Raw genomic sequence first — 71,628 nt, 5'->3', positions numbered from 1 at the left:
CCAGAAAGTGTAGACTGGTGGTAGGAGCGCCACTGTGGGCATCCTGCCGAGCATGTGAGCATCGGACCGCGTCCCTTCAAAGTTCTGTGTATAAGATGATGAGAGGCATTGATCGTGTGGATAGTCAGAGGCGTTTTCCCAGCGCTGAAATGGCTAACACGAGAGGGCACAGGTTTAAGGTGCTTGGAGGTAGGTACAGAGGAGATGTCAAGGGTAAGTTTTTTACGCAGAGAGTGGTGAGTGCGTGGAATGGGCTGCCGGTGACGGTGGTGAAGGCGGATACCATAGGGTCTTTTAAGAGACTCCTGGACAGGTACATGGAGCTTAGAAAAATAGAGGGCTATGGGTAACCCGAGGTAATTTCTAAGGTAAGGACATATTCGGCGCAGCTTTGTGGACTGAATGGCCTGTATTGTACTGTAGGTTTTCTATGTACTGTGTTCTAACAGCTGAGAGGATCATAGGGGTCTCCCGATAATCTATCGGGGACACTTGGTGTGGGGATAACATACCGGGTAACGTAACACACATGTACTCACTGACACAGGCACTCTTACTCCAACAGCAGGGTCCTTAGTATTATCAAGATCCTACCCATCCGTCCAGCATCCTCTTTGACTTTCTACCATCAGGCAGGAGATGCATAAAAACAAGAACACTCAGGATGGGAAACAGTTAGTTCCCTCGGGCCATTAGGCTTCCGAACGCCGGGCCGCATCATATTCGAAGTGTCACTGGTTAATCTGTTCTGTACTTTACAGTATTTAACTTATATTCTTTACTTTATTTGTTGATGAGTAATCCATCTGTAGATTTCATCCTTACTGTCATTATGTGTTATGCCTGTTTTGTATACTACAGCACTTTACCCCTTGGTTCAGAGAAACTTTGTCTTGTTTGACGGTATAGACGAAAATAGTTAAATGACAATAAACTTGACTTGACTAGTGAGGAGATGTTGTGGGTCTAGTTTAGATCATCCATTATGTGCACACCAAGGAGCTTTGTGCTCTTTACTCTCTCCGTGTGCAATGGAGAGGGGGCTGGCCTGTGCCTTCCTGAAAACCACAATCATCTCTTTTTTTCTTGTCCACGTTGAGACTCGGTTGTTGTTCTTGGACCATTTGACAAGCCTCTCTACCTCCTCTCTGTCTGTCATTGATGCTGATGAGGCCAACCACTGTAGTGTCATCAGTGAACTCGATGATGTGCTTTGAGCCGGATCTGGCGGTGCGGTCGTGAGTCAGCAGCGGGCCGAGCTCACAGCCCTGCGGGCCCCAGGAGCTCAGCGTGACGGAGCTTCAGATGTTGCTGCCAACTCGGACTGACGGGGGTCTTTCCGTCAAGAAGTCCAAAATCCAGTTACAAAGAGGGGTGTTGAGTCCCAAAGAGGACAGTTTATCCTCCAACCTCTGAGGGATGATCGTGTTAAACGCCAAGGTCAAAGTTGAATTTATTATCAGAGTACATACATGTCATCACATACAACCCTGCGACCCTTTTTCCTGCGGGTATACCCAGCAAATCTATAGAAAAGTAACTGTAAACAGGATCAATGAAAGAGCAAGAGCATAGAAGACAACAAACTGTTGAAATGCAAATATAAATAAATAGCAATACATAACGAAGCATGAAATAACAAGATAAAGATTCCTTAAGGTGAGGTAATTTGTTGTGGGAACATCTCAATAAGTGAGTGTAGTTATCCCCTTTTGTTCAAGAGCTGGTGGTTGAGGGGTAGTAACTGTTCTTGGACCTGATGCTGTGAGTCCTGAGGCTCTTGAACCTTCTACCTGATGGCAGCAGCGAGAAGAAAGCTTGGCCTGGGTGGAGAGGATCTCTGATGGTGGATGCTGCTTTTCTACGACCAAGTTTCACGTTAGATGTCGATGAACTACACCCTGGCGTATGACTAATCGTTTTCTAGCTGGGTTAGGGCAGAGGCTATGGCATCATCAGTGGACCAGTTAAAGCAGTTTAGGACTGGAAGGGGTCCAATATATCGTAGCTGGAAGGTGGGGTCTAAATGATCAATTTCCAGTCGCTCAAAGCACATCGTGATTGTCGAAGTCAGTGCCTCTGAAGCGTGTCGGTCAGTTAACGTCGCTCTCTTGGGCAACGGAATAAAGGTGGCTGCCTTGAAGCCTGCGGGGACAGGGGGCTGTTTCAGAGAGAGATTGAAGATGTCTATTAAGACGCCTGTTAGCTGGGCCGCACAGACCCTGAACTCCCGACCCAATATGTCAGCTGTACGCGGGTTTACCCTGGCGAGGATCCTCCGCACTTCGGCTGCGGTCAGATGGGATTCCTATTTTTCAGGGAGAGCGGCGTCTCTACTCGATGTCGCATCATTCAATTGGTCAAAGCATTCAGCCTATCAGGAAGAGATGTGTCGCGGTCGTTGACGTGCAGGGTGGACTTGTAATCGGTTATGGTTTCTATACCTTGCCACATGCACCACGTGTCCCGGGTGCCACAAAGGTGTCTGTTAATTTGCTTTGCCTTCCTGATGACACGGGAGGGCACGGCTCTTGTTGACCTTAGAGTCGCCCTAATCCCCGATCCGAATGCAGCGTCTCGATCCCTAAGCAGTGTACGAACCTCTGCAGTCAGCCGTGGTTTCTGGTTTGTCCTGCCAGTGTAGTGTTTAATCACAGTAATGTCTTCAGTCAGTCATCAACCATGCATATTCATCAACATTGGCGTAATGATTGTAGGTAGCCACATCCCTGAAAATACTCCAGTCCGTGCTTTCCAGCGCGGAGTGTCACCTTCTGGCCAGGTCCTGAGCTCCCTGTGAACTGGTTTGACTGGTTTAACCCGTGGAGTGAAATATGCTGCCTCGCCTCACGGGGACGCGCGGCCCTTCCAATCCGTACAGTAGGCGAGACTTGTGTACCTTGGCCTGGAACGGGACGTAGGGGGAGAAGGAGAAATAGAGGAGAGAGAGAGAGAGAGAGAGAGAGACGAGGTGGGTCGGAGAGAGAGGGGAAGAGGAGGGTGGGGAAGAACAGGAATGAGGGAGGAGGAGATGTGTGGAGGGAGGAGGTGGAGAATGGAAAAGGGGAAGGAGGCAGGAAAGAGGGGAATTGAATTGACTTTATTTCTTACATCCTTCACAGGCATGAGGAGTAAAAATCTTTACGTTACGTCTCCGTCTAAATGTGCAATGTGCAATTTATAATAAATAGTATGTACAACAGGACAGTCAATATAACATAGAAATACAATTGAATCAGCATGAATTAATCAGTCTGATGGCCCGGTGGAAGAAATTGTCCTGGAGCCTGTTGGTCCTGGCTTTTATGCTGCGGTACCATTTCCCGGATGGTAGCAGCTGGAAGAGATTGTGGTTGGGGTGACTCAGGTCCCCAAAGATCCTTCGGGCCCTTTTTACGCATCTGTCTTTGTAAATGTCCTGAATAGTGGGAAGTTCACAACTACAGATGCGCTGGGCTGTCCGCACCACTCTCTGCAGAATCCTGCGATTGAGGGAGGTACAGTTCCCATATCAGACAGTGATGCAGCCAGTCAGGATGCTCTCAGTTGTGCCCCTGTAGAAAGTCCTTAGGATCTGGGGACTCGTGCTGAGCTTCTTCAAGGGAGGAAATGAGGGGAGAAGGACAGGGAGGGATGAGGTATGGAGGGGTGGGGCAGGGATGATGAACGTGGAAGGGAGGAGGAAGGAGGAAGTGGGGAGTTGGAGGGAAGAGTTAGAGGTGCGGGGTAACTGGGATACGATCTCTAACCCTGCAATGAGAACCTGTAGTCTCAGTCTCAATGAACGTTCTTGCCCACCATCGCTGCCGTCAGTTCAACCTGCCTGTCCAGGCGAAATCGCTTTGCACTTTTCCTGTTGACATTATTCGCTATGTCCTTGTCACCCTCTTCACCGCGCCCCCCCCCGCCCCCATCCAGAACTGGGAAACTCTCCCTCTCTCACAGTTCCATCTACCCGGGTACCCAGGGATATCGGATCCTTGTCACCCTCTTCACCCCCCCCCCCATCCAGAACCGCGACTCTCTCCCTCTCTCACAGGTCCATCTACCCGGGTACCCAGGGATATCGGACCCTTGTCACCCTCTTCACCTCCCCCCCATCCAGAACCGCGACACTCTCCCTCTCTCACAGTTCCAGAACATAAGAAATATGAGCAGGAGTAGGCCATCTAAGGAAATAGGAAAAACTTCTTCACATAGAGAGTGGTGAATATGTGGAATTCTCTGCCACAGGAAACAGTTGAGGCCGGTTCATTGGCTATACTTAAGAGGGAGTTAGATATGGCCCTTGTGGCTATGGGGATCAGGGGGTATGGAGGGAAGGCTGGTGCAGGGTTCTGAGTTGGATGATCAGCCATGATCATAATAAATGGCGATGCAGGCTCGAAGGGCCGAATGGCCTACTCTTGCACCTATTTTCTATGTTTCTATCTGGCCCACCGAGCCTGCCCCGCCATTCAATAAGATCATGGCTGATCTGTCCGTAAACTCAACTCCATCTACTTGCCTTTTCCCCATAACCCTTAATTCCCCTACTATGTAAAAATCTATCTAACTGAATCTTAAATGTATTTAGTGAAGAAGTCTCAACTGCTTCCCTGGGCAGAGAATTCCACAGATTCACCACTCTCTTGGAAAGACAGTTTCTCCTCATCTCCGTCCTAAATCTTCTCCCCTGAATCTTGAGGCAATGTCCCCTAGATCTAGTCTCACCTACCAATGGAAACAACTTTCCTACTTCTATCTTATCTATCCCTTTCAAAATTTTGTAAGTTTCTATAAGATCCCCTCTCATTCTTCTGAATTCCAGAGAGTACAGTCCCAGGTGACTCAATCTCTCCTCATAGGTTAACCCCTTCATCTCTGGAATCAACCTGGTGAACCTCCTCTGCACTGTCTCCAAAGCCAGTATATCCTTCCTCAAGTATGGAGACCAGAACTGCACACAGTACTCCAGGTACAGCCTCACCAGTACCCTGTATAGTTGCAGCAAGACCTCCCTGCTCTTGAATTCAATCCCTCTAGCAATGAAGGCCAACATTCCGTTTGCCTTAATAACCTGTTGTACCTGCAAGCCAACTTTTTGCGATTCATGCACAGGACTCCCAAGTCCCTCTGCACAACAGCATGCTGCAATCTTTCACCATTTAAATAATAAATTTTATTATTATTATTACTATTATTTTTATTATTTATCTTTCACTATTCCTCACTGTATCTCCATAAATTATACAAAGAAAGATTTGAGGAGCTAATATTAACGCAGAAGAGACTGCTATCTGGAACACACAGTCTCGGGGGAGGGAGGGGGAGGCAGAGACCCCAACATAGATTGGCTGCACAAATACTAGAATTGCTGGGATATGGGGGCTCAGGCGGAGTGCTGAACAATGCGATGGGTGTGCATGGCTGTTTGAAAGTCAGCAGGGACATGATGGGCCGAAAAGCCTCTTTCTGTGCCTTGTGATGACGCCATCCCCATCCCTGTGAGCTCAGTAAACTGCTCTCGGATGTCGATGTGAACGGGATCTCCGGATCCCACTGACAGCGCCGATCTTTGATCCCGATAGTCCGTTTTCTCTCGGTTCTCGGGGACGGGAGCACGCAATCCCAGTGTCCATCAGTGCAACACACATCAAAGTTGCTGGTGAACGCAACAGGCCAGGCAGCATCTCTAGGAAGAGGTGCAGTCGACGTTTCAGGCCGAGACCCTTCGTCAGGACTAACTGAAGGAAGAGTTAGTAAGGGATCATCAGTGCCACTGGGGAGGGAGTTCCATGATTTTGACCCAACGACGGTGAAGGAACAGCGATAATTTCCAAACAAGAGAAAGTCTGCAGACGCTGGAAATCCGAGTGACACACACAAAATGCTGGAGGAACTCAGCAGGCCAGGCAGCATCTATGGAAAAAAAGTACAGTCACTAGACACTAGACACTATAATACTACAGCACAGTAAAGGCCCTTCGGCCCTCGATGTTGTGCCGACTCATATATTCCTTTAAAAAAACGTACTAAACCCACATTACCCCGTAACCCTCTATTTTTCTTTCATCCATGTGCCTACCCAAGAGGTTCTTAAATACCCCTAATGTTTTAGCCTCCACCACCATCCCTGGCAAGTCATTCCAGGCACCCACAACCCTCTGTGTAAAAAACTTACCCCTGTTGTCTCCCCTAAACTTCCCTCCCTTAACTTTGTATATATGCCTTCTGGTGTTTGCAATTACCTGCCCTGGGAAACAGGTACTGGATATCCACCCTATCTACGCCTCACATAATCTTGTAGACCTCTATCAAGTCCGCTCTCATCGTTCTACGCTCCAAAGAGAAAAGTCCCAGCTCTGTTAACCTTGCCTCATAAGACTTGTTTTCCAATTCAGGCAACATCCTGGTAAATCTCCTCTGCACCCTCTCCATAGCTTCCACATCCTTCCTATAATGAAGTGACCAGAACTGAACACAATACTCTAAGTTCACCAGCAACTTTGATGTGTGTTGTTACAATACTCTAAGTGTGGTCTCACCAGAGATTTGTAGAGTTGCAACATGACCTCTCTACTCTTGAACTCAATCTCCCTATTAATGAAGCCAAGCATCCCAACTGGGACCCCAGTTGTTTACAATATATATTAATGACTTGGATGAGGGAATTAAGTGCAGCATCTCCAAGTTTGCAGATGACACGAAGCTGGGTGGCAGTGTTAGCTGTGAGGAGGATGCTAAGAGGATGCAGAGTGACTTGGATAGGTTGGGTGAGTGGGCAAATTCATGGCAGATGCAATTTAATGTAGATAAATGTGAAGTTATCCACTTTGGTGGCAAAAATAGGAAAACAGATTATTATCTGAATGGTGGCCGATTAGGAAAAGGGGAGGTGCAACGAGACCTGGGTGTCATTATACACCAGTCATTGAAAGTGGGCATTCAGGTACAGCAGGTGGTGAAAAAGGCGAATGGTATGCTGGCATTTATAGCGAGAGGATTCGAGTACAGGAGCAGGGAGGTACTACTGCAGTTGTACAAGGCCTTGGTGAGACCACACCTGGAGTATTGTGTGCAGTTTTGGTCCCCTAATCTGAGGAAAGACATTCTTGCCATAGAGGGAGTACAAAGAAGGTTCACCAGATTGATTCCTGGGATGGCAGGACTCTCATATGAAGAAAGACTGGATGAACTGGGCTTGTACTCGTTGGAATTTAGAAGATTGAGGGGGGATCTGATTGAAACGTATAAGATCCTAAAGGGATTGGACAGGCTAGATGCAGGAAGATTGTTCCCGATGTTGGGGAAGTCCAGAACGAGGGGCCACAGTTTGAGGATAGAAGGGAAGCCTTTTAGGACCGAGATTAGGAAAAACTTCTTCACACAGAGAGTGGTGAATCTGTGGAATTCTCTGCCACAGGAAACAGTTGAGGCCAGTTCATTGGCTATATTTAAGAGGGAGTTAGATATGGCCCTTGTGGCTACGGGGGTCAGGGGGTATGGAGGGAAGGCTGGGGCGGGGTTCTGAGTTGGATGATCAGCCATGATCATAATAAATGGTGGTGCAGGCTCGAAGGGCCGAATGGCCTACTCCTGCACCAATTTTCTATGTTTCTATGTTTCTATAGGCCTTCTTAACTATCCTATCAACCTGTGCAGCGACCTTGAGGGGTGTATGGATTTGAACCCCAAAGTCCCTCTGTTCACCACACTATTAAGTAACCGACTATTAACCCTGTACTCAGTCTTCTAGTTTGTCCTTCCAAAATGCATCATCTCTCACTTATCCGGATTGAACTCCATCTGCCACTTTTCTGCCCAACTCTGCATCCTGTCTATATCCTCCTGTAACCTTCGACAACCTACAGCTCCATCCAGAACTCCTCCAATCTTCGTGTCATCTGCAAACTTACTCACGCATCCTTCTGCCTCTTCATCCAAGTCATTTATAAAAATCACAAAGACCAGGGGTCCCAGGACAGACCTTTGCAGCATTCCACTAGTCACTGAGCTCCAGGCAGAATACTTTCCTTCCACTACTACCCTCTGCTTTCTTCCTTTAAGCCAATTTTTTATCCAAACAGCCAAAGTTCCACTGATCCCATGCCTCATGACTTTCTGGATGAGTCTCTCGTGGGGGACCATGTCAAATGCCTTGCTAAAATCCATGTAGACTACACCTACCACTCCTACAGTCGACGTCTTGTGCCAAAATCCTTCGGCAGGACTGGAGAAAAAAAGCTGAGGAGCAGATTTGAAAGGTGGGGCGGGGGGTGGGGTGTGCAGAAACGCCAGGTGATAGGTGAAGCTTGGAGAGGGAGGGATGAAGCAAATAGCTAGGAAGTGAAAGAGACAGAAAGAAAGAAGAAAGGGAGGGAGAGGAACTCCAGAGGGAGGCGATGCGCAGGCAAGGAGATAACGAGAGAGAGAGAGAGAGAGAGAGAGAGACAGACAGACAGACAGACAGACAGACAAAGAGATGGGAAATGGTGAAGGGGGGGAGGCATTACTGGAAGTTTGAGAAATCAATGTTCATGCCATCGGGTTGGAGGTTACTCAAACGAAATATAAGGTGTTGTTCCTCCAACCTAAGTGTAGCCATATCCCGACAGTGGAGGAGGCCATAGATGGACATAACGGAATGGGAATGGGAAGTGGAGTTAAAATGGGTGCCCTCTGGGACATCCTGCGTGTTATAAATTCCAAATCACATTGGCCTTCATACATCAGAGGGTTCAGTACAGGAGTTGGGATGTTGTGCTGACGTTGGCTAAGACATTGGTGAGACCTAATTTGGAGTATTGTGTGCATTTCTGGTCACCTACCTATTGTAAAGATATCAATAAGATTGAAAGAGTGCAGAGGAAATTTACAAAGACATTGCCAGAACTTGAAGAGCCGAGTTAGAGGGAGAGGTTGACTATGTTTGGACTTTATGCCTGGAGTGGAGGAGAATGAGGAGAGATTTGATAAGCGAGGGCCGTGTGTGGCTTGGCGGGTAACTCCGAGGCGCTGGTGTTCCCTTATCCTCGCTGGAAGTGGTGATGGGGTTGGAAGGGCGTGTCCTGGGAGTATTGGTGATGTGCTGCACTGCGCCCCGGACGCGGTACAAACTGCCGCTGCTGTGGTGTGGTGGGGCGCGGTGATGGGAGGGGTGAGTGGTAGCGGATGGGAGGGGTGAGCTCAGTCACTGAGTGGTGCGGGGTGACATCGCTCATTCAGGCAAGTGAGCGGGGTTGCTTTACACTCCCGACCTAAGCCTTGTAGATGGTGGGCGGGCTTTGCGGAGCCAGGACAGGAGGTACTCGCCACAGGATCCCCATCCTCGGCGTACAAGGACACTCCAGGTCCGTGGTGACCCCCACCCCCAACTCCCAGTGAGGGATTCGGCGATTAATATAGGCCACTATGTGGGGGGAGGGGGGGGGAGGGGTGAGAACGCGATGGTCTTCTTTGCCTGGCACCTGGGGCCGAGAGATGGAGTCTCTTAGGTTGAAATTCGCCATGACCTGTGTGGGGCGAACGTCACTTCTCACATCTCAGCCCAGGCCTGGATATTGTCCAGGTGTCGCTGCATCTGGACGCTCGACTGTTTCATTATCTGAGTCGTGAGTGGTGAGGAACATGGAACAATCGTCGGAACGTCCCCACATCTGACCCTGGAACTGATGAGCTGAACGCAGGACAGCCCCTGTCCAACTCCTGCAGAGATCTTCCATGGCTGTCCACAAGAATATGCAAGTTCGGGGTCGGGTTACGGTTTAGGGAGAGGGATTTGGGAGAATTGGAAATCAGGCCAGAGCCCAGGCCTCCGCTCAGATTCAGATTTATTTAACACATGTACATCGAAACGAAAGGTGAAATGCGCCATTTGCGTCAACAACCAACACAAACTAAAGATGTGCTGGGGGTAGGGGAAGCCCACAAGTGTGGCCGCACATTCCGGCGCCTACATAGTATGTCTACAATGCACGGCAGAACAACACAAAACGCAACAAAACGGAACTCAAGTAACAAAGTAACAACAGCGAACCAAGTCCGGTTCCGGTTCTCCCAACAGCCCTCCATCCCAGCACAGGCTGCCTTCAGCCTACAGCGGGCTATTGCATTCGCTGACTTCCCCAGTGGACTCGCAGACCTATGGGCCTCCGCAGACATCCTATCGTACTTTGGGGCTTCGATCTTCGGTGGTGACCTCCAGCCACCACAACCATCTTCATCTGTGCGCAGTATGATTCCAAGCCAGTGGTGGGGGGCGGGGGCGGAGGCCTGAAAACTCCACTTTAACCAGAACTTTTCGATGCGGGCCTGTAGTCAGGGCCCATGGCCTTTGCTATTTCCAGTGTGTTTGGGTGTTTCACTCACGTGGAGTGAGTGAAATTGTCTCACCGAGGTACTTAATGAGTACTTTGCTTCAGTATTCACGTCGGGAAAGGATCTTGGCGATTGTAGTGATGACTTACAGCGGACTGAGAAGTTTGAGCATGTAGATATTAAGGAAAAGGATGTGCTGGGGCTTTTGGAAAGCATCAAGTTTGATAAGTCACCGGGACCAGACGAGGTGTACCCCAGGCTACTGTGGGAGGCGAGTGAGGAGATTGCTGAGCCTCTGGCGATGATCTTTGCATCATCAATGAGGACAGGAGAGGTCCCAGAGGATTGGAGGGTTGCGGATGTTATTCCCTTATTCAAGAAAGGGAGTAGAGATAGCCCAGGAAATTATAGACCAGTGAGTCTTACTTCAGTGGTTGGTAAGTTGATGGAGAAGATACTGAGAGGCAGGATTTATGAACATTTGGAGAGGCATACTATGATTAGGAATAGTCAGCATGGCTCTGTCAAAGGCAGGTCGTGCCTTACGAGCCTGATTGAATTTTTTGAGGATGTGACTAAACACATTGATGAAGGGAGAGCAGTAGATGAAGTGTATATGGATTTCAGCAAGGCATTTGATAAGGTACCCCAGGCAAGGCTTATTGAGAAAGTAAGGAGGCATGGGATCCAAGGGGACATCGCTTTGTGAATCCAGAACTGGCTTGCCCACAGAAGGCAATGAGTGACTGTAGACTGGTCATATTCTGCATGGAGGCCGGTGACCAGTGATGTGCCTCAGGGATCTGTTCTGGGACCCCTACTCTTCGTGATTTTTATAAATGACCTGGATGAGGAAGAGGAGGGATGGGTTAGTAAATTTGCTGATGACACAAAGGTTGGGGGTGTTGTGGATAGTGTGGAGGGCTGTCAGAGGTTACAGCGGGACATTGATAGGATGCAAAACTGGGCTGAGAAGTGGCAGATGGCGTTCAACCCAGATAAGTGTGAAGTGGTTCATTTTGGTAGGTCAAATATGATGGCAGAATATAGTAATACAGTATTAATGGTAAGATTAGTGTTGAAGATCAGAGGGATCTTGGGGTCTGAATCCATAGGACACTCAAAGCTGCTGCGCAGGTTGACTCTGTGGTTAAGAATGCATACAGTGTATTGGCCTTCATCAATCGTGGATTGTGTTTACGAGCTGAGAGGTAATGTTGCAGCTATATAGGACCCTGGTCAGACCCCACTTGGAGTACTGTGTTCAGTTCTGGTCGCCTCACTACAGGAAGGATGTGGAAACCATAGAAAGGGTGCAGAGGAGATTTACAAGGATCTTGCCTGGATTGGGGAGCATGCCTTATGGGAATAGGTTGAGTGAACTTGGCCTTTTCTCATTGGAGCGACAGAGGATCAGAGGTGACTTGATAGAGGTGTATAAGATGATGAGAGGCATTGATCGTGTGGATAGTCAGAAGCTTTTCCCCAGGGCTGAAATGGCTAACACGAGAAGGGACACTTTTAAGTTGCTTGGAAGTAGGTACAGAGGGGATGTCAGGGGTAAGTTTTTTACGCAAAGAGTGGTGAGTGCGTGGAATGGGCTGCCGGCGACGGTGGTGGAGGCGGATATGATAGGGTCTTTGAAGAGACTCTTGGATAGGTACATGGAGCCTTGAAAAATAGAGCGTTATGGGTAACCCTAGGTAATTTCTAAAGTAAGGACATTTTCGGCACAGTTTTGTGGGCCGAAGGACCTGTAACGTGCTGTAAGTTTTCGATGTTTATATCCATGTAGACTTTGTTCTGTGTGGATACCGTGTTTCTGATGTTATGTGACTATGTGGCTGCTAGTCAGTTTTTCATTACACCCGTGCAGACAATAAACTCCACCCCTTTTGTGGAGAGAGGTCATCCTCTCTAGCCGCTGCCTGGCGGCTCTCACAGATGCCCCAGTGTTAGCCCCGATGTTCTGGGCTGCAGCGCTGGACATAACAGGCAGAGCATAGCATATCGCGCCACTCACCACCCATCGTCCGGGTCACTCCCCTCAGGGCCGCTGCCCTGCCGCAGAGCACAGGTAGAGTACAACACACCGCTCCACTCACCACCACCCATCGTCCGGATCACTACCCTCAGGGCCGCTGACCACGTGGCTGCTGGACACACAACGCGGTGGTAGAGAGTTCAGGGGCAACGAGAGAGAGAAAGACGAGAAGGCGGTAGACCGTGACTCTGCGCGCATTCGGACTCGGGCCGCATTTTGTCGCCCGTGTCAGTCGGGTGTACAGTATGCTTCGACAGAATGCCTGTTAAAGGTCGATGGACCCTTGATGGTGACGGTACCCTTTTGTTTTCGGACGGGGTGCTTCAGGGCTGCTGATGGCGGGGCAACTAGGAGCCCTAGAGCCTTCCCTGTGCCTTCTTCAGAAGTGGTTGGCAGGTCTGTTTCGTCCTGAGCCCAGCCGCAGATGAAGCTTATGCCGAAGATGTCCTCCTTACGATCACCGACGCTGTTGACCTACAGAGGATGCGAGACTGGCAGCGGCTCTTCTCAGCCGTGTCCTCTGGGGAACGTGTTCTGGTCTTTTAGTGAGTTAGTGGGGGATGAACTCCCTGCCAGAGGAGCTAAGACCATTTGTGGACGATGATCAATCAGTGCCGGTTGGCAGCCGAGCACCCTCTACATTTCTTTCGCCGGTGGCACTACCATCAGGAGGGTACTCAGCTCCTGGTGTTGAGCATCAGCCGCGCCGCTAAGCAGGAGCTGCCAGGCTTTGACCTTGAGCTATTGCGGGTCTCCTCCGGTCAGGGAACGGCGCTCGACGCGGGAAAGGTCGTTTCCCGTCCCTTCACGGTGGGTGCGGGGGTCGAGCGGCTCCAGTCGCGCCAAACCCTGCCCAGCGAGAGGTGTTCGTGGGGCCCAAACCCCGATCTCTCTTTCTGGAACCGCCTCGCGATGCGCCTATCTTACTATCGGAAGTCTCCCAATGCAAGTTTTCCTCTGAACATCGGGAACCTGGAGTGGAGGGTGTTGCATGGGGCAGCACCAGGATATAGATTCCTGAGCAGGGTCACTGATACCCCGTCCATCCCTCCTTTCTGTGGACGGGAGGAGTCGGTGCGCCTTGTCCACATGGTGAGTGAGAGAGATAACAGCCCCTGGTCGAATATCTGAAAGCGCTGTTCCGCAAATTCTGGCTGCGCTTCAGCCCCACACTACTGATTTATGGGCACTTAGTACGGAGGGTGAGGGGCGGGTCGGTTGGAGGATCTCGTGTAGGCTTGCCCGAGTCAGCTGCTTGCCTCTCTTCCCGGGCTACATTCACGCGTGGAGAAGGAACATGCAGTCATGTACAGTGGGTATTTTCGGGAACAGTGCCCCTCCCAGGGACGTGAGTACATTATACATGGTAATAACTATTTTAATTTGAATTCAGTAACCGTATTGTAACTCATAATCTTTTGTCTTTTGTATTTGAATAAAGTTTCGTACATTTGTAAACAAAAAGCGTCAGTACTGACGGCGAGTCACACTGCCGTAGGGAGAGTGTCGCCAAGGTGGGGGGGGGGGTGCCTCATTTATTCGCGGCTCCAGTGAGCAGGTAGTCGAGGACTCGCTCCGCCAGGGCCGACTGCCCGCCCGGCTGTTCATGGAGAGCGAGCATGCGGTCTCAATGCGTACGGGCGGAAGGAAGCGGTGCCCCCTCCCAAGGAATTGTCTGTTTCATCGACAGTAATCACCATATTTTAATTTCACTTTGTTCAGTCTTGCACACACTTGACGTTTGCATTTTGTGTATTTCTCTGTGCATAAACGTTTATAGTTATGTTTAAAAAAAAGGGGGAGGGATGGAGAGTCCAGACGGACCGACAAGACTGTTGCAGCTCCAGCAGTGGGACATTAATGAGGCGATGCTAGGAGGACGGGGCTGGTCCCAGACCTGCGGAGAGAACCAGGATAAAAAACACGGCACACAGATACACTGGGCTCCCGTTCAACTTTAATGGAAACAAGTGGGTACAGACACGGGTCCAGACCTCTTCCCTGGGTACCCCCCTCAGTTGCAGGGACAACAGTTGGCAGAGCAAATGTCCGTCCAGTCTCACCACTACCCATCCTCTCACCAACCATTCACCCATTAGGCGTCCAACATCACTGCCCGATCACCCATTGGGCGTCCAACATCACTGCCCGATCACCCATTGGGCGTCCAACTTCACTGCCCGATCACCCATTGGGCGTCCCTGGGGGACGATCACACACACACACTGACACTCACTGAGGGATGGTCCCACACCCACACACTGACCCTCACTGAGGGACGGTCCCACACCTACAAACACACATACTGACCCTCACTGGGGGACTGTCCCACACACACACACACACTGACCCTCACTGGGGGAACTATCTCCCACACACACACTGACCCTCACTGGGGGACGGTCCCACACACACTGACCCTCACTGGGGGACGGTCCCACACACACAGTGACCCTCATTGAGGGACGGTCCCACACCTACAAACACACATACTGACCCTCACTGGGGGACTGTCCCACACACACACACACACTGACCCTCACTGGGGGACGGTCCCACACACACAGTGACCCTCATTGAGGGACAGTCACACACACACACACACACACACACACACACACACACACACACTGACCCTCCCTGGGGGATGGTCCCACACACACACACACAGTGACCCTCATTGAGGGACGGTCACACACACACACACACTGACCCTCCCTGAGGGATGGTCCCACACACACACACTGACCCTCCCTGGGGGATGGTCCCACACACACACACTGACCCTCACTGGGGGAACTATCTCCCACACACACACTGACCCTCACTGGGGGACGGTCCCACACACACTGACCCTCACTGGAGGGTGGACGGTCCCACACACACAGTGACCCTCATTGAGGGACGGTCCCACACCTACGAACACACATACTGACCCTCACTGGGGGACTGTCCCACACACACACACACACACACTGACCCTCACTGGGGGACGGTCCCACACACACAGTGACCCTCATTGAGGGACAGTCACACACACACACACACACACTGACCCTCCCTGGGGGATGGTCCCACACACACACACACAGTGACCCTCATTGAGGGACGGTCACACACACACACACACTGACCCTCCCTGGGGGATGGTCCCACACACACACACTGACCCTCCCTGGGGGATGGTCCCACACACACACACTGACCCTCACTGGGGGACAGTCCCACACCCACACACTGACCATCACTAGGGGATGGTCCTACACACACACTGACCCTCACTGGGGGACGGTCCCACACCCTGACCATCACTGGGGGATGGTCCCACACACTGACCCTCACTGGGGGACGCTCACACACACAGACCCTCACTGAGGGACGGTCACTCACACACACACACACACACACACACACACACACACTGACCATCACTGGAGGATGGTCCCACACACACACTGACCCTCACTGGGGACAGTCCCACACACACACTGATCCTCACTGGGGGATGGTCCCACAGACACACACACCCTCCCTGGGGGACAGTCACACACACACACACACACACACTGATCTTCCCTGGGGGACGGTCCCACAGACACACTGACCCTCACTGGGGGACGGTCACTCTCACACACACACTGACCCTCCCTGGGGGACACAGGCAGTGACAAGACTAAAATCCCTGGAACTGCAACATGCTGAGCCAGGAGCTGTCAGTGCAGAGGTCCGTTACAAACATCCCTTTAAACTAAAACACACAACAAAGAATTCTAAAACTCTAAAATACAGGATCTTATAATTTGTGCAAACGCCCCGGGGCCACTCTTAAAGTTGTAATGTCCCCGATGGGTACTGAGGTTATGTATCAGAAGTCCACAGTGTTTAAGGCTGACAATTATCGCAGCGCATTGCAAGGTTTGGAGGCGGTGTGGTGTGCTCACCTTGCCCTGCCCTCCGAAGTCAGCGCAGCCTACAGAGAACACTCGACAGGACGCACCTCTGGAGTAAGCAGCATGATGGGCCCTTTCACCATCAGGAAGCCTGGTTCAGGCCCCTGGGGGATGGCCCCAGTCCACCAACTCCGGGCTACATAATAAACGGTCCAGTGACGGAGAGGCAGCGAATGACACTTGGACACAGGGCTGTGATGGTGAGTTTTCAAAGGGGTCCAAACCAAACCAAGAGACACATTCCCTGCACCAGAACAGGCAAAATCCATCACAGGCTTGGATAACAAGGACTCCTCGCTGTCCCACTGCCGAGGCTGTTCAGCTCAGCTGACATTTAAAGGGCTTTCTGCTGACTCCCACCCAGAAGATATTTCCCTGAGTTTGCCCTCCCCCCATTCACGGCCCCCATAAGCAGTAGTCTCCAGGCCACCTTCCAAAAATTCACATCCCGGATTGAGTGGGCACTCAGCCCTCCCCACGGGCTCCACATCCACCAGTTCTGCTGACCACACACACATACACACACACACTCTCACACAGTGGCAAGCCAGCTGGAGAAATTAGCACCTCCAAATTCACAGGAACACACACACAGTTGTCCGTAGCTGGGTAACCATCAGATCAGATCAGCATTAACATATCTACACCCAAACACTGTTCCCTGCCTCACACAGGCAGAAGCCCCACACCGCGCACACTCACACCCATCCTGCCACACTCCCCTTGTCCAGTCCTGTCCTCCAGCCTCCGATAAACCCCTCTCCCGAGGCTCTCCTCCTCCTTCCTCCCCTGCACACTTCCCTTCCTCCTCCTGACACACTCCCTTCTTCTCCCACTCCCATCAATCACCAGCCTTTTGTATTCACCCCTACACCCTCTTGATACACCTCCTGACACATGCCACTTTGCACACCTTCTCCACTCTGAGTCTCCTTGCACACCTTCCCCATCCCAACACCTCCTCACACAAACGCCCCTCCCTTGACACTCTTGTACCCTCTCCCCTTGCACACCCTCCCCATCCAGGCACTCTCACTGCACACACGCCCTTCCCTTGCACATCCACTTGCCCTATGCCCCCTCCTGAAAAACATTCCCTTGCACACCTTCCCATCCCGGTTACCCTCCCCTTGAACGTCTTCCTCTTCGCTGACACACACCTTTTGCACACCCACCATTCCTGACATCTACCTTGCGCCTCTTACCCATCTTGACACTTGCCCCTTACCCCTTCCTTACACACTCACCTTCTACTGCCTCCCCCGCACACTCATTGTTCCTTTTCCCACTCGCATTACACAATCACCTGCCTCTTTTGCAATCACCCCTATGCCCTCCTGACACTCCCATTACACTCTCCCCCCACAATCCCATCACATTCCCTCCCTACAATGCCCTTGCACACCCTCCCCATCCCGACACTCCCCTCACACAAACGCCCCTCCTGACACACACACCCTTTCCTATCCCAGTCACTCTCTAGTTGCACATCTGACACACCTCTTGCACACCCTCCATTCCTAACACACACCTTCCCTCCTGACACCTGCAATTGCCCCTCCCCTTCCTGACACACTCCAAGCCTCCTGCAACGCACTTCCATTCCCTCAACACCTGCCCCTCCCTGCACAAACTTCCTTGCAGCGTTGCCTCTGGGCACATCCCTTGCACCCTCCCTCCCCAGCGCACCTTCAGCCCCTCTCCCCGGTCGGTGCCCGGAGCGGGAGGCTGCGTTAGCCGTGGTTGCCCTTCTGCTGCAAATTGGGTGCCGAGTGCTGCCGCCTCATGCGAGGCGGGGGGGTGTAGGCTCTCTGGCGGGGAGGCTCAGCATGCTGGGGGTAGGGTCCAGACTCGGAACTCCGGCCCCAGTGTTGAGGCTGGGGCCTGCAGTGCTCAGGGACAGCAAGAGGCCGCTCGTCAGGGGAGGGTGGTCGGCGGGGGAAGCGGGTGCGGCCCCCAGCCCCGTTATCGAAGGAGTTGCGGCGGAATGGCCTCCGGTGCTGGGGGTGCATGGTGCCTGGACCTGGCCAGGCTCTCGGACCTCGTCCTCGAGGCTTCTCATCCGGCCCAGGCTTGCGCCGCGGTGCCTGGGAGGCATAGTTGGCAGCAGCAGGTGTTGAGCTGGGCCTGTTGCCAGGTTCCATGGGCCCATTGCCTGGGTGACCAGGCCTCTTACTGATGTCAGTGGGCCAGTGGCTGGGGTGAGTGCCAGGATGAATGGACCCATTGCTAGGGTCCGTAGGCCCATTGCCAGGGTGATCAGGCCTGTTGCTAGGGTCTGTAGGCCCTCTACCAAGGTACTCGGGCCTGCTGCTGGGATCTGTAAGCCCGTTGTCAGGGTAATCCGGATTGTTGCTTGGGTCTGTCGACCTGTTGCTGAGGTCTGTAGACCCGTTGCCAGGGTGACCGGGTTCATTGCTAGGGTCTGTAGATTCGTTGCTGGGGCCCCACGAGTAACGATGCTGTGGGTTGCTTTTAAAGGGGAATCGCAGCTTGCAGTCGTGCGGCGGGATGAAGCGGCCGCCCGTTCTCCTGCGCGGCCGGCGGCCCAGCTGCTGTTGCTGCAAGTTGAGGACCCGCTGCTGCTCCTGCTGTAGCCACCGCAGCCGCCCCCGACGAAAGGTCGGATCCTCCTCCATAAGCCGACCGATGCGCAGGGCTGGGCTGCCCACCTCCTCCCCTCCTGTGGCCGGACTCCCATCCTGGAATAGAAGGTGAGTGAGGAGTAAGACAGAGGAACCTCTGGCCTTGTACCCTACCTGAGGGCCACTCCCCCAACCCAAACCCCTGTCCTGGCACAGAAGGGGATTGGTGGGTAGGGAGCCAGTCTCTGAGGCACTTCACATCTCCTGGCCTCTACAGGGCCCACAACATCTCTCCCATCCCTGGTGTCTATTCCCTCGCCTCTTTCACCCCAAAACCACACACCGCCCCCTCCCAAATCAGCCTCTGATTCTCCTCACTCACAGTCCCTCCCGAGAGGTTTTCCCTTTGTCTCCCAAGGAATGTACTCCCCCTCACCAGGAACCAACACGGAGACACACACATGGGGTGTACAGGGACAGACATGCACACATTCTGTAGAGGCAGAGAGAGAGACAGACAGAGACAGAGAGAGAGACACACACACACACACACACACACACACACACACACACACACACACGTGTACAGGAGCAAACACAAATTCATCAGCACACGGTGTTCAGGAACTTGCAGGGATCGGGGGTCGACAGGGTGAGACTGCATGACCTTGATTGATGGGTGAGGCATCGTCAATGGGCTAAATGGCTTAATTCAGCTCCCATGTCTTATGGTCTGCAGGGGTGACTGGTAGACTGGCAAGTGGGAAGCTTCAAAGAGTGAGCTATCAGGAGTGGGGGGGCAGCATGTTACTCTGGACTGAAGGGAGACACAGGTATGGTTCGGAAACCCTGGCCAATGAGAGACACTCTGGTCGGGGAAAGGAGAAGATGCTCACTGAAGTTAGGCCAATCCTTCGAGTGTAGTGTAGGAGTAGAGAAGAGAGAAGTCAAGAGGGCAAAAAGGAGGACAATGTTTTTGGATCTGGCCAGCAAGATCCCAAGAAATCTATAGGTATATTGAAAAGGTGGTTACTCACCTAGTGATCCACATGGCTGTTCACACGCGGACCACAGAAGGTGGGCAAGACTTTTAAAACATTATTTCTCATCTGTTTTTGTTGTGGAAAAGATTACAGAAGCTATTGCATTGAGACAAATGAGTTGTGATGTCTTGGTCTATTCAGTGCCTTGAAGTAGTACTCAGCCCCCATAAGAATTTTCACATTTTCCTGTCGCAATTCCTATTTTCTGAGCTAATCTACAAAACATTGTGCACCATGAAAAATCAAAAGAAAAATTCCAAAAACTGTCAACAATTTACTACAAATTAAAAACCAAAATTGTGAGGCTGAAGAAGTATTCATCCTTTTTGTATTACTATCCCAATTTTCCTTAGGTACAATATCACCATATAACAATTACAGATTAACAAGTACAGAAACAAGCCATCTCGGCCCTTCTAGTCCGTGCTGAACACTTACTCGTACCTAGTCCCACCGACCTGCACTCAGCCCATAACCCTCCATCCTTTCCTGTCCATATAGCTGTCCAATTTTTCTTTAAACGACAATATCGAGCCTCCCTCTACCACTTCTACTGGAAGCTCGTTCCACACAGCTACCACTCTCTGAATAAAGAAGTTCCCCCTCATGTTAACTCTAATCTTTTGCCCCCTAACTCTCAACTCATGCCCTCTTGTTTGAATCTCCCCTACTCTCAATGGAAAAAGCCTATCCACATCAACTCTATCAATCCCCCTCATAATTTTAAATACCTCTATCAAGTCCCCCCTCAACCTTCTATGCTCCAAAGAATAAAGACCCAACTTGTTCAACCTTTCTCTGTAACTTAGGAGATGAAACCCAGGCAACATTCTAGTAAATCTCTGTACTCTCTCTATTTTGTTGACATCTTTCCTATAATTTGGTGACCAGAATTGTACACAATACTCCAAATTTGGCCTTACCAATGCCTTGTACAATTTTAACATTACATCCCAACTCCTATACTCAATGCTCTGATTTATAAAGGCCAGCATACCAAAAGCTTTCTTTAGCACCCTATCCACATGAGATTCCACCTTCAGGGAACTATGCACCATTATTCCTAGATCCCTCTGTTCTACTGCATTCTTCAATGCCCTACCATTTACCATGTATGTCCTATTTTGATTAGTCCTACCAAAATGTAGCATCTCACATTTATCAGCATTAAACTCCATCTGCCATCTTTCAGCCCACTCTTCAAACTGGCCTAAATCTCTCTGCAAGCTTTGAAAACCTACCTCATCATCCACAACTCCACCTATCTTAGTGTCATCTGCATACTTACTAATCCAATTTACCACCCCCCCATCATCCAGATCATTAATGTATATGACAAACAACACTGGACCCAGTACAGATCCCTGAGGCACACCACTAGTCACCGGCCTCAAATCTGACAAACAGTTATCCTCCACTACTCTCTGGCATCTCCCATCCAGCCACTGCTGAATCCATTTTACTACTTCACTAATAATACCTAATGATTGAACCTTCCTAATTAAACTTCCGTGTGGAACCCTGTCAGAAGCCTTACTGAAGTCCATATAGACAACATCCACCACTTTACCCTCATCAACTTTCCTAGTAATCTCTTCAAAAAATTCAATGATTTGTCAAACATGACCTTCCACGCACAAATCCATGTTGACTGTTCCTAATCAGACCCTGTCTATCCAGATAGTTATATAATATATACCATCTCCAAGAATACTTTCCATTAATTTACCCACCACTGATGTCAAACTTACAGGCCGATAATTGCTAGGTTTACTCTTAGAACCCTTTTTAAACAATGGAACAACATGAGCAATATGCCAATCGTCTGGCACCATCCCCGTTTCTAATGACATTTGAAATATTTCTGTCAGAGCCCCTGCTATTTCTACACTAACCTAGGGAATATCCTGTCAGGATCCAGAGACTTATCCACATATAAATTCCTTAAAAGCACCAATACTTCCTCTTCTTTAATCATCAAAGTTTCCATATCTTCCCTACCTGTTTCCCTTATCTTACACAATTCAATATCCTTCTCCTTAGTGAATACCGAAGAAAAGAAATTGTTCAAAATCTCCCCCATCTCTTTTGGTTCCACACAGCTGTCCACTCTGATTCTCCAAGGGACCAATTTTATCCCTCACTGTCCTTTTGCTATTAATATAACTGTAGAAACGCATTGGATTTATTTTCACCTCACTTGCTAAAGCAACCTTGTATCTTCTTCTGGCTTTTCTAATTTCTTTCTTTAAGATTCTTCTTACATTCTTTATATTCCTCGAGCACCTCATTTACTCCATGCTGCCTATATTTATTGTAGATATCTCTCTTTTTCCAAACCAAGTTTCCAATATCCCTTGAAAACCATGGCTCTCTCAAACTTTTAACATTTCCTTTCAACCTAACAGGAACATAAAGATTCTGTACCCTCAAAATTTCACCTCCAAATGACCTCCATTTCTCTATTACATCCTTCCCATAAAACACTTTGTCCCAATCCACTCCTTCTAAATCCTTTCGCATCTCCTTAAAGTTAGCCTTTCTCCAATCATAAATCTCAACCCTGGGTCCAGACCTATCCTTCTCCATGATTATATTGAAACTAATATATTCTATATTACCTTATCAATATTGTATATTTCCTTACCAATTCACCCAATTTGTTGATGTAGAAAATTGGGGGGTCACCTGTTTCAATGAATTCATAATAATAAACACTCCTTCTCTCTGCAAGGTCCAACAGTATGGTAGATTTTCAACGAACCAAACTAAAATGAAGACAAGAGCTTTCAAAACAATTCAGAGAAATGGTAACAAAAAAGCACAATTCTGGGGAAGGGTACTAGACCATCTCAAAGGCACTGAACATACCTCGGCACTCAGTGCAGTCCATCACAAAAAGTAGGAAAAAAGATGAACCCACATCTACACTGCCCAGGTCAGGCTGCCCCTCCAAACGTAGTCACTAGTGAAGAATGACACTTGTAAGAGAGGCTACTCTGATGCCAACAGTCATTCTGAGTGAGCTGCAGAAGTCAGTGGTTGCAACTGGAGATGAAGTTTAAGGGTTCACAATCTCTAAGGCGTTGCACAAAAAATGTATTTAAGCAAGAGTGGCAAAGAAGCAGCCTGGGCTTTAAAAATATATATACCCTTGCCCGTAAAGACTTTGCAAAATGTCACTTAGAAGATACTGTAAAGATGTGGAAGAAGGTCTTGTGGAACTTTTTGGCCCCGACACTAAGTGGTACATGTGGCGTAAATCTAACCTGGTGCAGCAGCCAGGTGGCACTGTCCCTACTGGGGGAGATAGCATCGTGCTGTGGGGATGCTTTTCTGCAGTAGGGAATGGAAATCGGGTCAGGATTGATGGGAAGATGAGTGCTGCTAAATACAGACTGATCCTCAGTAGGAAGTTCATCTTTCAGCAGGACAATGACCCAAAGCACACTGCCAGAGGAACCAGGGAGTGGCTTCAAATGAAGAAAATTGATGTCCTTGAGTGGCTCAGTCAGAGTCCTGACCTTAACCCGATCGAACATCTTGGCAAGACCTCAAGATTGCTGTTCACACCACTCTCTATCTAACCTGGCACTGCTTGTGCAATTTTGCAAGGAGGAATGGGCAAATCTTGCTCCATCATGTTGTGCAAAACTAACAGGAACTTATCCAAAAAGACTACTGGCTGTAATAGCTGAGAGGTACTATCAACCAAGTACTGAGTAAAGGAGGATGAATACTTTCGAACAGCTGACATTTCAGTTTTTGAATTTTCAATTTTTCATGCTTTACAATTTTCCATGTATTTTGGGCTCTACTGTGAAAACAGGAGCATGTGATTCACAAATAAAAATCTTCAGTTAAATTGTTCAAAATCCCTGGTTGTAATGCTCATTTCTGCAAACAAAGGGTTGGGGGCTGAATACTTTTACAAGGCTCCAAACAGGGCGTACTGAGGTGTTTTAAGGAAGGATAGATCCCTAGAGCCTGACTAAGTGCATCCTCAGACTTTACTGGGATCGAGGGAAGAAACAGTGAAGGACCCTGCAGAGAGATTTAGCCACAGGTAAAATCCTGGAAGACTGGTGGGTGGTTCATATTGTACTTGGAGTATTGTGTTCAGTTCTGGTCACCTCATTATAGGAAGGACATGGAGAGGGTGAGGGTTTTTACTGTGAAGTTTTCTTTGGAGAGGGTGCAGAGATTTATCAGGATGCTGCCTGGATTAGAGAGCATGGCTTATGAAGTAAGGTTAAGCTAGCTAAGTTTTTTCTTTTTGGAGCAAAGGAGGATGAGGGTTGACTTCATTGAGGTGAACAAAATAATAAGAGGTTTAGATTGAGTGGACAGCCAGAGATCTTCCCCAGGGTAGAAATGGCTAATACGAGGGGGCATAACTTTAAGGTGATTGGAGAAAAGTACAGGGCGGATGTCAGAGGTAGGGTTTTTTTTAAAAAACAGGAAGTGCTGAGTGCATGGAATGTGCTGTCAGGATGGTGGTAGAGGCAGATACGAGGGGTGATTGATCAGTTAGTAGCCTAAAGTAGGAGTCAATTGTAGAAAACCTAGCACATTTATTTTTCAACATAGTCCCCTCCTACATTTACACACTTAGTCCAGCTGTTGTGGAGCATGCGGATCCCTTGTTTGTAGAAGTCGGAGTCTTGGACGTCAGGAGTGGTCCACATTAGGGGTGTTTGATATGTTCATGGCCTAAGGTAGAAGGAGATTAGTTATACAGCTCTCATTACATGCACGTGCAGTTCAACTCTGAGAGATTATGCAGAAAGTTTGAAGTTAATAACTCATCTCCTTCTACCTTAGGCCACGAACTTATCAATCACCCCTACTGTGGACCACTTTCTGGAGGACCAAGACACCGACTTCTGCAAAGAAGGGATCCGTATGCTCCACGACCGCTGGACTAAATGTGTACATGTAGGAGGGGACTATGTTGAAAGGTAAATGTGCTAGGTTTTCTACAATTGACTCCTTCTACCTTAGGCCACGAACTTATCAATCACCCCTCATATGTTAGCGATGTTGAAGAGACTCTTAGACAGAGGCAGAGGGGAAGGCACGGCTCTGTTGGTAAAAAATGAAATTAAATCATTAGAAAGAGGTGACATAGGGTCAAAAGGTGGTCAATCATTGTGGACAGCGCTAAGGAACTGCAAGAGTATAAAGAACCTAATGGGAGTTGTATTCAGACCCTCAAACAGTAGCAAGAATGTGGTTTTCAAGTTACAATGAGAGATAGAAAATGCATGCCAGAAGAACATTGTTACAACGGTCATGGGGGACCTCAATATGCAGATAGATCAGGAAAATGAGGTTGGTGCGGGATTCCAGGAGGAGGAATTTCTAGAGTGACTACGAGATGGCTTGTTAGAGCAGCCTGTGGTTGAGTCCCACTCAGGGATCTGCTTTTTTGGATTGGGTGCTGTGCAATGAATCAGAATTGATTAGAGGGTAAAATGATCATAATATGACTGAATTCACCCGGACATTTGGGAAAGAAGCTGAAGTCAGATGTATCAATATTACAGTGGAGTAAAGGGACTTACAGAGGCACAAGGGGGGAGTTGGCCAGAATTGATTGGAAAAGAACATTGGCAGGGATGACAGCAGAGCAGCAATGGCTGGAATTTCAGGAAGCAACTCAGAAGGCACAGGATATATACATCGCAAAGAGAAAGTATCCTAATGGCAAGATAACACAACCATGGCCACCAAAGCCAACATTAAAGCCAAAGCGAGGGCATATAATAGAGCAAAAATTAGTAGGAAGTTAAGGAATTGGGAAGCTTTTAAATACCAACAGAAGGCAACTAAAAAAGGCATTAAGAAGGTAAAGATGAAATACAAAAGTAAGCTAGCCAATAATATTAAAGAGGATACCAAATGTTTCTTCAGATATACAAAGTGTAAAAGAGAGGCAAGAGTGGATATTGGACTGCTAGCAAACGATGCTGGACAGATAGTATTGAGGGAAAAGGAAATGGCAGATGAACTGAAAAAGTATTTTGCATCAGTCTTCACTGTGGAAGATGCTAGCAGTATGGTGGAAGTTCCAGGTGTCAGGGGTCGTGAAGAGTGTGAAGTTACCATTACTAAAGAGAAGGTTCTTGGGAAACTGAAAGGTCTGAAGATAGACAAGTCATTTGGACCAGATGGTATATACACCAGTATTCTGAAAGAGGTGGCTAAAAAGATTGTGGAGGCATTAGCAACGATCTTTCAAGAATCACTAAATTATGGAGTGGTTCTGGATGACTGGAAAATTACAAATGTCACTCCACTCTTCAAGAAAGGAGAGAGGCTGTAAAAAGGAAATTATAGGCCAGTTAGTCTGACCTCAGTGGTTAAGATGTTGGAGTCGATTATTAAGGATGAGGTCTCAGGGTACTTGGAGGCATATGATAAAACAGACCACAGTCAGCTTGGTTTCCTCAAGGGAAAATCCTGCCTGACAATTCTGTTGGAACTCTTTGAAGAAATAACAAGCAGGATAGACAAAGGAGAATTGGTTGATGTTGTGTACTTGGATTTTCAGAAGGACTTTGACAAGGTACCACACTTATGGCTGCTTAACAAGCTACAAGCCTGTGATATCACAGGACAGACGTGACCATGGATAAAGCAGTGGTTGACTGGCAGGAGGCAAAGATGAAGAATAAAAGGAACCTTTTCTGGCTGGCTGTTGGTGACTAGTGGTTTTCATAAGGGACTATTGTTAGAACCTATTCTTTTTACATTATATGTCAATGATTTGGATGATAGAATTGATGACTGTTGCAAAGATTGAAGACAATATGAAGGTAAGTGGAGGGGCAGGTACTTTTGAGGAAATAGGGGAGGCTACAGAAGGACTTAGATTAGGGGAATGGGCAGATGAATACAGTATCGGGAAGTGTATAGTCATTCACTGGTAGAATAAGTAAAAGGGTAGACTATTTTCTAAGTGGGAGAGAAATTTAAAAAGTGCCTTCACAATCTCTTTGGTCACCTCTTTCAGACTCTTGGTGGTACACCATCTGGTCCAGGTGACTTATCTACCTTCAGAACTTTCAATTTCCCAAGAACCTTCTCTCTTGTAAATGTAACCACACACTTCATGACCCATGACACCTGGAACTTCCACCATACTGCTAGAGTCTTCCAAAGTGAAGACCGATGCAAAATACTTATTTAGTTCATCTGCTATTTCGTTGTCCCATTACCTTTTCCAGTGGTCCAATATCTACTTTATGTACCTGAAGAAAATTTGGTTTTCTCTTTAATATTATTGGCTAGCTTACCTTCGTTTGGTTTTTAAAAACTTCCCAATCCTCTAACTTCTCACATTTTTGTTCTTTTTGCCCTCTTTTTGGATTTTATGTTGGCTTTGACTTCTCCTGTCAGCTATGGTTGCATCATTTTGCCTTTAAAATACTTCTTCATTGGGATGTATCTATCCTGCACCTTCTCAATTGTTCCCAGGAACTCCAGGCATGCTGTTCTGAAGCTGTCCCTTCCAATCAACTTTGTCCAACTCGTCTCTCGTGCCCCTGTAATTCCCTTTAGTCCACTGTAATACTGATACATCTGACTTTAACTTCTCCTTCTCAAATTGCAGGGTGAAGTCTATCATATTATTATCACTGGCCCCTCAGGGCTTCCCTTTGCTGATCCAGTTTACCACTTTATCATCCAGATCGTTGACACAGATGACAAACAACAAGAGACCCAGCACTGATCCCTGCAGCACACCACAGGCCATCAGTCAGAGAGGCAAGCATCTACTGCCACTCTTTAGCTCCTCCCGCAGAGCCAAAGTCTCATCCAATTTACTACCTCATCTTGAATGCCAAACAACAAAACCTTCTTGACCAACTAAAAGAAGGCAACTAAAAAAAGTCATAAAGGAGGAAAAGATGGAATACGAAAGTAAGCTAGCCAATACCATTAGAGGATACCAAAAGTTTCTTCAGATACATAAAGTATAAAAGAGAGGTGAGAGTGGATATTGGAACCTTGTGGGATCTCGTCAAAGGCTTCGCTAAAGTCCATGTAGGCAATATCCATTGCCTTCATCAACTTTCATGGTAACATCCTCAAAAAACTCCAAGATTGATTAGCCACAACCTACCATGCACAGAGCCAAGCTGACTATCCCTAATCAATCTTTGTCCATCCAAATACTGTACTCATAACTGGTCCCTTAGAATACCTTCCAATAACTTTCCCTAGTACTGATGTCAGGCTCACCAGCCCACAAGTTTCTGGCTTATTCTTAGAAACTTTCTTAAGCAGCAGAACATTGGCTATCCTGCAGTCCTCTGGGACCTCACCTGTCACTAAGGATGATTTAAATACCTCTGCAGTTTCCTCACGTCTCCCACTGAGACCGAGGGAACACCTTGTCAGGCCCTGGGGATTTGTCCACCCTAGCCTGCCTCAGAACAGCACACTGCTCAGGAATCTGTATCGGGTCCGTGACCTCGCTGCTGCTTTGCCTCACTTCTATAGACTTGGTGTCCATCTCCCGAGTAAATACAGATGCAAAATATCAATTGAAGATCCCCCCCCCCCCCACTTTTAGTTCCCCGCATCTTCCAGCGACCAATTCTGTTCCTTGCAATCCTTTTGCTCTAGAATCTCTCAGGATTCTCCTTCACCTTGTCTGCTAGGGAAGCTTCATGCCTACTTTTCGCCCTCCTGAAGTGTTCTCTTGCATTTCTTGTAATCCATAAAAACCTCATTTGTTCCTACCTGGCTATACCCGCTATGCACCTCCTTGGTACAACATTATGGGCCAAAGGGCCTGTACTGTGCTTTATGTGTAATTATTTTAAAAGGAGCAGCAAAGACAAGCCAGGAAACAAGTCCAGCGAGTCTGACGTCAGTGGTGACTATGTTATGGAGGGGATTCCAAGGAACAGGATCCAACAGTATCCAGAATGGCAAAGATTGATTATGGGGTGGCACGTAGCATAGTGGTTAGCACAACAGTTTAGAGTACCAGTGACCCGGGTTCACTTCCTGCACTGCTTGTACATCCCCCCTGTGACTACGCAGGTTTCTTCCAGGTGCTCCAGTTTCCTCCCACAGTCCAAAGACGTACCGGTTGGTAGGTTAACTGATCATTGTAAATTGTCCCATGATCAGGCCAGTGTTAAAATGGGGGAGTTGCTGGGCAGCGTGGCTCAAAGGGCTGGAACGGCCTATTCTGTGCCATATCCCAATAAATAAACGTACAAACAAATAAAAATAAATATCAGCACCTGGGGAAGTCACATCTCACAAATATGCTCAGAGATTATAGGATACTGATGATGCTGGGGCAGAGGACATTGTCAAGGTTCCACAGGGAACGCTTGTCTGGGGAGCTGGATCACGTGGATCCAGGGGCGAGTTAGATGACTGTGCTCAGAGGGTGATGCTGGCAGACCGAAAAGCTGTGACAGGTGGTTGGTGCTGGACCCACTGTTTATCATTGATAGAAACAGGTTGGATGCAAATGTACAAGGCATGGTTAGGAAGTTTGCAGATGATATTAAGTAAGTAGTGTTGCAGATCCTCTGTTACATGTTCTTTCGTATGACATGGGCAATCATGGTCCATAATTGTTCTCGGCAAATTTTTCTACAGAAAAATTGCCTTCTTCCGGGAGGTGTCTTTTTATGACGGGTGACCCCATCCATTATCAAAATTCTGCAGAGGTTGCTTCTTGGTGTCAGTGGTCGCATAACCAGGACTTGTGATGTGTACCAGCTGCTCGTATGACCATCCACCACTTTCTCACATGGCTTCACGTGACCCTGATCAAAGGGCGAAGCAAGTGCTACACACTGCTTAAGGGTGACCTGCAATCTAGTGGGGCGAAGGAGCACCTTGCCCCACCTTTGGTAGAGATGTATCTCCACCCTACCACCCAGGTGCTCTAGATAGTGAAAAATTACAGGGGATCTCGATCAGGTGGAACATTAAATGAAAATAATTGAGAAGTATTACATTTTGGAAAGTCAAAACCAGGTTTGGACTTTCCTAGTTAACAGTGGGACCCTCTGGAGTGTCGAACAGGGGAGCTTGGTTCCTTGAAAGCGGTGTCACAGGGTGGTGAAGATGGAGCATGAGGGCACTGAGTACAGGAGTTGGGACACTGTTTTGCAGTTTGTACTGTTGGCCAGGCCACACCTCGAGCACTGGGTCCAGTTTTGGTTGCCCCATCAGTGTTCTACGCCTTTCAAAGTCCAACCCCACTCCCCGTTGGGAGAGATGGAAATGGGCAAGGCCGGCCAACAGGGCTCAGGTGAAACTGTCGAGGCCAATCTCCCATACAGTCAATACAACGGACTGCAGAAACACTGATGAACTCCAACCATACCATCGACTTCAGAAGATGATGGAGACAGGATGGTCCACGCTTCACTTGGAGTCAAGGGCCCAAGTCAGTCAGTCAGCCAGCAGGGAGGCACGCCCTTGGGTCAACTGGTCCATACTAACCAAAACATCTCATCCAAGCAAGACCCATTTGCCATTGTTTGACCTATAAACTTCCAAATTTCTGAAAGTTGTTATTGTACCAGTCTCAACCATTTCCTCTGGTAGCTCAGACAACACAGATATCACCCTTTGTGTAAAAAAAAAGCTGGCTCTCAGGTTCCCGTCTCATTTTAAATCTATGCCCTCTCATTCTAGCAAGAAGTCTGACTGCATTCACCCTGTCTATGCCCCTGATGATCTTGCACACCTCAGCTCACTCACCGAACCCTGTACTTTCTTATCAAAGTAACTGATCTAGGTAGAAAACAACAATGGGCCCAGCCTGCTTTAATGAGATCTGCAAACCTCACCATGCCCTGCACATTCTTATCCAAATCCTTGATTCAGACGCCAAGCACCGACCACTGCCCCCCCCCACCCCCGAGGCTCACCCTAATCGCAGGTCTCCATTCCGACAGACAACCTCCACTATCGCCAACTGGTATCTACCTTCACACCAGCTGTGAAAACATTTACTGAGTTATAACCTTGTCAAAACGTCTTACTGAAGACCATACAAAACAAAGCCACCTCCGTACCTCACGGACAGAAGACTGGCTGACTATATGTGGCAAACAACACCTCTACTCTCTGCCAACAAGCCAGATGTGTTTCAAGTGAGCTCGCTCTCCCTAGATTCCATGCAATCTAACCTTCCAGAGCAGATAACCACATCGAACCTTGTCAAATGCCTTACTGAAGTCCACAAAAACCATGTTTACGACCTTGCCCTCCTCAACTTCCTTGGTCTCTCTCTCTCTCTCTCACACACACACACACACACACACAGGGTCGGTCGGTCGGTCAGACAGACAGACAGACAGACACACACACACACACTATACATGCAGATTCTGGGCCAGGCTACAGGCCAGTTGTCGTGACGTTACCGGATTCGCTGCAGGCACAACCTGTTCCATCTTCAGCACGCGGTCCCTCAGCGCCCGGATTTCCTCGTCCTTCATGTTATTTTGTAGCTTCACCTCCTGCAGGATACCTGTCAGCCTGTCAACGTGAGCCCGCAGGTCATCCACCTCGGCGGCGGGTTGGCCATCGGGCTCCTCACCCACGCCCACCGTGTCCCACACATCCCGCGCCACGGCGCGCCACGTCTCCCGCTCGTTGGGGTCTTTCTTGCCGTACATGCGGGATAGTTCCTTCATCTTCACCACTGTCATGGCCTCAATCTCATCCTTCGAGTGCTTGAAGTCATTAAGGGCCACCTCGTAGCACATCTCCTTCACCGCCTGCATCTTCAGGTCAGCCAGCGTCACCCACCGCGGATCCTTGCTGATGCGGCGCCGCTGGGGGATCTGGTACACAGGCTGTGGCGCCCGCTTCTTCCCACTGCTGGGCAGCCCGCAGCGCCGGACGATGCTCTGCACCTTGCTGGCTGGCAGCTTCTCCCGCAGCGAGGCGATAAGGCGCCAGCTCTCCTCGCACGAGCGTTTGTCTGAGTCATCGCCGCTGTCCGAGTCCGCATACTGCGGGTGAGAGAACAGGGCTCAGTATACGGCAGGGGGTCAGCGTATAGAGTCCGCATACGCAGGAAGCGGGGTCAGTGTACAGAGTCCACAATCGGTGCATAATGCAGAGGGAGAAAGGGTCTGCGTACAGGATCCATGTTGCCCACATACTGTACAGAGCGGGGAGGTCTGCACATGGCGGGTCACTGTACGAGTCTGTGCAGTGCACGTACGGCAGAGGAGCAGGGAGTAAGTGTTTTGGGTCCGTGTACAGCAGGGAGCAGGAGCTGAGTGTATGGGAACACGCACAACACGCTGGAGGAACTCAACAGGTTGGGCAGCATCCGTAAAAACGATGAGTCGATGTTTCGGGCCGGAACCCTTCATCAGGACTGAAGAGGGAGGGGGCAGAGGCCCGATAAAGAAAGTGGGGAGAGGGTGGGAAGGAGAAGGCTGGTAGGTTCCAGGTGATAAACCAGTAAGGGGAAAGATCAAGGGGTGGGGGAGGGGATGTGAAGCAGAGTTGAAGTGGGTGGCAACCAGGATATGTCGGTTATGTCCATACACGGCCTCCTCTACTGCCATGATGAGGTCAAACTCAGGTTGGAGGAGCAACACCTCATATACCATCTGGGTAGTCTCCAGCCCCTCGGTATGAACATAGAATTCTCCAACTTCCGGTAATTCCCTCTCCTTCCCTTCCCCTATCCCTATTTCACTCTGCCCCCTCCCCCAGCTGCCTATCACCTCCCTCTTGGTTCCGCCTCCTTCTACTACCCATTGTGTTTTGCCCTATTCCTTCTTCACCTTTCCTGCCTATCACCTCCCTGCTTCCCTTCCCCACCCCTTGATCTTTCCCCTTACTGGTTTCTCACCTGGAACCTACCAGCCTTCTCCTTCCCACCCTCCACCCACCTTCTTTATAGGGACTCTGCCTCCTCCCTCTTCAGTCCTGACGAAGGGTTCCGGCCCGAGACGTTGACTGATCGTTTCCACGGATGCTGTCCGACCTGCTGAGTTCCTCCAGCGTGTTGTGAGCGTTGCTTTGACCCCAGCATCTGCGGAGTATGTTGTGTTGAGTGTATGGCGTTGTGTACAGTAGTCCATATATGGAACGAGGAAGTGACTGAGTACATTAACAATGTTTAAGAGACACTTGGATGGGAAAGATTTATAGCGACTGGCTCGGGTAGACAGTCAGGGACAGTTCTGTCATTTGGGCCAAAGGGCCTATTTCTGCGCTGTGTGACCATGGATCAGCAGGGGAGGAGTGGTTGGTCAAGGAGGTCAGGGGGTGATCCTACCAGCCGGGACTGCTCCAGTTGTAGGTCGGCCTCCTCCTTCTCACGACGGTACTGGTTCTCCACATCCTGCAGTCTGTGGGTACAGAACACCAGCCAGTCAGAGTGGGAGACTGGCAAACACTCCTAATTTCTGGTCGAACCGTCGACCTCCTGTCCCAGGAGGGCGTCGGCTGCCCCAGGATGAATCCTGGGCCCTGATGTTGGGGCAGAGCTCTGCTTTGTCACCCTGACCTTCCCAGGCGAGCCCTCATCCTTCCCCTAGAGCCTCCCCCGCCCCCCAACACAACCCCCCAGGATTCTGTCACATTCTCCTCCCCACCCCTCACTGGGACCCTCTGCTCTCACTCTCTCCCTCAGGGTCCTCCCCCTCCCGGGATCCTGCCCTACCCCTTCGGGACCCTGTTGCCCCTCCCATTCTTACCTACGCTCCACTTCCAGCCGGATATCGATGCCCTCCTTCTCAAGCAGCTCCCTCTGGGCAAAGGTCCAGTCGGCCGCCTCCGGGAGGGGTCCCAGGCTGGGCCCCCTCTCCCGCTCCAGCCTCACCTGCTCTGGGTGGTTAAATCGGAACACATGGCTCTTCCCCAGCACCACGCGGTTACCTGGTGCAGGAGGGAGGGGTCAGACTCACCGCACGGACACCCCATGACCCACCCACAGTATCACACTGCATCCTACCCACAGCACCATCGCCCCATGACCCACCCACAGTATCACACTGCATCCTACCCACAGCACCATCATCCCCTGTCCCACCCACAGTATCACACTGCATCCTACCCACAGCACCATCGCCCCATGACCCACCCACAGTATCACACTGCATCCTACCCACAGCACCATCATCCCCTGTCCCACCCACAGTATCACACTGCATCCTACCCACAGCACCATCAACCCCTGTCCCACCCACAGTATCACACTGCATCCTACCCACAGCACCATCGCCCCATGACCCACCCACAGTATCACACTGCATCCTACCCACAGCACCATCATCCCCTGTCCCACCCACAGTATCACACTGCATCCTACCCACAGCACCATCAACCCCTGTCCCACCCACAGTATCACACTGCATCCTACCCACAGCACCATCATCCCGTCCCACCCACAGTATCACACTGCATCCTACCCACAGCACCATCATCCCATGTCCCACCCACAGTATCACACTGCATCCTACCCACAGCACCATCATCCCCTGTCCCACCCACAGTATCACACTGCATCCTACCCACAGCACCATCATCCCCTGTCCCACCCACAGTATCACACTGCATCCTACCCACAGCACCATCATCCCATGTCCCACCCACAGTATCACACTGCATCGTACTCACAGCACCATCATCCCCTGTCCCACCCACAGTATCACACTGCATCCCACCCACAGCACCATCGCCCCATGACCCACCCACAGTATCACACTGCATCCTACCCACAGCACCATCATCCCCTGTCCCACCCACAGTATCACACTGCATCCTACCCACAGCACCATCATCCCCTGTCCCACCCACAGTATCACACTGCATCCTACCCACAGCACCATCATCCCCTGTCCCACCCACAGTATCACACTGCATCCTACCCACAGCACCATCATCCCCTGTCCCACCCACAGTATCACACTGCATCCTACCCACAGCACCATCATCCCCTGTCCCACCCACAGTATCACACTGCATCCTACCCACAGCACCATCATCCCCTGTCCCACCCACAGTATCACACTGCATCCTACCCACAGCACCATCATCCCCTGTCCCACCCACAGTATCACACTGCATCCTACCCACAGCACCATCATCCCCTGTCCCACCCACAGTATCACACTGCATCCTACCCACAGCACCATCATCCCCTGTCCCACCCACAGTATCACACTGCATCCTACCCACAGCACCATCATCCCCTGTCCCACCCACAGTATCACACTGCATCCTACCCACAGCACCATCATCCCATGTCCCACCCACAGTATCACACTGCATCCTACCCACAGCACCATCATCCCCTGTCCCACCCACAGTATCACACTGCATCCTACCCACAGCACCATCATCCCATGTCCCACCCACAGTATCACACTGCATCCTACCCACAGCACCATCATCCCCTGTCCCACCCACAGTATCACACTGCATCGTACTCACAGCACCATCATCCCCTGTCCCACCCACAGTATCACACTGCATCCTACCCACAGCACCATCATCCCCTGTCCCACCCACAGTATCACACTGCATCCTACCCACAGCACCATCATCCCCTGTCCCACCCACAGTATCACACTGCATCCTACCCACAGCACCATCATCCCATGTCCCACCCACAGTATCACACTGCATCGTACTCACAGCACCATCATCCCCTGTCCCACCCACAGTATCACACTGCATCCCACCCACAGCACCATCGCCCCATGACCCACCCACAGTATCACACTGCATCCTACCCACAGCACCATCATCCCCTGTCCCACCCACAGTATCACACTGCATCCTACCCACAGCACCATCATCCCCTGTCCCACCCACAGTATCACACTGCATCCTACCCACAGCACCATCATCCCCTGTCCCACCCACAGTATCACACTGCATCCTACCCACAGCACCATCATCCCCTGTCCCACCCACAGTATCACACTGCATCCTACCCACAGCACCATCATCCCCTGTCCCACCCACAGTATCACACTGCATCCTACCCACAGCACCATCATCCCCTGTCCCACCCACAGTATCACACTGCATCCTACCCACAGCACCATCATCCCCTGTCCCACCCACAGTATCACACTGCATCCTACCCACAGCACCATCATCCCCTGTCCCACCCACAGTATCACACTGCATCCTACCCACAGCACCATCATCCCCTGTCCCACCCACAGTATCACACTGCATCCTACCCACAGCACCATCATCCCCTGTCCCACCCACAGTATCACACTGCATCGTACTCACAGCACCATCATCCCCTGTCCCACCCACAGTATCACACTGCATCCTACCCACAGCACCATCATCCCCTGTCCCACCCACAGTATCACACTGCATCCTACCCACAGCACCATCATCCCCTGTCCCACCCACAGTATCACACTGCATCGTACTCACAGCACCATCATCCCCTGTCCCACCCACAGTATCACACTGCATCCCACCCACAGCACCATCGCCCCATGACCCACCCACAGTATCACACTGCATCCTACCCACAGCACCATCATCCCCTGTCCCACCCACAGTATCACACTGCATCCTACCCACAGCACCATCATCCCCTGTCCCACCCACAGTATCACACTGCATCCTACCCACAGCACCATCATCCCATGTCTCAATTACACCAATCGCGTAACCCCCCGACCTGAGGTCCAACAGCACCATTGCCCCATGTCCCATCCACTCCATTGCAGACACATCCTTTCCCTGATAGAGTAACTAGAACTGCTGACACCATTCCAGGTGTGGCCTAACTAGGGTTTGTAAAGTTGCAACATCATGCCCTGAATGCCCAGGCCAGTGCCCCGTTCCTTCTGCACCAACCTGCCCACCAGCATTAACACTCTCAGGAACCTGTACACCGGAACCCCAATCCTCGCTATGCCTGTCTACACCCCTTGCTGCCTCAGTAAAGCAGGCAGCATAATCAGAGGCCCCCACCCACTCGGATATTTTCTCTTCTCCCTTTTCCCACCCGGCAGAAGACAGAAAAGCCTGAAGGCGATTACCACCAGCTCAAGGACATCTCCTACCCCACTGTTAGCAGTATGGCTCCCGAGCATGATGAGATGTTCCTTTGACCTCATTATGACCTTGCACCTTATTGTCTCCCTGCACTGCACTTCCTCTGTAGCTGTTGTACTTTATTCTGCATGCTGTTCTTGTTCTACATCAGTGTATAGCTGCCGTCTGACTTGGCAGAAAGCCTGACCACCTTCTCCACAAAAATGACACCCTTCACCTAGGCAACGTCAGCCATGAGACCCACCTGAGCTGTTCCCATCTGCCGCCTTTGTCCACTTCCCTCTAAACCCAACCTTTCGGTTTATACCCTGCACCCCTGACATTAACCGTGTGGCTGGGAACGCCTGTGCTATACCCTGTCCAAGTGTCCTCACCACTTGCCCCACATCATCTGGAAACTTGTTCCACACATCCACCCCCTGTGGGTGGCCGACTTACCCCACGGAGACCATCCTCTCCCACACAGCTGGTGTCACCAGGCTGGACTGGGATATGGCTCTTGTGGTCAGTGGCTGGAGAGTCAGATCTTTGCATGGGTAGCATCCCTCTCCCCCAAAACCATTGTCACACCCTACATAATCCTCCCCTTCCCCCAACCTTACCCATACCCTCTTCCCTCACTCACCCCCTACACACACCCTCCACCACACCCCCACTTCACTCTCTCCATCCCTCCCCCCGTTACCTTGGCGCAGAACCAGGGGGCCCGTCAGTTGCTTCCCGTTGACATAGGTATCAGCTCCTTCACACGGCTCCAGAGTCACTGTCACTGTGGAGGGAGAGGACATGGCACTCAGTGCATCTGAGCTGGTAGGAGGGGGGGGTAGAGGAGGAGGAGTATCAGGTAGGTGATGTAGAGGTGCAGACGGATAGTGGTAAGGGAGAATGATGGCTCTACGGGGAACCCACTGCCCAGGTTAGGTCCTGGCAGCTCTAGCTTGGGGTTTGTGCATCTGACCACCAACCCCGTCCCCACTACGTGGGCAACCACAGCCACTCCCCTACCCCAGTGTCGGTCCCACCTCCCTTCTGCCCCGCAAATGAGCACACTCACCATCTCCCGCGAGCCCTGTCTCGCTGCGGAACACACAATGCCGGTCCTTGATGAAGTCACCGCTCAGCTTAATGTCAACATCCAACCTTCCGACTCTGGGGACAGAGCACCGAAGTCAGGGCACCAACCTTTGGTCCCGTCACCCTCAGAAACTGCCAACCCTGCCCTCGCCCTCTGATATCCAGAACCTGTCAACCCATGTCCTCAGACCTCTGACCCAGCCAATACCTTCACCTGTCAAGCCCAACCTCTGACTCCAGCCACTCCTTCTGACCCACAGCCCTATCCTCACCCACCAACCCTACCACGGTGAAGCAAGACCAACACACTGGCCCTCCACAGGACAGGTCCCACACTCAGCCGAGGCAAGACCCTACCCCCTGCTCTTTCTGGAATACAAAACAGAATACAAAGCCCTTCGGCCCACGATGTTGTACTGACCCTTTAACCTGCTCCAAGATCAATCCAACCCTTCCCTCCTACATAGCCCTCCATTTTTCTATCATCCACATGCCATTCCAAATGACCCTCGTGCATCCGCCTCTACCACCACCCTGGCAGCACGTTCCTGGCACCCACCACCCTCTGTGTACGAAATCTGTCTCGGACATGACCCCCAGACTTTCCATTTGCAATCACTTTAACATTATGCTCCCTTTGCATTAGCCATTTCTGCCCTGGGGAAATGTCTCTGGCTGTAAACTCTATCTATGCCTCATCATCATCAAGTCACCTCTCATCCTTCTTTGGCCCAAAGGGAAAAGCCCAAGCCTTCTCAACCTGCCCTCAAAATGCATGCTCTGCAGTCCAGGTAGCAGCCTGGTAGCTATCAGCACCCACTCCAAAGCTTCCAACTCCCTCCTAGAATGACCCTGGCACATGAAAGGCGATATACAATTGAGTCTGTTCTCACCCACAGATATTGAATCCCCTACCAGCACCACACTCCTGCCCTTCTCAGCCTCTGAGCCAGAGGCCCAGTCACCACAGCTCCCTCTGCTAGATTGTCCCCCATCCCCCACCCACCCAAACAGGGTCTAAAGCAGTATACCTGTACTGAGATGACCAGGTGCAGGGGTAATCGGCACTGTCTGCCTTTTCCCTTTCCCTCTCCTGACACCCAGTTACCTGTCTCCAGCAACCTCCCAGTATCACCCCATTCTCCCTCCTCTCTTCCCTCACTTACCTGGTCACCCCGTCCTTGATGTAGTACAGGAGACACTCCGACATCAAGGGGTCCTCGTTCAGGTTCACCAAGTGCGGGGTCTGCAACAAAGAAACCACATCACAGCGGCTGCAGGAGGGGGGAGAAACTGGAGGGGACAGGAGGGGGAAATGGGAGGGGATGGCTAGGGGAGGCTTTGAATTCCATGAACTGAGGCTGAGCATGGTGAGAGGAGGTAGGCATCTGGAGTGGTATGGGGAGGGGTGTGCGGGGAGCAGGGAAACTGGGTGCAGAAGCGCGGGGGAGGAGGAGGGGCAAGTTGCTTGGCTGCAGCCACTCACCTTCTTGGGGGAGAAGACGCCAACAGTACCCCCATCTTCTCGGGTGGCAAGACCCATCTCGGCCAGCAGTTCCTCCCTGAGAGAGAGTGGTGTCAGAGATGCCCATGCAAACCAAACACCCCCCTAAACACACCCCCCACTCAACCCCCACCTCCTGAACCTCCCCCTCCATCTCAGCCAAGAGCTCCTCCCTGTGACAGAATGGTGTCAGTAACCCCCCCCCCAACTCCCCACCGTAACAACACACTCCAAATACACCCTCACCTAACCCCAACCTCCTGAACCTCCCCTCCATCTCAGCCAGGAGTTTCCCCCTGTGAGAGTAATATCAGAGACCCCCCCCATGCAACCAAACACTCCCCTAAACATACCCTCCCCAACTCTAACCTCCATCTCGGCCAAGAACTCTCTATGACGGAGAGGGGGATTCAAAGACATATAAAAACTGCAGCCCCCCCCCCCGTCACCCTAACTTCCCATCAACATACCTTCCCCCTCCCACAATCTACCTCCCCACACTCCTCCTCAGCTTTCAAACATTCACCCGCCACACCCACAACAGCGTTCCAACACAGCCGCCTCCTCCACCCCCCTCCCGTTTCGTCCCCGACCCCCCACACCTCTCGACGCGGAGTTGCTCCGTTTTCCGCAGTTTCTCCTCCCAGCTTTCATTCAGCTCCTCGATGATTCTCTCCGTCTCCTGTGGGATCATGCACACCAGAGGTCACGCACCGTGACAAGGGGGAAGTCACTGGGGAAGGGGGCAGGTGCTGTAGAAAGAGGCCGTGCACTATAGAGGGAGAGGCCAAGGTCCAGGGTCTGTGTTGAGCTTGGGCGCGGAGAACCAGCATCACTGGGGGTGGGATTTCGATGCCAATTCGCAGGGAGAGGGTGGATGCCTGGGAGGGGCATCATCAAGAGTACGGTGTTGGATGCCCGACGAAGGGAAGAGACAGCCAGGCAGTGGCAAGTGTCAGATGCAGGGTGGGGGGGGCAGTTGGGAAGGGCTGAGCGGTGTTTTTTTGGGGTGGGGGGGAAGACATGCTGGGGGAGGGGCAGGGCCAAAGGCGAGGGTACAGGGGCGTGACTGGACACAGGGAAAGGGTGACCACTGGATGAAGGCGCAAGTGGTGGAGGGATGGGGTGGGGCTGGCTGGCAGGGGCTGCCAGCAGATGAAGAGCCGAATGGTGGACAGGATATACACACAAACGCACACACTCCGGACTGACCTGCAGACGGTCAAGAGCCTCTTCGCTGGTCAGTGGCCCTGCTGGCACTGCTGGGCCCTGAGATCCCTCCAGGGTCACTGCATCCCTGACCACTGACCCCTCCCTGACCTTGGGCACAGGGCTCACGCCACCCACCTCACTGGGGGAGGGGCTGAAGGAGTCAGGAGTTGCTCCGTTGGACCAGACCGGATCCACAGTGGGCTGGGTAGAGTCCGACTCTGGAAGCCTGACACCTGGGTGGGGGAGGGAGGAGAGAAGGGAGAGGTTTGGACACAGAAATCAGAGAAACTATTCAAATAGGAGCAACCAATGAGACAGGTAGGATGGATGAGGGCCTGCAAAGTGAATTCAGGGAGTTAGGTGCTAAGTTCAAAAACTGGACCTCCAAGGTTGTGATTTCAGAATTGCTACCTGTGCCATGTGCTAGTGAGCCAGAAATAGGAAGCTCAGTTTAACAAGCGGCTAAGATGATGGTGTAGAATGGAGGGCTTCAGATTTTTGGATCATTGAGTTCTCTTGCAGGGAAGGAGGGGCCTGTACAGATGGGACAGTTTGTACCTCAACTGGAGGGATACTAATATCCTTGCAGGAAGATTTGACAGTTCTGTACGTGGGGGGGGGGGGGAGAGGGGAGTGGTTAAGCTAGAATTGCAGGGGAGTGAGCCTACATACAAAGACAGAAATCAAAAGTTTGAGCACGATGGTTCTAATGTTCTGAGTTGTGTACATTTCAGTACAAGGAGTACTGTAGGAAAGGCAGAGGAGCTTAGGGCATAGGTCAGCATGTGGAATTATGGGCTTGCAAACGTTAGTAAGACTTGGTTGCAGGAAGGGCAAGACTGGCAACTTAAGGTTTCAAGGTTCCATTGTGTTACACATGATAAAGGGGGAGGTTATCTAACTAAGTATGTATTTGGATAGACAAGGGCTGATCTGAGAAAGTCAACATGGCCTTGTGCTTATTAGGTTGTGTTTAACTAATCTTATAGAGCTTTTTGAGGATGTTACTCGCAAGGCTGATGAATGTACGGCAGTAGATGTTGTCTATGGACTTTAGCAAGGCCTTTGACAAAGTCCTACATGGGAAATTGGTCCAGAAGGTTCAGTTGCTTGGCATTCAAGATGAACTAGTCAATTGGGTTCAAGAGTGGTTTTATGGGAGAAGCCAGAGAGTGGTAGTAGCTGGTTGCCTCTCTGACTGGAGGCCTGTAACTAGTGTGTGCCACAGCAACCGGGGCTGGATCCGTTGTTGTTTATCATCCATATCAATGATCTGAATTGTAATGTGGTTTAACTGGATCAGCGAACTTGTGGATGACACCAAGATCGGGGGTGTAGTGGACAGTGATGAAAACTACTGAAGCTTGTATGAGGTGTTGCCAGGGTGACATATGTGAGGTGTTGCATTTTGGGAGGACATACTTATATAGCACTTACCCAGAGATACCTGAGGAATGCGGTGACTTCGCAGGTCGATAGGGACCATTTCTACCTTTCGACACATTGGCCTTTATAAGTCAGAGGATTTGGAGTTGGAATGTTATGTTGAAGTTGTACAAGATGTTGGTGAAGATGACACCAAGACTGGAGGTGTAGTGGACAGCAAGGAAGGCTATCGTGGCTTGCAGTGGGATCTGCATCAGCTGGAAAAATGGGCTGAAAAATGGCAGAAGGAATTTAATGCAGACAAGTGTGAGGTGTTGCACTTCGGTAGGACCAGCCAAGGTAGGTCTTACACAGTGAACTGTAGGGCATTGAGGAGTGTGGTAGAACAGAGGGATCTGGAAATACAGGTCCATAATTCTTTGTAAGTGGTCTCACAGGTCATAAACGCAAACACGAGGAAATCTGCAGATGCTGGAATTTCAAGCAACACACACAAAAGTTGTTGGTGAACGCAGTAGGCCAGGCAGTGTCTTGGCCCGAAACGTCGACTGTACGTCTTCCTAGAGATGCTGCCTGGCCTGCTGCGTTCACCAACAACTTTTGTGTGCGTCACAGGTCATAAAGAAAGGTTTGAGCACATGAGGCTTCATAAATCAAAGTATCGAGTACAGGAGAAGTTGAAGTTGTAAAAGACATTGGTGAGGCCAAATTCTGATATTGTGTGCAGTTGTGGTCACCCAGCAACAGGAAAGATCAATAATGTTGAAAGAGTGCAGAGAAAAGGTGTTGTCAGGACTCGAGGGCCTGAGTTATTGGGGAAGGTTGAATAGGCCAAGAGCTTTATTCCCTGGAATGTAGGGAAATCAGGGGAGGTTTGATAGAGGTACACAAAACACCGCAATGGTTGGAGTAAATTGTCCTGTGATTAGGCTCGGGGTATCTAGGAGTGTTTCTCGGTGGTGCCGCTTGCTGGGCTGGGCAGGCCTGTTCAGCGCTGTATCCCTAAGTGAAATAAAATCATGAGGGGTATAAATAGGGTGAATGGAAGCAGGCTCTTCCCCTCACGTTGGGTGAGACTAGATATAGAGCTCATAGGCTTAGGCTGAAAGGGGAAATATTTAAAGGGAACCTGAGGGGGATCTTATTCCATTCAGAGGGTGGTGCGAGTGTGAAATGAACTGCCGGCACAAGTGGATACGGGTGCATTTGTGGCGTTTAAGCTTCGACAGGGAAATAGACAGCTAGGGTTAGTGGTATGGTCCAGTAATTGGATTAGACAGAAGATCAGGTTGACATGGACTAGATGGAGAGTGAAACTCCCTCCACACAGTCCCACCACACACTCCCGGGGTCAGAAACAGAGTGAAGCTCCCTACACACTGTCCCCTCACACACTCCCGGGGTCAGACACAGAGTGAAGCTCCCTCCACACCGTCCCATCACACACTCCCGGGGTCAAACACAGAGTGAAACTCCCTCCACACTGTCCCATCACACACTCCCGGGGTCAGACACAGAATGAATCTCGCTCCACACTGTCCCCTCACACACTCCCGGGGTCAGACACAGAGTGAAGCTCCCTCCACACCGTCCCATCACACACTCCCGGGGTCAGACACAGAGTGAAACTCCCTCCACACTGTCCCCTCACACACTCCCGGGATCAGAAACTCCCTCCACACACTCCCGGGGTCAGAAACAGAGTGAAGCTCCCTCCACACTGTCCCATCACACACTCCTGGGATCAGAAACTCCCTCCACACACTCCCGGGGTCAGAAACAGAGTGAAGCTCCCTCCACACTGTCCCATCACACACGCCCGCGGTCAGACACAGAATGAATCTCCCTCCACACCATCCCATCACACACTCCCGGGGTCAGATACAGAGTGAAGCTCCCTCCACACTGTCCCCTCACACACTCCCGGGGTCAGACACAGAGTGAAACTCTCTCCACACCGTCCCACCACACACTCCCGGGGTCAGATACAGAGTGAAGCTCCCTCCACACTGTCCCCTCACACACTCCCGGGGTCAGACACAGAGTGAAACTCTCTCCACACCGTCCCACCACACACTCCCGGGGTCAGATACAGAGTGAAACTCCCTCCACACTGTTCCACCACACACTCCCGGGGTCAGACACAGAGTGAAGATCCCTCCACACCGTCCCACCACACACTCCCGGGGTCAGACACAGAGTGAAACTCTCTCCACACTGTCCCCTCACACACTCCCGGGGTCAGACACAGAGTGAATCTCCCTCCACACTGTTCCACCACACACTCCCGGGGTCAGACACAGAGTGAATCTCCCTCCACACAGTCCCATCACACACTCCCAGGGTCAGATACAGAGTGAAGCTCCCTCCACACTGTTAAATCACACACTCCCGGGGTCAGATACCGAGTGAAACTCCCTCCACACCGTTCCACCATACACTCCCGGGGTCAGACACAGAATGAAGCTCCCTCCACATTGGTGTTGTGTGTGTGTAGGACCAGATCTCAACTGATGAGTTGATATAAATTGCCCACAATATGTGAGTGGGGGAGAGGTGCGGAGGTGAGGGTAGGTTTTGAGGAACAGGTTATGGAGATAAAGGGGCTCTATCCTTTTAGACAGACACATGAATGGTGAGGGTATGGACGATACCAGGAGAGAACATTTAATATAGATTGGCACTGAGATGGGACAATATTGTGGGCCAAGTGGCCTGTGTGGTGCTATACTACTCTGTGTTGCAGGAGAGTAGACTGTGATCTATGGGATTCCCTGCCGACACAGACTGAGGGGCCGTCGGTCAGTCGGGGAAATAGATGTTGGGGGTTCCTGAGTCATTGCCCCCACAAGCCTCACCTTGGACCAATGCCAGCCCCTGGGTGCTTAGCAGCTGCCTGAGGCGGGACACCTCCTCCTTCAGCTCGCGGATCAGCCGGGCATTGGGGTCCTCATTCACCACTGCATTACATTTGATCTGCTTGGCTCGGTCTGCGTACCTACAGGGAAAACAGTACGGCTTGCTTAAATGCAGGACCATGGCCCGAAACACAGCAGTACGTGTAAACGCAACACCCTAGACTGAAAAACAGCGGTCTGCGTCAACGCAGGACCCTGCCCAATACACAGCACCACCCACCCCCTAGCTCTCAAATTTATCCCCACCCCACCCACAGCCTGTGCCCATGTCTGACACCCTGCCTCTCACCCTCCCACCAAAGGGGCTCCAGCACCAATGCCTCCTCACTCACTGAACAGGCACCCCACCCCCCAGACTCTGACAACACCCCTCCATCCCTACCTCAGTGTGCTGAGGGTTTCCTCGTAGTTGATGTCCGCGGGGCTGAGGGCGGCGATCATGGCCGTTCGAGAGTTGCCTCCTGAGTAGGCAAGAGGAGGGAAGTCAGTGGCATTACGCCAAGAGGGCAGGGGTAGGGGAAGGGCGTCAGAGGGCAGGGGTGGGGGAAGGGCGTCAGGGGGCAGGGGAAGGGCGTCAGAGGGCAGGGGAAGGGGAAGGGAAGGTGGTCAAGGTGACATTCAGGTCAGCCATGATGTTGTGAAACAGTAGTGTAGGTGGCCTCGTCTCATTAACCCCTCCCCCCCACCCCGTCCCCTCAAGCTATTCCATAGAAACATAGAAAATAGGTGCAGGAGTAGGCCATTCGGCCCTTCGAGCCTGCACCGCCATTTATTATGATCATGGCTGATCATCCAACTCAGAACCCCACCCAGCCTTCCCTCCATACCCCCTGATCCCCGTAGCCACAAGGGCCATATCTAACTCCCTCTTAAATATAGCCAATGAACTGGCCTCAACTGTTTCCTGTGGCAGAGAATTCCACAGATTCGCCACTCTCTGTGTGAAGAAGTTTTTCCTAATCTCGGTCCTAAAAGGCTTCCCCTTTATCCTCAAACTGTGACCCCTCCTTCTGGACTTCCCCAACATCAGGAACAATCTTCCTGCATGTAGCCTGTCCAGTCCCTTTAGGATTTTATATGTTTCAATCAGATCCCCCCTCAATCTTCTAAATTCCAACGAGTACAAGCCCAGTTCATCCAGTCTTTCTTCATATGAAAGTCCTGCCATCCCAGGAATCAATCTGGTGAACCTTCTTTGTACTCCCTCTATGGCAGGGATGTCTTTCCTCAGATTAGGGGACCAAAACTGCACACAATACTCCAGGTGTGGTCTCACCAAGGCCTTGTACAACTGCAGTAGTATCTCCCTGCTCCTGTATTCGAATCCTCTCGCTATAAATGCCAGCATATCATTCGCCTTTTTCACCACCTGCTGTACCTGCATGCCCACTTTCAATGACTGGTGTACAATGACACCCAGGTCTCGTTGCACCTCCCCTTTTCCTAATCGGCCACCATTCAGATAATAATCTGTTTTCCTATTTTTACCACCAAAGTGGATAACTTCACATTTATCCACATTAAATTGCATCTGCCATGAATTTGCCCACTCACCCAACCTATCCAAGTCACTCTGCATCCTCTTAGCATCCTCCTCACAGCTAACACTGCCGCCCAGCTTCGTGTCATCCGCAAACTTGGAGATGCTGCATTTAATTCCCTCATCCAAGTCACTAATATATATTGTAAACAACTGGGGTCCCAGCACTGAGCCTTGCGGTACCCCACTGGTCACCGCCTGCCATTCTGAAAAGGTCCCGTTTATTCCCAATCTTTGCTTCCTGTCTGCTAACCAATTCTCCATCCACATCAATACCTTACCCCCAATACCATGTGCTTTAAGTTTGCACACTAATCTCCTGTGTGGGACCTTGTCAAAAGCCTTTTGAAAATCCAAATATACCACATCCACTGGTTCTCCCCTATCCACTCTACTAGTTACATCCTCAAAAAATTCAATGAGATTCGTCAGACATGATTTTCCTTTCACAAATCCATGCTGACTTTGTCCGATGATTTCACTGCTTTCCAAATGTGCTGTTATCACATCTTTGATAACTGACTCCAGCAATTTTCCCACCACCGACGTTAGGCTAACCGGTCTATAATTCCCCGGTTTCTCTGTCCCTCCTTTTTTAAAAAGTGGGGTTACATTAGCCACCCTCCAATCCTCAGGAACTAGTCCAGAATCTAACGAGTTTTGAAAAATTATCACAAATGCATCCACTATTTCTTGGGCTACTTCCTTAAGCACTCTAGGATGCAGACCATCTAGCCCTGGGGATTTATCTGCCTTCAATCCCTTCAATTTACCTAACACCACTTCCCTACTAACAAGTATTTCGCTCAGTTCCTCCATCTCACTGGACCCTCTGTCCCCTACTATTTCTGGAAGATTATTTATGTCCTCCTTAGTGAAGACAGAACCAAAGTAATTATTCAATTGGTCTGCCATGTCCTTGCTCCCCATAATCAATTCACCTGTTTTTGTCTGTAGGGGACCTACATTTGTCTTTACCAGTCTTTTCCTTTTTACATATCTATAAAAGCTTTTACAGTCAGTTTTTATGTTCCCTGCCAGTTTTCTCTCATAATCTTTTTTCCCCTTCCCAATTAAGCCCTTTGTCCTCCTCTGCTGAACTCTGAATTTCTCCCAGTCCTCAGGTGAGCCACTTTCTCTGGCTAATTTGTATGCTTCTTCTTTGGAATTGATACTATCCCTAATTTCTCTTGTCAGCCACGGGTGCACTACCTTCCTTGATTTATTCTTTTGCCAAACTGGGATGAACATTTGTTGTAGTTCATCCATGCGATCTTTAAATGCTTGCCATTGCATATCCACCGTCAATCCTTTAAGTGTCATTTGCCAGTCTATCTTAGCTAATTCACGTCTCATACCTTCAAAGTTACCCCTCTTTAAGTTCAGAACCTTTGTTTCTGAATTAACTATGTCACTCTCCATCTTAATGAAGAATTCCACCATATTATGGTCACTCTTACCCAAGGGGCCTCTCACAACAAGATTGCTAACTAACCCTTCCTCATTGCTCAAAACCCAGTCCAGAATAGCCTGCTCTCTAGTTGGTTCCTCGACATGTTGGTTCAAAAAACCATCCCGCATACATTCCAAGAAATCCTCTTCCTCAGCACCTTTACCAATTTGGTTCACCCAATCTACATGTAGATTGAAGTCACCCATTATAACTGCTGTTCCTTTATTGCACACATTTCTAATTTCCTGTTTAATACCATCTCCGACCTCACTACTACTGTTAGGTGGCCTGTACACAATTCCCACCAGCGTCTTCTGCCCCTTAGTGTTACGCAGCTCTACCCATATCGATTCCACATCTTCCCGGCTTATGTCCTTCCTTTCTATTGCGTTAATCTCTTCTTTAACCAGCAACGCCACCCCACCTCCCCTTCCTTCATGTCTATCCCTCCTGAATATTGAATATCCCTGAACGTTGAGCTCCCATCCTTGGTCACCCTGGAGCCACGTCTCTGTGATCCCAACTATATCATAATCATTAATAACAATCTGCACTTTCAATTCATCCACCTTATTACGAATGCTCCTTGCATTGACACACAAAGCCTTCAGGCGCTCTTTTACAACTCTCTTAGCCCTTATACAATTATGTTGAAAAGTGGCCCTTTTTAATGCTTGCCCTGGATTTGTCGGCCTGCCACTTTTACTCTTCTCCTTAGTACTTTTTGCTTCTACCCTCACTTTACACCCCCCTGCCTCTCTGCACTGGTTCCCATCCCCCTGTTGTGAACTAACCTCCTCACGCCTAGCCTCTTTAATTTGATTCCCACCCCCCAACCATTCTAGTTTAAAGTCACCTCAGAAGCCCTCGCTAATCTCCCTGCCAGGGTATTGGTCCCCCTAGGATTCAAGTGTAACCCGTCCTTTTTGTACAGGTCACGCCTGTGCCAAAAGAGGTCCCAATGATCCAAAAACTTGAATCCCTGCCCCCTGCTCCAATCCCTCAGCCATGCATTTATCCTCCACCTCATCGCATTCCTACTCTCACTGTCGCGTGGCACAGGCAGTAATCCTGAGATTACTACCTTTGCGGTCCTTTTTCTCAACTCCCTTCCTAGCTCCCTATATTCTCCTTTCAGGACCTCATCCCTTTTCCTACCTATGTCATTGGTACCTATATGTACCACGACCTCTGGCTCCTCACCCTCCCACTTCAGGATATCTTGGACACGATCAGAAATATCCCGGACCCTGGCACGAGGGAGGCAGACTACCATCTGGGTCTCTGGACTGCGTCCACAGAATCGCCTATCTGACCCCCTTACTATCGAGTCCCCTATTACTACTGCCCTCCTCTTCCTTGCCCTACCCTTCTGAGCCACTGGGCCAGACTCTGTGCCGGAGGCACGGCCACTGTCGCTTCCCCCGGGTAAGCTGTCCCCCCCCAACAGTACTCAAACAGGAGTACCTGTTGTTAAGGGGTACAGCCACTGGGGTACTCCCTATTACCTGACTCTTCCCCTTCCCCCTCCTAACCGTGACCCACTTGTCTGCCTCCCGTGGCCCCGGCGTGACCATCTGCCTGCAACTCCTCTCTATCAACTCCTCGCTCTCCCTGACCAGACGAAGGTCATCGAGCTGCAGCTCCAGTTCCGTAACGCGGTCCCTTAGGAGCTGCATCTCGATGCACTTGGCGCAGATGTAGACGTCCGGGAGGCTTGGAGACTCCAGGGCCTCCCACATCCGACACTGAGAACAGCAAACTGCCCTCACACTCATACTGCCCCTCTCCTCAAATAACAACAGAAAATGAATGCCAAACCTCCCTCGCCTCGCCCGTTTCTGCCTAAGCCCTTAAGCCTTCACTCTGCTCCCACTCACTCCGCAGCCCGCAAACTACACTGCCCGCTCTATGAGGCTCTGTTCCTTTTAAATCTGCCGCGCTGCACTGCCCGACGTCACACGCCTGTGCAGTCCCGCCTCTCAGAACGCCGTTGGAGAAAAAAAAATAACGAAAATTTCAAAAATATCTTTCTCGGCACTCCCACTCAGACTCTCAGACTCCTTCTTCGAATGCACTCAGATGGCACCTCACCCAGATTCTCCTTCAGCAGCCAGGTCAGCACAGAGTCCCGGTACGGAATGAACTCAGACTTCTTCCTCTTGCCCTGCTGAACCAAAAGAAGCAACTGTGAACTGACTGGGTATCTGGTCAGTGGGGGTTGGGGTGGGGGTGGGGGTGTCTGGTCAGTGGGGCTGGGGGGGAAGGTGGGAGAGCCCTGGGTGAGAGACTCACCATTTCAGCCAACGCAGAGATCACCTTCCCCAGGGTAGTCAGGGACTTGTTAATGTTGGCTCCTTCCTGCAGAGAGAGTGGACAGAGATCAGTGTGGGGGAGGGAGAGATAGTGGTGGAGGAACGAGACGATGGGTGAAGACTGTGAAATTGGTGAAAACTAGACACAAGAAAATCTGTAGATCTGGAAATCCAAGCAACATACACACAATGCTGGAGGAACTCAGCAGGCCAGGCTGCATCTATGGAAAAGAGTAAATAGTCAACATTTTGGACCAGGACCCTACAGCAGGACTGGTGGGGAGGAAGAAGCACAAGGTGATAGGTGAAACTGGGAGGTAATTTGGGGAAGATTAGTGGTGGGGAGAGGGTAATTACAGTATCATTATCAGATGTACTGATATAGTGATGAGCTGCATTCCACCCATACCAACCATTCCATATGTAGCAGAGACAACAGAATGCAGAATAAAGTGTCACAGCTACAGAGACAGTGCAGTCAGTGCGTGTGGACAACGAGGTGCAAGATCACAACAAGGTAGATTATGAGGCCAAGGGTCCACATGCTGGGCATGCTACGTTGGTGCCAGAAAGTGTAACAACACTTCTGTGCAGCCCCCAGGGGCAGCACGATAGTGTAGTGGTTAGCATAAGGCTTTACAGTACAGGCGGCCCGGGTTCAATTCCTGCTGCCCCCTATAAGGAGTTTGTACCATCGGACACGTGTGACTTGTTTGTCCCACGACCGCACGGGTTTCCATTGAGTGCTCCGGTCAGCTCCGGTTGGTAGATGAATTGGTCATTGTGGTTGGGTCAGGGTTAAGTCGGGGTTGCTGGGTGGTGTGGCTCAAAGAGCCGGAAAGGCCTATTCGACACAGTGTCGCAATAAAAAATAAAATAAATTTTAAAATATTCTGTTGTGAACAGAAAGCAACATATTGCACGGCAAGTTTTGATATACACCCCATCATCATAGCTTGTCACACCAGACAGCCAGCCACTCTAGTGTTGTTTGGTTGATGGTCGGTGTCAGCTAAATCAGGTGAGAGTGGGCAGTTGCACAGAACGTGTTCAATGTTCTGCACCCTTTCACCACACTCACAGGATTCGCTGGTCTTTAAACCCCACTTCACCATATTGCCTCCCGTCCTACAAACTCCCGCTCTCATTCTGTTGAGAATGCACCACTTCCGTCTGTCAAGCAGTGCCCCGTCTGGTAACATTTCTGCGGGGTCTTGCACTGTACTGATTGAGGTTCTGGCTGCTGTTTGTTGCCAGAGGTCAACCCTGTATATTTGGGGGGATGTTCTGTGTGGCAGTTCCTCCACCGTAGCAAAGCTTTTCCTCCATTTTAGGCGGTTGGAAACTGGCACAGGATGGTGTAGTAGGTGCCGTAGATCTGAGTTCTGTTTACCTTTTACAATTTTTGTTGTAATGTGTCTTCGGGTCTCTGGGGGAGCAATGCCTGCAAGTCTGTAAATGACGTTAGTGGGTGTGGGGAGCAGTATGCCTGTGATTATTCGGCAGGCTTCGTTAAGGAACGGGTCTATTGTCTTCGCATGGGCTGATCTGCCCCACACAGGTGCACAGTATTCTGCCAGTGCATAGCAGATTGCTAGGGCAGTTGATCTAAGCGTGTGAGCTCCCCATTTCGTTCCTGCTAATTTTTTCAAGAGAGAATTGCAAGAGCCAACTTTCCCTCAGAGTCTTTGGATGTGGGTGGCAAATGAGAGCGTCCTATCCAGTGTGCCACACCAGAAGATCTTGAGTTTCCAAGCTGTTGCTCGATTCCTCAGATAGAATGCACACACTGAGTTTTTGATGGATTTGGGTTCAGACACCATTTTTCATAATACTGCTTCATTGCTTCGAGGACTGCTGTAAGTCATACTTCAACTTCTTGGAAAGAATTAGCTTGTGTTGCTATGCATAGGTTGTCTGCATAGATAAACCTGCTTGTGTTAGGAAAGATTGGTTGGTCGTTTGTGTAAGCATTGAATAGTAGAGGTGCCAGGACTGATCCCTCTGGTAGTCCGTTCTTTTGTGGATGTCATCTACTCTTAATTCCATTCATTTCTACATAAAATCTGCAATTTTCTAGGAGGCTTCTTATTACTTTGGACTGTGGTTTCGTTCTTTAACATTTTCGATAATTTCAGTAGAAGGCGTCTGTGATTCACAGTGTCATATGCTGCTAAGTCAACAAAAAACTGCCCCTGTAATTTGTCGCATTTCAAAGCCGCCCTCAATATACTGGGTTAAGTTCAGAACTTGACTGCAGCAAGAGGGGCCTGGCCTGAACCCAGCTTGGTCTGGTGTTAGATCTTCGACTAAGGGGGATATTCTTTTCAGTAGGAGTCTCTTGTAGAATTTATAGAGGGTGCAGAGCAAGGAAATCGGTCTGTAATTTTTAGGAATGTTGGGGTCTTTATTGGGTTCTAGGAGAGCAACAACTTTGGCTCTTTACTTTTTAGGTATTTTTAATGACCTTAGGCAACAGTTAAAAAGGGACAGAAGCCAGCGGAGTGCTTTAGGTCCAAGATGTTTAAGGAATTCATTAAGAATCCTATCTATGCCAGCAGCTTTGTTGGATTTTAGCTGTGATACTTCATCCTTTAATTCTTCTAGGGTGAGGGGTGGGAAGCTGTTATTCCCATTTGAGAGAGCTGACTCCATCTCCTGATGTTGCTTTTTCTTTTTCCTCTGTTCCTTGTTGTTTGGTCGACCCTTTAGTATTAGTTGGTGGATAACCTGATTGGGTTTTACAGCAATTCTCTGTGGTGGTCTATTGTCTGAGTTGAGTTTCCAAACAGTTGCCCATGCCTTCTTACTGCTCTTGGTCATGTCTGTGTTTTCTATCAGTTCTTGCCAATACTGTTGTCTCTCTTGGCTCAGTAGGGACAGAACTGACTCTCCCATTTCAATTGTGTCTTGACCAAACGGGTCTTGGTCGTATAAGTTGACATACTCATCATAACTTTGCCTGATATCACTAGTCAATCCCTGAATATATTTGGTTTTGCAGTCTCTAGGTATGTTCTGCTGTGCTACTTTCTAGATTAGTCAGACAAATTCATCATAATGATCAGGTTCTGGTGGTATGGTATCGATAAGTTGATCAAGGGATTCTGTGAAAGATGTCCAATTCGCTTTCCTCAGGTTAATTCTTGGTAGGTACTTTGATGGTAGATCTCAGAACTGGAAGGGATTCTCTCTGGACTGGACAATGTTGGGATTTGGGTATGTGTTGGAGGACTGTTCGTGTGAAGAGGTTGGAGCTTGCCGAGGTAACAAAAGCAAGGTCTGGGTTGTATCCTTTTCTCCATCTGGCACTTGTGAAGGTAAGGGTGACCTTTGACTCTTATAGTAGCTCAAGGCTGTTGTTTAGAGTCCATGATACAACTACTTCTGCATTTGCATGGTCATCTTCGTATCCCCAGTTGAGGCTTTGGCTATAAAAGTCACCAATAATGAGGTACATTTTGTCCTGGAGATCTAGGTTAGGTGGCCACATGAATGGTTCATTAGGGAGTTTGTAGACTGAGATGATATTTATGTGTTTTTGTTTCAACTTTCAGTAATTCCATTGAGCCAGCTTGGATGTTTGCTTTGCTCATTACTGTAGATTTATCTTTAACAAAGATTGCACTTCGATAAGTTTAGCTAGGGGTGTCAATAGCCAAGTGCATTCTTGGCACATGGGGTTGGTTGTTCAGCCTATGAGTTTCTTGCATACACAAGATGTCCCGTTTTAAGTTTGCCAGGATTTCTGCTTTACTGTGGTTGAAGCCTTCGATGTTGTGGCTAACGATTTTCATGATTTCCAGTGGGTCGAGGGTTTATCCTTTTACCACCCGCTGGATCACTTGGTCTGGCGTGTAATGGTCTCCTTTCAGATTAGCAGGGTCACAGTGTGAACGTTCCTGACTTGACCTCAAGAGTCTGTTAAGTGTCCTTGTGCCTGGTGGCACATACTTTCAGGCTTTTGTATCCTCTGCCTAATGGTTTGGGGGGGGGGGGGGGTTAAGAAAATACAATGTCTGGGGTGGGTGAGGGTCTTTGATCTGCTGGCTGCTTCACAGAGGCAGTGGTAAGTGTAGGCAGAGTCCGTGGAGGGAAGGCCAGATCCTGTGATGTGCTGAGCTGTGCCCACAACCCTCTGCACTCAGTTGCTGTACTGAGCTGCCATGCATCCAGTTCAATGCTTTCTATCATCCATCAATTTAAAAAAAAGGATTGAGAGGGACATGCTGAATTTCTTTACCCCCCTGAGGAAGTAGAGGTGCTGGTGTATATCCTTGGCAGTAGCATCCGCATGATTGGTGATTTCTACAAGCAGAAACCTGAAGCTTTCAACCATCTCCCCACTTCCTGAAGCCAATGGCCAGCTGTTTTGCTGAGCTTGAGGGAAAGGTTGTTGTCAGAACACCATATCACCAAGCTCTCAGTCTCCTTTCTGTACTCTGACTCACTGTTCTTTGAGGCGTGGCCCAATACAGTGGTATCATCTGCAAACATCCAGCTGGAATTAGCAGAGTCTGGCCACACAGCCACGAGTGTACAAGGGGTAGACCAAGGGGCTGAGAACGCAGCCTTGAAAGGTGCCAATATTGAGGTTAACTGCAGAGGTGATGCTGCCCTCTTCTCATTACTCCCAAGCGGGAGGAGGTACAGGAGCGTGAAGACACACACTCAACGTTTCAGGAACAGCTTCTTCCCCTCCGCCACAGGATTTCTGAATGGACAATGAACCCATGTACACTGCCTCTCTATTTTTTCTTTGTTTTGCTCTCTTTTTGCACTACTAGTTTCATCTTATAAATAAATACTCACACATGCATGCAGGTACATGGTGGTTGTCAGTCATGTTCGACATTGACAGGAAGCCTGTGTGGGAGAGTTTTTACAGTGGAATACTCAGACGTCCGAGTCCAGTCGTGCGAACAAGCGTCACATACAGGGGTCTCCCCTGGTTGCAGTGGATGACAATGGCACCTTCTGTGCCTTGTCATGCCCTTTGCTCTCCATGCAGCATTGAAGAACCGCCTCCCTGGCCGTTAGACCTCACTGTAGATCTCATCTGCTCAGTCCGCCAGACCCGACTCTTCATGGTGGGACAGGCGTGTCCCACCTCACTGGGTGCGAGGCTGCTGGCTGCCCTCACCTGGTTTAGCCCGCCTGTCGAAGCAGTGCATCAGGGTGTGGCTGCTGTCACAGGCAAACAGCTACTTGGAGCCCCAGGTGAGGGCTGAGTGTCTGGTGGGACCAAAAGTGAGAGAGCTGCTCTGGAATGGACACGACCAGCCCCTGCCCCTCCCCATACATATACGTGTGTTTTATGTACCGCTGCAGCAAAAAACAAATTTCACAATACATGTCAGTGACAATAAACCTGATTCTGCCTACATTTACCTGCCAGGAAGCTCGGGATCCAGAGGGAGGTGCTGAGTTGTAGGACAAGGAATTTGAAGACTAATTTGTTTGGTATTGAAGGCAGACCTATAGTCAATCGACAGGTTTGATATAGATCTTTTTGATCCATATGTTCTAGAGATGAGTGCATGACTGCCAGGTCCCATGTGGATCTGATTTAGCCGGAGGCCAACTGCAGTGGGGCGAGATTGTCTGGGAGGCTGGAGCTGATGGAGGTCTTGACTGAGGTGGTGGAAAGGGGGGCTAAGCCTCACTTGGGAAGGGAGTGATCAGCTACAAACACATCTTACCTTTAACCTCGTGCCCTTTGTCCCAGCGGCATCTGCCCTTTCACTTCCTGCCAAATCCACCAGGCTGATCTTGCTGACCTGGGGAAGGGAGACAGCAGTCAGTGGGGGAAGGAGTAGCTATCCCATGCACCCCCCCCCCATGAGCCCCACACATCTCACCCCATCTCAGCAGTGGGGTGGGCTCATTGTAGTCATCTGTCCCATTCCCTGAACCCTACCCTCCCCTCGCCACACCACCCCCAAAGCCCCCGCCATCCATCCCCACCACAACCCCTGCCCCGCTTACCCTCTCAGTGGAGAGCTCAGTCACGGAGTCGTGCCGTTTCTGGGTGAAGATGATGGTGAAGACTGCGTGAGAGCGGCTGCTGGCTTCATTCATGTTGGTGGCAGCGACTGTCCTGTGGAGGAGATCAGGGTCAACAGAGTTGTCCCTCACCCCAACCTCTGCCCTGACCCTGACTTTGACTCCGATCACTGCTCCTAACTGCCCCCACTGCTGCCAACTCCAACCACCCCTGACCCCACCTCAGACCTCTGCCCTGAACCCAATCCCTGAAGGCACTGTTCCACCTGCCCTCTGACCCTCAGCACATGACCCCCTGTCCTCAGCATGGATTAGATGGGCCAAAGGGTGTGCTTCAATGTGATATGGTTTCATACCATGCACTATTTCCCCTGCCGTACCCCAAGAACCACAGTGATGACCGCTGACCTAAACCCCACTCATTGACCCCAAAGCTCACCCTCAGATCCCCACTGATCCCTGAACCTCACCTATTGACCTCAAGGCCCACCTTCAGATTTCCACTGACCCCCTAACCCCCACACATTGACCCAAAGCCCACCCCTCAGATCTCCACTGACCCTTGACCCTGAACCCCACCCAGTGACCCCAAAGCCCACCTTCAGATTTCCACTATCCATTGAATCCCACCCACTGACCTCTGACCCTGATCCCTACACACTGACCCCAAGGCCACCTCCTGATCCTGACTGATCCCTGCCCTCGCCCACTGACACAGTCCTGAACCACAGCCACTGACCCCTGACCCCAACCCCTACCCTCTGGCCACCACCCCCCCTCCCACCCTGCACACCGGGCCCGGTTGCCGCAGTCCATGAGCTCAGCGATGTGGTGGGAGCTGGTGGCCGCCAGCCGAGATAGACCCTCCACGTAGGGGCCGAGCAAGGGGTGCTCCCTCACTCGTAGGTTCCCTCCGCTCCTGGGGTTTAGGAGGTCACGTACACGCTCACAGTAGATCTCCATGTAACTGACCTGCATGGCAAAAGGCAAAGGTTAGTGATCACAGGGTCACTTCTGACCCTTGCTCCACTCCTCTACAATGTCACCCCTCAGCCCAGTCTCCCTGCTTCCTATGGAACTCTGACCCTGATCTCTGAGTCTCTAACCCCTCCCCTCACACTGAACATTCCACCTCTGACCCCTCACCCTGACCTTTCACCTTACAATCCCTTCCCTCATCCTCTGATTCCTTCCCTCACCCTCCAACTCCTCTCATCAGCAGAAACAGTCTTGAACCCTGACCCATTACCCTCTGACTCTTCCCATGACCCTCTGCTCACCCCGATAGCACCATTACCTCCACTGAGTGTGACAGCTCATCACTGCGGCTACTCTCGATCCTGGAGAACAGGTCCTCACAGAGCTGTGGGGAGACAGAGGGGAGTGTCAGTTAGGGACCCCCAGCCTGGAAACACCCCCCACCTTGTACAACATCCAAGCATGAACAGTGCATTGCCCTTCACTCACTCCCAAAGCAGTCTCATAGCCCCCAATTGGCGAGGTTAGACTCTATCGGCCATTCCTCCCCCTCTGGACCTGTTATACCCTTTGACACTGTCACAACCCCACCGATATTCAGACCTCCTGCATACTTATCTATCCACCACAGAAAGCATCCCAGCTGGATTGATCAGGGCTTGGTATGGCGACTGTTCTGCCTGTGATCATGAGAACGTGCAGAGAGTTGTGGACACAGCACAGAAACCAATCTTCCCTCCATGGGCTCTGGCTGCTAAGCAATCTATCAAAGACCCCAACCACGCCGGACGTTCTCCCTTCTCCCATCGGACAGGTTGATACAAAAACCTGAAATCACCTCCTACCAGGCTCGAGGACAGCAGATATCAAACACTGAACCCAACTGACCGTGCCTGGACTCGCAAGATGCTTTACATCCTGTGTCTTTTGCTCGATAGTTTTGTTGCCATTTGTGTAATTTGTTTTTCTTTTGCATGTGGGGTGGGGAAGTTGATGTTTTTCTTTGAACGGGTTCGGTGGCTGTCTGTGGGAAGGCAAATCTCAGGGTTGTACATTGCATACATAGTTCCATAATAAATGTACTTTGAAGCTGTTATCAGACTCTTGAAGGGTCTCCTTGATCTCATTATCAACATTGTACCCTACCGTCTACCTGCACGGCATTTCTCTGCAGCCGTTCCACTTCATTCTGCATTCCGAATTGTCTTACATTGTTCTACCTCAGTGCAGCCTTCCATTGTACCTCGGCAGACATAACATCAGTAAACAGACTTACAACATGACAGGGCAAAGAGGTGAGGTAGTTGGTTGGAGGGGAGGAGGCTCAGGAGGGTTCAGAGAGGAGGGGTACTGACCTGTGGGATGAGTCCTGGTTCAGAGACTGGCCGCCCCACCATGGTGTAGGACTTGCCTGCGCCGGTCTGTCCATATGCCAACACACAGATGTTGTAGCCCTGGAAAGCGTGAAGCAACATCTCCTCCCCCAGGTCCAGGTACAAATGCCGCTGGGACACGAACCCTGGGTCCTCAGGCTGGAGACAAGGGTGGGGTGGGATGAGACCGGGGGGTATGTACCCAGTGCCAGACTCCCCCCTCACTCCCAGCCTCTGAACCCACTCCCTCTCCCATAATCCTCATGCTTACCCCCTCCTTACCCTCACTCCCTCCCACTCTGACCCTCTTCTCCACTTCCCCACCATCCCAGCACACGAGGAACGGTCGTTGTGGACACAGCCCAAATCCCTACTGCCCTCCATCCACGGGTTCCTACTACCAGCACCCACTGATGAGTGTGCCTCACCCTTCACTTTATGGGCTGTGTCTCCCTGCCCACCTCCCCAGCAACCCCCTCCCTCCTGCTCTCACCGAGCCGTGTGACCAGTACGAGTGGTCGAAGGTGAAAGACTTGGGGGCATCTTTTGTCTGTTTGGGATTTGTAATACCTGTCGGGAAAGGGAAGGGGAGGTGGAAGGGGAGGTGGAAGGGGAGGTGGAAGGGGAGGTGGAAGGGGAGGTGGAAGGGGAGGTGGAAGGGGAGGTGGAGGTGGAGGTGGAGGTGGAGGTGGAGGGGGGAGAGAAAGAAAGTGTCACCATAAGTACATTCCAATACCCCACACCATCCACAGAACCCTCCCCCTTTGCAGATAACTCCCCCACCCACAGGATTTACAGTGGGGATCAGACGACACACCATCCACAGAACCCTCCCCCTTTGCAGATAACTCCCCCACCCACAGGATTTACAGTGGGGATCAGACGACACACCATCCACAGAACCCTCCCCCTTTGCAGATAACTCCCCCACCCACAGGATTTACAGTGGGGATCAGACGACACACCATCCACAGAACCCTCCCCCTTTGCAGATAACTCCCCCACCCACAGGATTTACAGTGGGGATTACAGGAAGAGACCCAAGGGAAGACAGCAAAGCTACAGTTCCAACCCCCCCCCCAGCCCCCACCAACCCAAACACACTCCTAACGACCCCTTTCCCTGAACCACAACCCCCACCCCAAGCGTGATGCTCACTGGTGCAGTTGCCAGACATGTGGATGATACAGGTGGCATTCAAACGCAGCTCCCGGGGGCTGAAGGGACGGACACGAACAGCCACCTTCACCGAGGCCCCTGCCATGGTGACCTTGCTCAGCAACCAATCACACTTGAACCTGGGGGGGGGGGGTGCGGTCAAGGAATAAAGGTCAACAAAATCCAAAATCCCAACCAAATACCACACCTCAATCTCCCACTTCCCTCCCCTTCACCCCCACCATCCCTCCTTCACCCTTCAACTACCCCCACTTCCCTCACACTCCACCTCACTCCCCGTCCCTTACCCTCTCTTCACGTCTACCGTCTCGCCTCTGAACACCTCTCCCCTACTCACTTGTCATCATGCACCACCCTACCCAATCACTGCCAACCCTCACCCCCCACCCTCTCCTCCTCCCCCTCTCCCACCCACCCCTTTCTCCCCTCCTCCCCACTCACCCCCCTTCCTACCTCCCTCACCCACTCCCTCCTCCTCACCCTCCCCATCTACCTCCTTTCCACCTTCCTCTCCTCCCCCACCCACCTGCCCCTCCTCCCCCACCCACCCCTTCCCCCACCCTCCATTCCCTGTCTCCTACCCACCACTCTACCCCCACCTTTTTCTCTCTTATCTCCCTCCCTCACCGACACCGGGCTCCTGCCACCCTCCGGCATTCCCAGCTCCCGGGAGTGGCTCAGCAATTTCCGCCGGTGTCCGGGACCAGGCGACAGGGCATCGCCCGCTCCCGGTTCACGCAACCCGGCTCCGGTCCCCTCCCCCCGGCCGCACAAACTTTCCCGAACTTTTGGGGAAACTTTTTTCCGGTAGCGGCGGTGGGACCCGGGGGGAGGGAGGGAGGCGGCCGGCGGTGTGTCCGAGCAGCGGTTGTGGGGTGCCGGCCCGGGGGTCGGGTGCCGGGGGTGGGACTCCGACTGCTGGGGGTGGGAGGGAGGCCTCGAGTACTGATTGATGTTGGCGGTCAGCAGCCGTTCGCCATTTCCCCGATGACGTGAGGACTCGGTCAGGGAGGAGCCGCCTTAAAGGAGCCGCACAGCGGGCGAATGGGGCGGGTGCTGCCTGGCTTGGTCGAGCCGCGAACCGGCTGGGGTGTCACTGCTGAACCCCTGATTCACAGACACTCACAGAGAGTGTGACACACTAACTTGCAACAACGAGCACGCATAGTCAGTCACACCGAACCTCAGTTATATTCATACACACAGACCCACCCACACTGGGTTGGGGGTAGAAGTGCAGGTGTGTCGAGGGTCCTAAGGTTCATCTTTATCTACTTGTTCATTTGAGGTGCTCGAGCAGTCATCACTGGAAACTCTCACCATTTGCAACATTGTCATACCTCAACAAACGTGACCATAATAAACCAATTTACCAATTCATTTGCACTGTCCTGCTACCACATACTATAATTAACATCAAGTAAATCAGTTATAATAAACTGGTCTGTGAAGGCGCTATGGATCCCTGCTGGTGTTCCACATCGGCAGGATGAGAGAGAGAGAGAGAGAGAGAGAGAGATTGTAGTGTTGTGTACAGAGACAGTGGTGTGTGTGTGTGTGTGTGTGTGTGTTTGTGTGTGTGTCTTTGTAGTGTGTGCAGGGTCTGTGGTGTGTGTGTTGTGTTTACAGAGACTGTGGTGTGTGTGTTTTGCGTTGTGTACAGGGACTGTGATGTGTGTGTGTGTGTTATGTACCAAGACAGTGGCGTGCATGTGTGTTTGTGCCTGCGTGTGTGTTCATAGTGTTGTGTACAGAGACTGTGGTGTGTGTGTGTTTGTGGTGTTGTGTACCGGGACTGCGGTGTGTGTGTGTGTGTGTGTGTGTTTGTAGTATTGTATACAGAGACTGTGGTGTGTGTGTGTTTGCAGTGTTGCACACAGGGACTGTAGTGCGTGTGTGTTTGCGGTGTTGTGTACAGGGACTGTGATGCGTGTGTGTGCGTTTCTAATGTTGTGTACAGGGACTGTGGTGTGTGTGTGTTTGTAGTGCTGCGTACAGGGAATGTGGTGCGTGTGTGTGTTTGTAGTGTTGTGTACAGAGACTGTGCTGTGTGTGTGTTTGTGGTGTGTACAGGGACTGTGGTGCGTGTGTGTGTGTGTTTGTAGTGTTGTGTACAGGGACTGTGGTGTGTGTGTTTGTAGTGCTGTGTGCAGGGACTGTGGTGTGTGTGTGTTTGTAGTGGAGTGTACAGAGACTGTGGTGTGTGTGTGTTTGTAGTGTGTACAGGGACTGTGGTGTGTGTGTGTGTTTGTAGTGTGTAAAAGGATTGTGGTGTGTGTGTGTTTGTAGTGTTGTGTACAGGTACTGTGGTGTGTGTGTGTGTTTGTAGTTTTGTGTACAGGGACTGTGGTGTGTGTGTGTGTTTGTGGTGTGTACAGAGACTGTGCTGTGTGTGTGTGTTTGTACTGTTGTGTGCAGGGACTGTGGTGTGTGTGTATGTGTGTTTGTAGTGGTGTGTAGAGAGACTGTGGGGTGTGTGTGTTTGTAGTGTGTACAGGGACTGTGGCGTGTCTGCGTGTTTGTCGTGTTGTGTACAGGGACAGTGGTGTGTTTGTAGTGTTGTGTGCTGGGACTGTGGAGTGTGTGTGTTTGTAGTGTTGTATACAGAGACTATGGTATGTGTGTGTGTGTGTGTGTGTGTGTGTGTGTGTGTGTGTGTGTGTGTGTGTGTGTGTGTGTTTGTAGTGGTGTGTACAGGGACTGTGGTGCGTGTGAGTGTTTGTTGTGTTGTGTACATTGACTAGCTGTGTGTGTGTGGTTGTAGTGTTGTGTACAGGGACTGCGGTGTGTGTGTGTTAGTAGTTTTCTATACCGGGACTATGTTGTATGTGTGTGTGTTGTGTGTGCCTGTGTGTGTGTGTGTGTGTTGTGTTGTGTACAGAGACAGTGGTGTGTGTGCGTGTGTGTGTCTTTGTAGAGTGTGCAGGGCCTGTGGTGTGCGTGTGGTGTTTACAGAGACTGTGGTGTGTGTGTGTGTGTTTGTAGTTTTGTGTACCGGGACTGTGGTGTGTGTGTGTGTGTGTGTGTGTGTGTGTGTGTTTGTGTGTGTTGTGTACAGAGACAGTGGTGTGCATGTGTGTGTGTGTGTGTGTGTGTGTGTGTTCGTAGTGCTGTGTATAGAGTCTGTGGTGTGTGTGTGTTGTGTTATGTGCAGGGACTATGCTGTGTGAGTGTGTTTGTAGTGTTGTGTACAGAGACTGTGGTGTGTGTGTGTGTGTGTGTGTGTGTTTGCAGTGGTTTGTACAGGGACTGTGGCGCATGTGTGTGTTTGTGTTGTTGTGTACAGAGACTGTGGTGTGTGTGTGTGTTTGTAGTGTGTACAAGGACTGTGGTGTGTGTGTGTGTTTGTAGTGTTGTGTTCAGAGACTGTGGTGTGTGCTTGTGTGTGTGTGTTTGTAGTGTTGTGTACAGGGACTGTGGTGCATGTGTGTTTGCTGTGTTCTGTACAGGGACTGTGGTGTGTATGTGGTGTGTACAGATACTGTGGTGTGTGTGTGTTTGTAGTGTTGTGTGGAAGGACTGTGGTGTTTGTGTGTGTGTGTGTGTGTGTGTGTGCATGTGTTTGTGTGTTTGCTGTGTTGTGTACAGGGACTGTGGTGAGTGTGTTTGAGTTTGTAGTGTTATGTACAGGCACTCTGGAGTGTGTGTGTGTGTGTGTCTGTGTTTGTAGAGTTGTGTACAAGGACTGTGGTGTGTGTGTGTGTGCATGTGTGTGTGTGTTTGTAGTGTGGTGTACAGAGACTGTGGTGTGTTTCTGTTTGTGTTGTGTTCAGGGACAGTGTGTGTGTGTGTGTGTGTGTGTGTGTGTGTGTGTGTGTGTGTGTGTTTGTAGTTTTGTGTACTGGGACTGTGTTGTGTGTTCATGTGTTTGTGTGTTTGCTGTGTTGTGTACAGGGACTGTGGTGTGTGTGTTTGAGTTTGTAGTGTTATGTACAGGCACTCTGGAGTGTGTGTGGTGTGTGTGTTTGTTGTGTTGTGTACAGGGACTCTGCTGTGTGCGTGTGTTTGTATTTTTGTGTACAGAGACTGTGGTTCATGAGTGTTTTTGTAGTGTTGTGTACAGGGACGGTGGTGCATGTGTTTTTGCTGTGTTGTGTACAGGGACTGTGGTGTGTATGTGGTGTGTACAGAGACTCTGGTGTGTGTGTTGTGTGCAGAGACTGTGGTGCGTGTGTGTGTTTGTGGTGTGTTCAGGGACTCTGTGTGTGTGTGTGTGTGTGTGTGTGTTTGTAGTGTTGTGTACAAGGACTGTGGTGTGTGTCTGTGCTTGTAGTGGTGTGTACAGGGACTGCGGTACGTGTGTGTGTTTGTAGTGTTGTGTACTGGGACCGTGTTGTGTGTGTGTGTGTGTGTGTGTGTATGTGTGTGTGTGTGTGTGTGTATGTGTGTGTGTACAGGGACTGTGGTGCGTGTGTGTGTTTGTAGTGTTGTGTACAGTGACTATGGTGTGTGTGTGTGTGTGTGTGTGTGTGTTTGTATTGTGTACAGAGACTGTGGGGTGTGTGTGTGTGTTTGCAGTGTTGTGTACAGGGACTGTGGTGTGTGTGTATTTGTGTGTGTGTGTTTGTAGTGTTCTGCACAGAGACTCTGGTGTGTGTGTGTGTTTCTAGTGGTGTTTACAGGGACTGTAGTGCGTGTGTTTGTAGTGTTGTGTTCAGGGACTGTGGTGCGTTAGTGTGTTTGTAGTGTTGTGTACAGGGACTGTGGTGCATGTGTGTTTGCTGTGTTGTATTCAGGGACTGTGGTGTGAATGTGGTCTGTATCAGGTCTGTGGTGTGTGTGTTGTGTACAGAGACTGTGGTGTGTGTGTGTGTTTGTGGTGTGTTCAGGGACTCTGTGTGTGTATGTGTGTGTGTGTGTTTGTAGTGTTATGTACAGGGTCTGTGGGTTGTGTGTGTGTGTGTGTGTGTGTGTGTGTTTGTAGTGTTGTGTACAGGGACTGCAGTCTGTGTGTGTTTGTATTGTGTACAGGGACTGTGGTGTGTGTGTGTCTGTTTGTAGCATTGTGCACAGGGACTGTGGTGTGTGTGTGTTTGTAGTGCTGTGTACAGGGACTGTGCTTTGGTGTGTGTTTGTAGTGTTGTGTACAGGGACGGTGGTGCATGTGTGTTTGCTGTGTTGTGTACAGGGACTGTGGTGTGTATGTGGTGTGTACAGAGACTCTGGTGTGTGTGTTGTGTGCAGAGACTGTGGTATGTGTGTGTGTTTGTGGTGTGTTCAGGGACTGTGGTACATGTGTGTGCTTGTAGTGTTGTGTACAGGGACTGCAGTCTGCGTGTGTTTGTATTGTGTACAGGGACTGTGGTGTGTGTGTGTCTGTTTGTAGCGTTGTGCACAGGGACTGTGGTGTGTGTGTGTTTGTATTGATGTGTACCGGAACTGTGGTGCGTGAGTGTTTTTGTAGTGTTGTGTACAGGGACTGTGGTGCATGTGTGTTTGCAGTATTGTGTACGGGGACTGTGGTGTGTATGTGGTGTGTACAGAGACTGTGGTGTGTGTGTTGTGTTGTGTGCAGAGACTGTGGTGTGTGTGTTTGTGGTGTGTTCAGGGACTGTGTGTGTGTGTGTGTGTGTGTGTGTGTGTGTGTGTGCGCGTGTGAGTATGTGTGTGCATATGTGTGTGTGTGTTTGTAGTGTGGTGTACAGAGACTGGTGTGTGTGTGTGCTTATAGTAGTGTGTACAGGGACCGTGGTGTGTGTATGTTTGTAATGCTGCGTACAGGGACTGTGGTGTGTGTGTTTGTGTTTGTAGTGTTATGCACAGGCACTCTGGAGTATGTGTGTGTGTGTGTGTGTGTGTGTGTGTGTGTTTGTAGTGTTGTGTACAGGCACTGTGGTATGTTTGTGTTTGTGTTGTGTTCAGGGACTCTGTGTGTGTGTGTGTGTGTGTGTGTGTTTGTAGTGTTGTGTAGAAGGACTGTGGTGTGTGTGTGTGCATGTGTGTGTGTTGTAGTGTCGTGTACAGATACTGTGGTGTGTGTGTGTGTGTTTGTAGTGGTGTGTACAGGGAGTGTGGTACGTGTGTGTGTTTGTAGTGTTGTGCACAGGGAATGTATGTGAGTGTGTGTGTGTGTGTGTACAGGGACTGTGGTGTATGTGTGTGTTTGTAGTGTTGTGTTCAGAGACTGTGGTGTGTGTGTGTGTGTGTGTGTGTGTGTGTTTGTATTATTGTGTACAGAGACTGGGGGTGTGTGTGTTTGTAGTGTGTACAAGGACTGTGGTGTGTGTGTGTGTTTGTAGTGTGTACAGGGACTGTGGTGTGTGTGTGTGTTTGTAGTGGTGTGTTCAGAGACAGTGAGGTGTATTTGTGTGTGTGTGTTTGTAGTGTTGTGTACAGGGACTGCGGTGTGTGTGTGTTTGTAGTGTTATGTACAGGGTCTGTGGGGTGTGTGTGTGTGTGTGTATGTGTGTGTGTGTTTGTAGTGTTGTGTACAGGGACTGAAATCTGTGTGTGTTTGTATTGTGTACAGGGACTGTGGTGTGTATGTGTTTGTATTGTTGTGTACAAGGACCGTGGTGTGTGTGTGTGTGTGTGTGTGTGTGTGTGTGTGTGTGTTTGTAGTGTTGTGTTCAGAGACAGTGGTGTGTGTTTGTGTGTATGTGTTTGTTGTGCTGTGTACAGGGACTGTGCCTTGTGTCTGTGTTTGTAGTGTTATGTACAGGGACTGTGGTGCCTGTGTGTTTGCAGTATTGTGTACAGGGACTGTGGTGTGTATGTGGTGTGTACAGAGACTGTGGTGTGTGTGTTGTGTTGTGTGCAGAGACTGTGGTGTGTGTGTCTTTGTGGTGTGTTCAGGGACTGTGTGTGTGTGTGTGCATGTGAGTGTGTGTGTGCATGGGCGTGTGTGTGTTTGTAGTGTGGTGTACAGAGACTGGTGTGTGTGTGTGCTTGTAATAGTGTGTACAGGGACCGTGGTGTGTGTATGTTTGTAGTGCTGCGTACAGGGACTCTGGTGTGTGTGTTTGTGTTTGTAGTGTTATGCACAGGCACTCTGGAGTGTGTGTGTGTCTGTGTGTGTGTGTGTGTGTGTGTGTCTTTGTAGTGTTGTGTACAGGGACTGTGGTGTGTTTGTGTTTGTGTTTGTGTTGTGTTCAGGCAGTGTGTGTGTGTGTGTGTGTGTGTGAGTGTGTGTGTGTGTGAGTGAGTGTGTGTGTGTGTGTGTGTGTGTGATTTGTGTACCAGGACACTGTTGTGTGTGTGTGTGTTTGTGTGTGTACGTGTGTCTATGTAGTGTGTGCAGGGTCTGTGGTGTGTGTGTTTGTGGTGTGTTCAGGAACTCTGTGTGTGTGTGTGTGTGTGTGTGTGTGTGCGTGTGTGTGTTTGTAGTGTTGTGTAGAAGGACTGTGGTGTGTGTGTGTGCATGTGTGTGTGTTTGTAGTGTGGTGTACAGAGACTGTGGTGTGTGTGTGTGTTTGTAGTGGTGTGTACAGGGAGTGTGGTACGTGTGTGTGTTTGTAGTGTTGTGCACAGGGAATGTGTGTGAGTGTGTGTGCGTGTCTACAGGGACTGTGGTGCGTGTGTGTGTTTGTAGTGTTGTGTACAGAGACTGTGGTGTGTGTGTGTGTGTGTGTGTGTGTGTGTGTGTGTGTGTTTCTAGTGGTTTGTACAGGGACTGTGTAATGTGTGTGTTTGTGGTGTGTTCAGGAACTCTGTGTGTGTGTGTGTGTGTATGTGTGTGTGTGTTTGTAGTGTTGTGTACACAGACTGTGGTGCATGAGTGTTTTTGTAGTGTTGTCTACAGGGACTGTGCTGCATGTGTGTTTGCTGTGCTATGTACAGGGACTGTGGTGTGTGTGTGTGTTTGTGGTGTGTTCAGGGACTCTGTGTGTGTGTGTGTGTGTGTGTGTGTGTGTGTGTGTGTGTGTGTGTGTTTGTAGTGTTGTGTACCGGGACCCAGTCGTGTGTGTGTGTGTGTGTGTGTGTGTGTGTGTACAGCGACTGTGGTGCGTGTGTGTGTTTGTTTGTAGTGTTGTGTTCAGAGACTGTGGTGTGTGCTTGTGTGTGTGTGTTTGTAGTGGTGTGTACAGGGACTGTGGTGCATGTGTGTTTGCTGTGTTCTGTACAGGGACTGTGGTGTGTATGTGGTGTGTACAGATACTGTGGTGTGTGTGTGTTTGTAGTGTTGTGTGCAAGGACTGGTGTTTGTGTGTGTGTGTGTGTGTGTACATGTGTTTGTGTGTTTGTTGTGTTGTGTACAGGGACTGTGGTTTGTGTGTTTGAGTTTGTAGTGATATGTACAGGCACTCTGGAGTGTGTGTGTGTGTGTGTGTATTTGTGTAGTGTTGTGTACAGGGAATGTGGTGTGTGTGTGTGTTTTTAGTGTTGCGTGCAGAGACTATTGTGTGTAGGTGGTGTGTACAGAGACTGTGCTGTGTGTGGGTTGTGTTGTGTGCAAAGACTGTGGTGTGTGTGTGTTTGTGGTGTGTTCAGGGACTGTGTGTTTGTGTGTGTGTGTGTGTGTGTGTGTGTGTGCGTGTGTGTGTGTGTTTGTAGTTTTGTGTACCTGGACTGTGTTGTGTGTGTGTGTGTGTGTGTGTGTTGTGCACAGAGACTGTGGTGTGTGTGTTTTCTGTTGTGTACAGGTACTGTGGTGTGTGTCTGTGTGTGTGTGTGTGTATGTGTGTGTGTGTGTGTGTGTGTGTGTGTTGTGCACAGAGACTGTGGTGTGTGTGTTTTCTGTTGTGTACAGGTACTGTGGTGTGTGTCTGTGTGTGTGTATGTGTGTGTGTGTTTGTAGTGTTGTGTACAGAGACTGTGGTGTATGTGTGTGTTTGTAGTGGTGTGTACAGGGACTATGGTGCGTGTGTTTGTAGGGTTGTGTACAGGGACTGTGGTTCATGAGTGTTTTTGTAGTGTTGTGTACAGGGACGGTGGTGCATGTGTGTTTGCTGTGTTGTGTTCAGGGACTGTGGTGTGTATGTGGTGTATACAGAGACTGTGGTGTGTGTGTTGTGTGCAGAGACTGTGGTGTGTGTGTGTGTTTGTGCTGTGTTCAGGGACTCTGTGTGTGTGTGTGTGTTTGTAGTGTTGTGTACAAGGACTGTGGTGTGTGTCTGTGCTTGTAGTGGTGTGTACGGGGACTGCGGTACGTCTGTGTGTTTGCAGTGTTGTGTACAGGGACTCTGTGTGTGTGTGTGTGTGTGTGTGTGTTTGTTTGTAGTGTTGTGTACTGGGACCGTGTTGTGTGTGTGTGTGTGTATGTGTGTGTGTACAGGGACTGTGGTGCGTGTGTGTGTTTGTAGTGTTGTGTACAGTGACTATGGTGTGTGTGTGTGTGTGTGTGTGTGTGTGTGTGTGTGTGTGTGTTTGTATTGTGTACAGAGACTGTGGGGTGTGTGTGTTTGCAGTGTTGTGTACAGGGACTGTGGTGTGTGTGTATTTGTGTGTGTGTGTTTGTAGTGTTGTGTACAGAGACTCTGGTGTGTGTGTGTGTGTTTCTAGTGTTGTGTACAGGGACTGTAGTGCGTGTGTTTGTAGTGTTGTGTACAGGGACTGTGGTGCATGTGTGTTTGCTGTGTTGTGTTCAGGGACTGTGGTGTGAATGTGGTCTGTATCAGGTCTGTGGTGTGTGTGTTGTGTACAGAGACTGTGCTGTGTGTGTGTTTGTGGTGTGTTCAGGGACTCTGTGTGTCTATGTGTGTGTGTGTGTTTGTAGTGTTATGTACAGGGTCTGTGGGTTGTGTGTGTGTGTGTGTGTTTGTAGTGTTGTGTACAGGGACTGCAGTCTGTGTGTGTTTGTATTGTGTACAGGGACTGTGGTGTGTGTGTGTCTGTTTGTAGCGTTGTGCACAGGGACTGTGGTGTGTGTGTGTTTGTAGTGCTGTGTACAGGGACTGTGCTTTGTGTGTGTGTTTGTCGTGTTGTGTACAGGGACGGTGGTGCATGTGTGTTTGCTGTGTTGTGCACAGGGACTGTGGTGTGTATGTGGTGTGTACAGAGACTCTGGTGTGTGTGTTGTGTGCAGAGACTGTGGTATGTGTGTGTGTTTGTGGTGTGTTCAGGGACTATGTGTGTGTGTGTGTGTGTGTGTGTGTGTTTGTAGTGTTGTGTACAAGGACTGTGGTGTGTGTCTGTGCTTGTAGTGGTGTGTACAGAGACTGTGGTACATGTGTGTGCTTGTAGTGTTGTGTACAGGGACTGCAGTCTGTATGTGTTTGTATTGTGTACAGGGACTGTGGTGTGTGTGTGTCTGTTTGTAGCGTTGTGCACAGGGACTGTGGTGTGTGTGTGTTTGTATTGATGTGTACAGGAACTGTGGTGCGTGAGTGTTTTTGTAGTGTTGTGTACAGGGACTGTGGTGCATGTGTGTTTGCAGTATTGTGTACGGGGACTGTGGTGTGTATGTGGTGTGTACAGAGACTGTGGTGTGTATGTTGTGTTGTGTGCAGAGACTGTGGTGTGTGTGTTTGTGGTGTGTTCAGGGACTGTTTGTGTGTGTGTGTGTTCGTGTGAGTATGTGTGTGCATGTGTGTGTGTGTGTTTGTAGTGTGGTGTACAGAGACTGGTGTGTGTGTGTGCTTGTAGTATTGTGTTCAGAGACAGTAATGTGTATTTGTGTGTGTGTGTTTGTAGTATTATTTACAGGGACAGTTCTGTGTGTGTGTGTTTGTAGTGTTGTGTACAGGGACTGTGGTGTGTGTGTTTGTGTTTGTAGTGTTATGCACAGGCACTCTGGAGTATGTGTGTGTGTGTGTGTGTGTTTGTGTGTGTGTGTGTGTTTGTAGTGTTGTGTACAGGCACTGTGGTATGTTTGTGTTAGTGTTGTGTTCAGGGACTGTGTGTGTGTGTGTGTGTGTGTCTGAGTGTGAGTGTGTGAGTGTGTGTGTGTGTGTGTGTGTTTCTAGTGTTGTGTAGAGGGACGGTGGTGTGTGTGTGTGCATGTGTGTGTGTTGTAGTGTCGTGTACAGATACTGTGGTGTGTGTGTGTGTGTTTGTAGTGGTGTGTACAGGGAGTGTGGTACGTGTGTGTGTTTGTAGTGTTGTGCACAGGGAATGTATGTGAGTGTGTGTGTGTGTGTGTGTGTGTGTACAGGGACTGTGATGTATGTGTGTGTTTGTAGTGTTGTGTACAGAGAGTGTGGTGTGTGTGTGTGTGTGTGTGTGTGTGTTTGTATTATTGTGTACAGAGACTGGGGGTGTGTGTGTTTGTAGTGTGTACAAGGACTGTGGTGTGTGTGTGTGTTTGTAGTGGTGTGTTCAGAGACAGTGAGGTGTATTTGTGTGTGTGTGTTTGTAGTGTTGTGTACAGGGACTGCGGTGTGTGTGTGTGTCTGTTTGTAGCGTTGTGCACAGGGACTGTGGTGTGTGTGTGTTTGTAGTGCTGTGTACAGGGACTGTGCTTTGTGTGTGTGTTTGTAGTGTTGTGTACAGGAACTGTGGTGCGTGAGTGTTTTTGTAGTGTTGTGTACAGGGACTGTCGTGCATGTGTGTTTGCAGTATTGTGTACAGGGACTGTGGTGTGTATGTGGTGTGTACAGAGACTGTGGTGTGTGTGTTGTGTTGTGTGCAGAGACTGTGGTGTGTGTGTGTTTGTGGTGTGTTCAGGGACTGTGTGTGTGTGTGTGCGTGTGAGTGTGTGTGTGCATGTGTGTGTGTGTGTGTTTGTAGTGTGGTGTACAGAGACTGGTGTGTGTATGTGCTTGTAGTAGTGTGTACAGGGACCGTGGTGTGTGTATGTTTGTAGTGCTGCGTACAGGGACTCTGGTGTGTGT

The 71,628-nt window shown here is 50.2% G+C and overlaps 1 protein-coding gene and 1 long non-coding RNA gene across 4 annotated transcripts; one reads left to right on the top strand and one right to left on the bottom strand.

The window, feature by feature from the left end:
* Positions 1–15,493: 15,493 nt before the first annotated feature.
* LOC140197916 (kinesin-like protein KIF1C) lies at positions 15,494–60,889 on the bottom strand. 3 transcript variants are annotated; one of them, XM_072258522.1, is made up of 22 exons: positions 60,517–60,889; positions 59,897–60,036; positions 59,232–59,308; positions 58,721–58,897; positions 57,685–57,750; positions 57,181–57,359; positions 56,370–56,481; positions 56,084–56,161; positions 50,362–50,427; positions 50,161–50,236; positions 45,456–45,534; positions 45,014–45,153; positions 40,770–41,002; positions 40,160–40,239; positions 39,540–39,615; positions 39,220–39,299; positions 38,034–38,128; positions 37,665–37,748; positions 33,640–33,820; positions 33,219–33,291; positions 31,339–31,932; positions 15,494–18,995 (listed from the first exon to the last, which is right to left on the bottom strand). In XM_072258522.1, the coding sequence occupies exons 2-22, from the start codon at positions 60,000–60,002 to the stop codon at positions 18,027–18,029; spliced, it is 3,621 nt and encodes a 1,206-aa protein (XP_072114623.1). In that variant the 5' UTR covers positions 60,003–60,036; positions 60,517–60,889; the 3' UTR covers positions 15,494–18,026. The 3 variants fall into 3 exon arrangements, with proteins under 3 accessions (XP_072114623.1, XP_072114621.1, XP_072114624.1); XM_072258520.1 differs by having other exon boundaries at positions 60,545–60,889; XM_072258523.1 differs by having other exon boundaries at positions 50,161–50,233; positions 60,545–60,889.
* Positions 18,459–58,418, top strand: LOC140197917 (uncharacterized). Its single transcript, XR_011886053.1, has 3 exons — positions 18,459–19,007; positions 24,746–24,882; positions 57,997–58,418. It is a non-coding gene; the product is annotated as an uncharacterized lncRNA (long non-coding RNA).
* Positions 60,890–71,628: the final 10,739 nt, after the last annotated feature.

The sequence above is a fragment of the Mobula birostris genome, chromosome 5, assembly GCF_030028105.1.
Source record: "Mobula birostris isolate sMobBir1 chromosome 5, sMobBir1.hap1, whole genome shotgun sequence".
NCBI classification, from domain to species: Eukaryota; Metazoa; Chordata; class Chondrichthyes; order Myliobatiformes; family Myliobatidae; genus Mobula; species Mobula birostris.
The sequence above is the reverse complement of the archived record's forward strand: the minus strand, read 5'-3'. Positions and strand labels throughout refer to the sequence as shown.

What these genes read in the sequence shown, in the direction of transcription:
- LOC140197916 (XM_072258522.1), bottom strand. Translation starts at nt 60,002, where the DNA reads ATGGCAGGGGCCTCGGTGAAGGTGGCTGTTCGTGTCCGTCCCTTCAGC. An exon ending in AACCAGGACTCATCCCACAG is followed by an intron (nt 57,751 to 58,720) that starts GTCAGTACCCCT and finishes GTCTCCCCACAG; the next exon opens with CTCTGTGAGGACCTGTTCTC. An exon ending in CAAAGGGCACGAGGTTAAAG is followed by an intron (nt 50,428 to 56,083) that starts GTAAGATGTGTT and finishes CTCTCTCTGCAG; the next exon opens with GAAGGAGCCAACATTAACAA.